Raw genomic sequence first — 66,903 nt, forward strand, 5'->3', positions numbered from 1 at the left:
GAATAGTGTTGGGGAAGTTTGGTTGTTCTAAAAGTTGGAGTGCCAAAACATTGCCTAGGCCTCTGATAAGAGCAGTACAAAAGGGGGCTGAGAATTATCGAAGAGAAAGAAAGGGCTAAATCTCAAAAGGGGAGAAGTGATGTCGAAGTGTCCAGGCTCGGTTAGGAGCACAGTAAGAACAACCATTCTGCTGGAAGCAATCTGCTAATGTATAGGCAGGTGAAAAGCAGAAACCTGGGCAGGACTAACGGGAAGTGGAGTGAAAGCGTCAGTTTCTGTGCCGGCTGCCTCAGATACGTTCTGACAGAGGCGTTGGCAGCGTCGCTGATTGGCTGAGCTTTGGCCAGCAGCGGGTCTGTCTTGGAGCCGTCTGGAACTGGCTCCATCTGACATGAGGACAGCTTGTGGCACCTCCTCACAGAAGGCAGCCCTGCCGACCCCTCTGCTAACTAACCCTTGGCAGGATTTCCTTTTCTGCACCCGGGAGAGCACGTGCCCAGCCAGGCGCTGAGGGACTGCTGGAGGTAACTTTCTCGTCAGCCCGTGCCCGAGTGCGCTGGCCATGGACCCTAGAGCGGGTAATGGAGGGGAGGGGAAGGGGGAGATAAGGCCGTGGGCTGTCGCCTGGCGTTGTTGTTTCCCATCCCCACACCTGGCAGCCTTTGGAGCCAGGCGCTCACCGAAGGACCGGGGCTGCGGAGTAGCCAGGGAGGCCTTTGTCACCTGCAAGGGAAAGGGCAGAAAACAAGAAGCACTGCAATGCTTGCCACCCTCCCCTTCCTTGACCTTTTCGCTGAGCAGATAGAAGGGAGGCCCCGGAAGGAAGGAGGACGCGGAGGCGCAGGCTTGGATGCAGCACAACTTTAATGAGCCAAAGAAGAAAAAGGGGGTGTCTCACAGGGAGCACCAGGGGCAGCCCCCAAGACGCGGTGGAGCCGCCGCGGGCTGGCACTGGGGAAAGGGAAAAGTCAGCAGCAGAGGAAAGAGGGAGGAGAGAGCGGAGCCCTGAAGCTCCTCAGAGTCTCCTGTCCAGCACCATCTTCTGAGGTCTTGAAGCTTCTTGCCCAAGGAAGGCGTCCAGCAGCCTTAGCAGGGGCGGCACCTGCTGCCACAGTAGCCTCTGGTAAGGCAGGAGAGGTCAAAGCCCCCGGAGGAGATGGGCACTCCCTGGCTGCTGAGGATGCTGCCGGCGGCAGCGGAGGTGGAGGAGCCCACAACGGTGTTCTGCGGGAAGGAGCTGAGGATGGGGCCGGGCAGGGTCACCACCACAGGAGAGGGTTCGATGACGACGGTGGAGCTCTGGCACTGTAAGCAACAGGGCTCAGTGCAGCTGTTGGCCAGCGGGGTGGGGCCGCAGGGCTGGCACGGGCTACAGCAGGACATGTCTGTGGGCAAGAGGTGCACCTGGGAGAGAGGGCAGGGGAAGCAGAAAACGGGGACACGTGAGAAGCAGCACTGCAGCCAGTCAGAGTGGAGCCAAGACACCTCCCGGCTGGCTCAAAGACCCCCCCAGAGACACCTCAACTAAGTCCCAGCCCCACCCTGTAGAAGACAGACCTTCTGTGCCCTCTCCCTTGAGAAGCAGCTGCCAGCCCTGGGCTCGCACAGCCCCTCTCAGCTGAGACATGCATGGAGGAAAGACCCGATGGAGAAGGAAGAGGACAGGAGGCTTTGCACTCACCTGGCTGCCAAGGAGAAGGAGGCGAGAGAAGTGGATGGGAGAGCAGAGAGTTGGGCTGCCTTTTATAGTAGTCCCGCACTGCCTCAGGCCCAGAGGCACCCTCTCTGGAAGCAGTAATTTTCTGACCAGCTCAAGACAAACGCAAGCCATCCCAGCTAATGCCCTGGGCTGTGTCCTGCTTTCCTGCCCTGATGCCTTTGCATTTCCTGGCTTATGCCACGTACTTCCCAGCAGGAGGCTTCTCTAAGGGCCGGGATGAGAGGCCCGAGGTTTCCCGGGCCAGAAAGACGTCAGTGTGGCAGAAGACTCAGCTCAAGCGCTGAAGGCACGCCGTGCAGGCAGCACCTAGGTCATTCCTGTGGGCTTGCGTGTGCCAAAGGGCTCAGGCAATGGGCACCCCCTCACGCTTCTCCTGCACATGCCCAGGGACTGCCTTGTGGGAGGATGTGGCACATCCTTTGCCCTTATGCCCTCCACCTCTCCCTCTCTGATGGGCGCTCCTTGTCTCATGCCACCGGGCTTTCACGGGGAAGCTCTGACCGTGTTGCAACAGTCAGAGGCCGACGGAGCGTTTCGCTGGGCACGTTTGTGTCAGTCTGTCCTTGTGTGACCCTCATCGTGCGGGCACGTGCAGGTGTGTCCATGAGCACTGCAGGAGCCCTTCTGCTTCTGAATGGCGCTTCCTTTCAGCTGGCAGAGATGTCCTCCGAGACCTGAAATGCAGCCTCTGTGCCCTGCAGCCTCCATTACTTGCTTTACGGTCAGCAGCGCTGTTCCCCCAGGGCTCAGCACAGCAGCCAGTTTTCTTCCGTATCGTTATCATTGGATAAGATATGGACGGAGGGCTGGACTGCACCGTCGTTAACTTCCCAGACAAAACCACACTGGGGGGGAGTGTAGACCTGCTTGAAGGCAGGAAGGCTCTTCAGAGGGTTCTGGCCAGGCTGCTTCCGTAGGCTGAGGCCTATTGTATGAGGCTGAAGCCACGCTCAGCGCCGCCTCCTGCGCTTGGATGGTGTTGGTCAACATCTGCCTGAATATCAGCCAGCACTGTGCCCGACTGGCAGAGAAGGCCAATGACATCCTGCCTTGAATCGGAAACGGTGTGGTCAGTAGGCCAGTAGGAGCAGGGCGGTGATTGTCCCCCCAAACTCGGCACTGGGTCATTGCTGTTTGCACTGATGGGCTCTTCACTGCAAGAGGGATGTTCGGGTGCTGGAGCCTGTCCAAGGAAGGGCAATGAAGCTGGGGAAGGGCTTAGAGAACAATCTTGTGCACTGCTGTCTCACGTCCAATGTTTCAGCAGTATCTCCAAGCCCTTCTCCGTGGGGCAGTTCTGAATCCGCTTATCAGCCTGTGTTGATCCCGGCCACTGCCCCAGCCCAGTGGCAGGACCTTTCACTTGGCCCTGTTGAACTTCACGAGGCTCACGCAGTCCCACTCCTCAAGCCTGTCAAGGTGGCTCTGATGACATCCCTTCCCTCAAGGGAACTAACTGCACCACTCAGCTTGGGGCCGTCTGCAAACTTGCCGAGAGTGCGTTCGATTCCGACGTCTATGTCACTGAGGAAGAAGGGAGATACTATTGGTCCCGGTACAGAGCCTTGAGGCACACCACTCATTCCTGGTTTCCACTTGCACGTGGAGCCATTGAGCGGAACTCTTTGGATGTGGCCAGAAAGCCAATTCCTTACCCGTGTTAGCAGTCCCTGCATCAAACCCGTATTTCTGCAGTTCAGAGGTACGAATGGCGTGGGATGGAAGACCTCCCCTACGAAAGAAAAGCCAAGAGAGTTGAGGTTGTTTAGGGTAGAGAAGAGAAAGCTTTGGAGAGACTTTAGAGTGGCCTTCCATGACTGGAAGCAGGCCGACGTGAGAGATGGGGCTCGACTCTATCAGGGAGTGTAGTGGTAGGAAAAGGGGTAGCAGTTTTAAAGGGGAAAAGCGTAGGTTTAGAGCAGGTGTCAAGAAGAAAACCTGCCCTGTGAGGGTGGTGAGGTACAGGAGCAGTTTGCCCCAAGAAGCCGGATGCCCCATGCCTGCACGTGTTGAAGGCATGGTTGGATGGGGCTTTGAGCAGGCTGGTCTAGTGGCAGATGTGCCTGCCCACGGCAGGGGGGGATGGAACTAGATTATATATTTAAGGGTCCCTCCCAACCAGACCATTCTATCATCTCTGCTCTACCACATAGGTATGTTGAGGTTCCTCCGGTACTCTCAAACCTCACCTTCTCCTGCAAGGGGAGAGACTTCACCGCCCCTGTCCCTGAAGCATTGAGCTTCAGGGGCTTGACAGATGTTGGAAGAGAGATTACCGTTGAAAACTGAGGAAAAAAATTGTTGAGTACCTCAGCCTTCTCCCTGTCCGTTGTCATCAGCTCTGCTGTCCTAAGGATTGGGGCAGGGTGTGCGCATTTCCTTTAGTCTTCCTTCTGGGGCCAGCACACCGGTAGGAGCCCATCTTCTTCTTCTTCTTCTTCTTCTTCTTCTTCACACCCCTCACCAAATTTAGCTCCCACTGGGCCTTAGCTTCCCTAAGCCCACCCCTACACGTCCAGGCAACATCCTTATATTCTTCCCAGGTTACATGTCCGTGGATCCACTGCCTGTTTGTTTCCTTCCCTGTCTGTCTCCCACCTTCCTTGCCTGATTTCGCACACGCAGGAATCAATCCACGGCTGCCCGCCTCTAAGAACGTCGTTCTGCGACAAGGAGCACCCATCAGAGAGAGAGGTTGGGGGCATGAGAGCAAAGGATGTGCCACGTCCCCCCCCAAGAGGCAGTCCCTGGGCATGCGCAGGAGAAGCGTGAGAGGGGTGCCCATTGCCTGAGCCCTTTGGCACACGCAAGCCCACAGGAATGACCTAGGTGCTGCCTGCACGGCGTGCCTTCAGCGCTTGAGCTGAGTCTTCTGCCACACTGACGTCTTTCTGGCCCAGGAAACCTCGGGCCTCTCATCCCGGCCCTTAGAGAAGCCTCCTGCTGGGAAGTACGTGGCATAAGCCAGGAAATGCAAAGGCATCAGGGCAGGAAAGCAGGACACAGCCCAGGGCATTAGCTGGGATGCTTTGCATTTGTCTTGAGCTTGTCAGAAAATTACTACTTCCAGAGAGGGTGCCTCTGGGCCTGAGGCAGTGCGGGACTACTATAAAAGGCAGCCCAACTCTCTGCTCTCCCATCCACTTCTCTCGCCTCCTTCTCCTTGGCAGCCAGGTGAGTGCAAAGCCTCCTGTCCTCTTCCTTCTCCATCGGGTCTTTCCTCCATGCATGTCTCAGCTGAGAGGGGCTGTGCGAGCCCAGGGCTGGCAGCTGCTTCTCAAGGGAGAGGGCACAGAAGGTCTGTCTTCTACAGGGTGGGGCTGGGACTTAGTTGAGGTGTCTCTGGGGAGGTCTTTAAGCCAGGCCGGGAGGTGCCTTGGCTCCACTCTGACTGGCTGCAGTGCTGCTTCTCACGTGTCCCCGTTTTCTGCTTCCCCTGCCCTCTCTCCCAGGTGCACCTCTTGCCCACAGACATGTCCTGCTGTAGCCCGTGCCAGCCCTGCGGCCCCACCCCGCTGGCCAACAGCTGCACTGAGCCCTGTTGCTTACAGTGCCAGAGCTCCACCGTCGTCATCGAACCCTCTCCTGTGGTGGTGACCCTGCCCGGCCCCATCCTCAGCTCCTTCCCGCAGAACACCGTTGTGGGCTCCTCCACCTCCGCTGCCGCCGGCAGCATCCTCAGCAGCCAGGGAGTGCCCATCTCCTCCGGGGGCTTTGACCTCTCCTGCCTTACCAGAGGCTACTGTGGCAGCAGGTGCCGCCCCTGCTAAGGCTGCTGGACGCCTTCCTTGGGCAAGAAGCTTCAAGACCTCAGAAGATGGTGCTGGACAGGAGACTCTGAGGAGCTTCAGGGCTCCGCTCTCTCCTCCCTCTTTCCTCTGCTGCTGACTTTTCCCCTTCCCCAGTGCCAGCCCGCGGCGGCTCCACCGCGTCTTGGGGGCTGCCCCTGGTGCTCCCTGTGAGACACCCCCTTTTTCTTCTTTGGCTCATTAAAGCTGTGCTGCATCCAAGCCTGCGCCTCCGCGTCCTCCTTCCTTCTGGGACCCCGCTCCCAGTCTTTTTATCGTACTGACAAAGACTTTGAGTGCACTAGCCTTAAGTTTCCAAAGCAAAGCCCCTTGGGTGGGAGTGCTGATGTGCTTGAGGGCAGCCAGGAAGGCTCTTCAGAGGGCGTCGTGCCAGGCTGCATCCGTAGGCCCAGGCCAGTTCGATGGCTCCCGCTCTCGGGTCACAACAAGCCCCGGCAACGCCACAGGCTTGGATGGTGTTGGTCGACTTCCGCTGAATATGGCCAGCACTGTGCCCAGGTGGCCAAGAAGGCCAAAGGCATCCCGTCTTGAATCAGAAATGGTGTGGTCAGTTGGAGCAGGGCAGGGATTGTCGCCCTGAACTCGGCACTGGTCAGGCCGCACCTTCGTTGCCGTGCGCAGTGTTGGGCCCCTCACTACAAGAGGGACATTGGGAATTGGAGAGAGGACTTGGAAAAGAAACAGAGAAACCCAAAAGGGCAACTAAAAGATCAGAAAGAGAAGGCTGCTGTTTTAGCAGCAACATTCCCTAACACGCAAATATCCTTTTGGGGAAAAAGTTTCCCAAGAGGCCGAGGACACGGAACAGGAGGAAACACGGGGAAGAGAAGCCCTTTGGCGCCGGGCCAACGTGCAATTGATAAGGAAAACTGATCTTCCCTTATCAATAAATACGGCAGCCCTAGTTGCAGAAAGGACTCTAGAAATCCGTGTCCCCCAAGTCTACAGGGAAAGAAGATGAGGTGGCCGAGCTCCTGACGTCCGTGGTGGTGGAAAACTCCGAGCGGGCAGTGTGGAGTACCTCCGGAAATAGTAAGGGAACTTATGAAGTGGAGACCTTGCAACATGCACAGGGGAGCTGAAGCCTTAGTGGAAATGGTAAAAGTGTACGCTGTAGGAATTAGCATGCTGAAAGTTGCGAAAAGCGTTGCCCAGCGGTGTGAAACGTGTTTAGAAAAGCCAAGGCCAAAATGCAAAAGAAACCCCCGTCAGGAGAGGTAAAAAGAGGCCGTATGCCTGGAAAACATTGGCAAGTTGATTTTGCTGGAATACCAACATAGGATGAATAGCAAAAATGTCCTGGTAATGGCTGACCCTTTGTCAGGATGGCCCGAATCTTTCCCGTGCCGCAGCAGCCGAGCAAAAGAAGGGGTAAAGGCAATGTTAAAAGCAAGGCTTCCAGAAGGGCTGTAACCGGACAGCGGACCTCGTTTTGCAATCGAAGCAGTAGAAGGAGTGTCAAAGCTCTTAAAGATCGAATGGGAGCTCCGTACTCCTTGGAGGCCCCCAGTCAAAAGGAGAAGCGGAACCCTGAAAAGGCAAAGTGAAAAGTGATGCCAGAAGGCTGATATTGAATGGGTGGGAGCCTGGCCTTTGGCTTTCTCGAGGGTCAGGATCACCGTGAGGATTAAGGAAAAAGTAAGTCCTTTCAAGACAACGTCTGGAAACCCCTATCCCGATAACCTGCCTCACAAATGTTATCCTCTTTGCACAGGTCTTTCTTTAAACCAGAGGCCACCACCGCCATTGGCTACCCCTGCCCCCTCCTTTCACCCGGGAGGTCTGGCCTACGTTTGAACCTGGAAGGACGAGAAACTGCAAGAAAAGTGAAAAGGCCTAGTCCAAAATTGAAGAGCAACCTTGACTGGAAGATGAATAGTGTTGGGGAAGTTTGGTTGTTCTAAAAGTTGGAGTGCCAAAACATTGCCTAGGCCTCAGATAAGAGCAGTACAAAAGGGGGCTGAGAATTATCGAAGAGAAAGAAAGGGCTAAATCTCAAAAGGGGAGAAGTGATGTCGAAGTGTCCAGGCTCGGTTAGGAGCACAGTAAGAACAACCATTCTGCTGGAAGCAATCTGCTAATGTATAGGCAGGTGAAAAGCAGAAACCTGGGCAGGACTAACGGGAAGTGGAGTGAAAGCGGCAGTTTCTGTGCCGGCTGCCTCAGATACGTTCTGACAGAGGCGTTGGCAGCGTCGCTGATTGGCTGAGCTTTGGCCAGCAGCGGGTCTGTCTTGGAGCCGTCTGGAACTGGCTCCATCTGACATGAGGACAGCTTGTGGCACCTCCTCACAGAAGGCAGCCCTGCCAATCCCTCTGCTAACTAACCCTTGGCAGGATTTCCTTTTCTGCACCCGGGAGAGCACGTGCCCAGCCAGGCGCTGAGGGACTGCTGGAGGTAACTTTCTCGTCAGCCCGTGCCCGTGTGCGCTGGCCACGGACCCTAGAGCGGGTAATGGAGGGGAGGGGAGGGGGGAGATAAGGCCGTGGGCTGTCGCCTGGCGTTGTTGTTTCCCATCCCCACACCTGGCAGCCTTTGGAGCCAGGCGCTCACCGAAGGACCAGGACTGCGGAGTAGCCAGGGAGGCCTTTGTCACCTGCAAGGGAAAGGGCAGAAAACAAGAAGCACTGCAATGCTTGCCACCCTCCCCTTCCTTGACCTTTTCGCTGAGCAGATAGAAGGGAGGCCCCGGAAGGAAGGAGGACGCGGAGGCGCAGGCTTGGATGCAGCACAACTTTAATGAGCCCAAAGAAGAAAAAGGGGGTGTCTCACAGGGAGCACCAGGGGCAGCCCCCAAGACGCGGTGGAGCCGCCGCGGGCTGGCACTGGGGAAAGGGAAAAGTCAGCAGCAGAGGAAAGAGGGAGGAGAGAGCGGAGCCCTGAAGCTCCTCAGAGTCTCCTGTCCAGCACCATCTTCTGAGGTCTTGAAGCTTCTTGCCCAAGGAAGGCGTCCAGCAGCCTTAGCAGGGGCGGCACCTGCTGCCACAGTAGCCTCTGGTAAGGCAGGAGAGGTCAAAGCCCCCGGAGGAGATGGGCACTCCCTGGCTGCTGAGGATGCTGCCGGCGGCAGCGGAGGTGGAGGAGCCCACAACGGTGTTCTGCGGGAAGGAGCTGAGGATGGGGCCGGGCAGGGTCACCACCACAGGAGAGGGTTCGATGACAACGGTGGAGCTCTGGCACTGCCTGCAACAGGGCTCAGTGCAGCTGTTGGCCAGCGGGGTGGGGCCACAGGGCTGGCACGGGCTACAGCAGGACATGTCTGTGGGCAAGAGGTGCACCTGGGAGAGAGGGCAGGGGAAGCAGAAAACGGGGACACGTGAGAAGCAGCACTGCAGCCGGTCAGAGTGGAGCCAAGGCACCTCCGGGCTGGCTCAAAGACCCCCCCAGAGACACCTCAACTAAGTCCCAGCCCCACCCTGTAGAAGACAGACCTTCTGTGCCCTCTCCCTTGAGAAGCAGCTGCCAGCCCTGGGCTCGCACAGCCCCTCTCAGCTGAGACATGCATGGAGGAAAGACCCGATGGAGAAGGAAGAGGACAGGAGGCTTTGCACTCACCTGGCTGCCAAGGAGAAGGAGGCGAGAGAAGTGGATGGGAGAGCAGAGAGTTGGGCTGCCTTTTATAGTAGTCCCGCACTGCCTCAGGCCCAGAGGCACCCTCTCTGGAAGTAGTAATTTTCTGACCAGCTCAAGACAAACGCAAGCCATCCCAGCTAATGCCCTGGGCTGTGTCCTGCTTTCCTGCCCTGATGCCTTTGCATTTCCTGGCTTATGCCACGTACTTCCCAGCAGGAGGCTTCTCTAAGGGCCGTGATGAGAGGCCCGAGGTTTCCCGGGCCAGAAAGACGTCAGTGTGGCAGAAGACTCAGCTCAAGCGCTGAAGGCACGCCGTGCAGGCAGCACCTAGGTCATTCCTGTGGGCTTGCGTGTGCCAAAGGGCTCAGGCAATGGGCACCCCCTCACGCTTCTCCTGCACATGCCCAGGGACTGCCTTGTGGGAGGATGTGGCACATCCTTTGCCCTTATGCCCTCCACCTCTCCCTCTCTGATGGGCGCTCCTTGTCTCATGCCACCGGGCTTTCACGGGGAAGCTCTGACCGTGTTGCAACAGTCAGAGGCCGACGGAGCGTTTCGCTGGGCACGTTTGTGTCAGTCTGTCCTTGTGTGACCCTCATCGTGCGGGCACGTGCAGGTGTGTCCATGAGCACTGCAGGAGCCCTTCTGCTTCTGAATGGCGCTTCCTTTCAGCTGGCAGAGATGTCCTCCGAGACCTGAAATGCAGCCTCTGTGCCCTGCAGCCTCCATTACTTGCTTTACGGTCAGCAGCGCTGTTCCCCCAGGGCTCAGCACAGCAGCCAGTTTTCTTCCGTATCGTTATCATTGGATAAGATATGGACGGAGGGCTGGACTGCACCGTCGTTAACTTCCCAGACAAAACCACACTGGGGGGGAGTGTAGACCTGCTTGAAGGCAGGAAGGCTCTTCAGAGGGTTCTGGCCAGGCTGCTTCCGTAGGCTGAGGCCTATTGTATGAGGCTGAAGCCACGCTCAGCGCCGCCTCCTGCGCTTGGATGGTGTTGGTCAACTCTGCCTGAATATCAGCCAGCACTGTGCCCGACTGGCAGAGAAGGCCAATGACATCCTGCCTTGAATCGGAAACGGTGTGGTCAGTAGGCCAGTAGGAGCAGGGCGGTGATTGTCCCCCCAAACTCGGCACTGGGTCATTGCTGTTTGCACTGATGGGCTCTTCACTGCAAGAGGGATGTTCGGGTGCTGGAGCCTGTCCAAGGAAGGGCAATGAAGCTGGGGAAGGGCTTAGAGAACAATCTTGTGCACTGCTGTCTCACGTCCAATGTTTCAGCAGTATCTCCAAGCCCTTCTCCGTGGGGCAGTTCTGAATCCGCTTATCAGCCTGTGTTGATCCCGGCCACTGCCCCAGCCCAGTGGCAGGACCTTTCACTTGGCCCTGTTGAACTTCACGAGGCTCACGCAGTCCCACTCCTCAAGCCTGTCAAGGTGGCTCTGATGACATCCCTTCCCTCAAGGGAACTAACTGCACCACTCAGCTTGGGGCCGTCTGCAAACTTGCCGAGAGTGCGTTCGATTCCGACGTCTATGTCACTGAGGAAGAAGGGAGATACTATTGGTCCCGGTACAGAGCCTTGAGGCACACCACTCATTCCTGGTTTCCACTTGCACGTGGAGCCATTGAGCGGAACTCTTTGGATGTGGCCAGAAAGCCAATTCCTTACCCGTGTTAGCAGTCCCTGCATCAAACCCGTATTTCTGCAGTTCAGAGGTACGAATGGCGTGGGATGGAAGACCTCCCCTACGAAAGAAAAGCCAAGAGAGTTGAGGTTGTTTAGGGTAGAGAAGAGAAAGCTTTGGAGAGACTTTAGAGTGGCCTTCCATGACTGGAAGCAGGCCGACGTGAGAGATGGGGCTCGACTCTATCAGGGAGTGTAGTGGTAGGAAAAGGGGTAGCAGTTTTAAAGGGGAAAAGCGTAGGTTTAGAGCAGGTGTCAAGAAGAAAACCTGCCCTGTGAGGGTGGTGAGGTACAGGAGCAGTTTGCCCCAAGAAGCCGGATGCCCCATGCCTGCACGTGTTGAAGGCATGGTTGGATGGGGCTTTGAGCAGGCTGGTCTAGTGGCAGATGTGCCTGCCCACGGCAGGGGGGGGATGGAACTAGATTATATATTTAAGGGTCCCTCCCAACCAGACCATTCTATCATCTCTGCTCTACCACATAGGTATGTTGAGGTTCCTCCGGTACTCTCAAACCTCACCTTCTCCTGCAAGGGGAGAGACTTCACCGCCCCTGTCCCTGAAGCATTGAGCTTCAGGGGCTTGACAGATGTTGGAAGAGAGATTACCGTTGAAAACTGAGGAAAAAAATTGTTGAGTACCTCAGCCTTCTCCCTGTCCGTTGTCATCAGCTCTGCTGTCCTAAGGATTGGGACAGGGTGTGCGCATTTCCTTTAGTCTTCCTTCTGGGGCCAGCACACCGGTAGGAGCCCATCTTCTTCTTCTTCTTCTTCACACCCCTCACCAAATTTAGCTCCCACTGGGCCTTAGCTTCCCTAAGCCCACCCCTACACGTCCAGGCAACATCCTTATATTCTTCCCAGGTTACATGTCCGTGGATCCACTGCCTGTTTGTTTCCTTCCCTGTCTGTCTCCCACCTTCCTTGCCTGATTTCGCACACGCAGGAATCAATCCACAGCTGCCCGCCTCTAAGAACGTCGTTCTGCGACAAGGAGCACCCATCAGAGAGAGAGGTTGGGGGCATGAGAGCAAAGGATGTGCCACGTCCCCCCCCAAGAGGCAGTCCCTGGGCATGCGCAGGAGAAGCGTGAGAGGGGTGCCCATTGCCTGAGCCCTTTGGCACACGCAAGCCCACAGGAATGACCTAGGTGCTGCCTGCACGGCGTGCCTTCAGCGCTTGAGCTGAGTCTTCTGCCACACTGACGTCTTTCTGGCCCGGGAAACCTCGGGCCTCTCATCCCGGCCCTTAGAGAAGCCTCCTGCTGGGAAGTACGTGGCATAAGCCAGGAAATGCAAAGGCATCAGGGCAGGAAAGCAGGACACAGCCCAGGGCATTAGCTGGGATGCTTTGCATTTGTCTTGAGCTTGTCAGAAAATTACTACTTCCAGAGAGGGTGCCTCTGGGCCTGAGGCAGTGCGGGACTACTATAAAAGGCAGCCCAACTCTCTGCTCTCCCATCCACTTCTCTCGCCTCCTTCTCCTTGGCAGCCAGGTGAGTGCAAAGCCTCCTGTCCTCTTCCTTCTCCATCGGGTCTTTCCTCCATGCATGTCTCAGCTGAGAGGGGCTGTGCGAGCCCAGGGCTGGCAGCTGCTTCTCAAGGGAGAGGGCACAGAAGGTCTGTCTTCTACAGGGTGGGGCTGGGACTTAGTTGAGGTGTCTCTGGGGGGGTCTTTAAGCCAGGCCGGGAGGTGCCTTGGCTCCACTCTGACTGGCTGCAGTGCTGCTTCTCACGTGTCCCCGTTTTCTGCTTCCCCTGCCCTCTCTCCCAGGTGCACCTCTTGCCCACAGACATGTCCTGCTGTAGCCCGTGCCAGCCCTGCGGCCCCACCCCGCTGGCCAACAGCTGCACTGAGCCCTGTTGCTTACAGTGCCAGAGCTCCACCGTCGTCATCGAACCCTCTCCTGTGGTGGTGACCCTGCCCGGCCCCATCCTCAGCTCCTTCCCGCAGAACACCGTTGTGGGCTCCTCCACCTCCGCTGCCGCCGGCAGCATCCTCAGCAGCCAGGGAGTGCCCATCTCCTCCGGGGGCTTTGACCTCTCCTGCCTTACCAGAGGCTACTGTGGCAGCAGGTGCCGCCCCTGCTAAGGCTGCTGGACGCCTTCCTTGGGCAAGAAGCTTCAAGACCTCAGAAGATGGTGCTGGACAGGAGACTCTGAGGAGCTTCAGGGCTCCGCTCTCTCCTCCCTCTTTCCTCTGCTGCTGACTTTTCCCCTTCCCCAGTGCCAGCCCGCGGCGGCTCCACCGCGTCTTGGGGGCTGCCCCTGGTGCTCCCTGTGAGACACCCCCTTTTTCTTCTTTGGCTCATTAAAGCTGTGCTGCATCCAAGCCTGCGCCTCCGCGTCCTCCTTCCTTCTGGGACCCCGCTCCCAGTCTTTTTATCGTACTGACAAAGACTTTGAGTGCACTAGCCTTAAGTTTCCAAAGCAAAGCCCCTTGGGTGGGAGTGCTGATGTGCTTGAGGGCAGGCAGGAAGGCTCTTCAGAGGGCGTCGTGCCAGGCTGCATCCGTAGGCCCAGGCCAGTTCGATGGCTCCCGCTCTCGGGTCACAACAAGCCCCGGCAACGCCACAGGCTTGGATGGTGTTGGTCGACTTCCGCTGAATATGGCCAGCACTGTGCCCAGGTGGCCAAGAAGGCCAAAGGCATCCCGTCTTGAATCAGAAATGGTGTGGTCAGTTGGAGCAGGGCAGGGATTGTCGCCCTGAACTCGGCACTGGTCAGGCCGCACCTTCGTTGCCGTGCGCAGTGTTGGGCCCCTCACTACAAGAGGGACATTGGGAATTGGAGAGAGGACTTGGAAAAGAAACAGAGAAACCCAAAAGGGCAACTAAAAGATCAGAAAGAGAAGGCTGCTGTTTTAGCAGCAACATTCCCTAACACGCAAATATCCTTTTGGGGAAAAAGTTTCCCAAGAGGCCGAGTACACGGAACAGGAGGAAACACGGGGAAGAGAAGCCCTTTGGCGCCGGGCCAACGTGCAATTGATAAGGAAAACTGATCTTCCTTATCAATAAATACGGCAGCCCTAGTTGCAGAAAGGACTCTAGAAATCCGTGTCCCCCAAGTCTACAGGGAAAGAAGATGAGGTGGCCGAGCTCCTGACGTCCGTGGTGGTGGAAAACTCCGAGCGGGCAGTGTGGAGTACCTCCGGAAATAGTAAGGGAACTTATGAAGTGGAGACCTTGCAACATGCACAGGGGAGCTGAAGCCTTAGTGGAAATGGTAAAAGTGTACGCTGTAGGAATTAGCATGCTGAAAGTTGCGAAAGCGTTGCCCAGCGGTGTGAAACGTGTTTAGAAAAGCCAAGGCCAAAATGCAAAAGAAACCCCGTCAGGAGAGGTAAAAAGAGGCCGTATGCCTGGAAAACATTGGCAAGTTGATTTTGCTGGAATACCAACATAGGATGAATAGCAAAAATGTCCTGGTAATGGCTGACCCTTTGTCAGGATGGCCCGAATCTTTCCCGTGCCGCAGCAGCCGAGCAAAAGAAGGGGTAAAGGCAATGTTAAAAGCAAGGCTTCCAGAAGGGCTGTAACCGGACAGCGGACCTCGTTTTGCAATCGAAGCAGTAGAAGGAGTGTCAAAGCTCTTAAAGATCGAATGGGAGCTCCGTACTCCTTGGAGGCCCCCAGTCAAAAGGAGAAGCGGAACCCTGAAAAGGCAAAGTGAAAAGTGATGCCAGAAGGCTGATATTGAATGGGTGGGAGCCTGGCCTTTGGCTTTCTCGAGGGTCAGGATCACCGTGAGGATTAAGGAAAAAGTAAGTCCTTTCAAGACAACGTCTGGAAACCCCTATCCCGATAACCTGCCTCACAAATGTTATCCTCTTTGCACAGGTCTTTCTTTAAACCAGAGGCCACCACCGCCATTGGCTACCCCTGCCCCCTCCTTTCACCCGGGAGGTCTGGCCTACGTTTGAACCTGGAAGGACGAGAAACTGCAAGAAAAGTGAAAAGGCCTAGTCCAAAATTGAAGAGCAACCTTGACTGGAAGATGAATAGTGTTGGGGAAGTTTGGTTGTTCTAAAAGTTGGAGTGCCAAAACATTGCCTAGGCCTCAGATAAGAGCAGTACAAAAGGGGGCTGAGAATTATCGAAGAGAAGAAAGGGCTAAATCTCAAAAGGGGAGAAGTGATGTCGAAGTGTCCAGGCTCGGTTAGGAGCACAGTAAGAACAACCATTCTGCTGGAAGCAATCTGCTAATGTATAGGCAGGTGAAAAGCAGAAACCTGGGCAGGACTAACGGGAAGTGGAGTGAAAGCATCAGTTTCTGTGCCGGCTGCCTCAGATACGTTCTGACAGAGGCGTTGGCAGCGTCGCTGATTGGCTGAGCTTTGGCCAGCAGCGGGTCTGTCTTGGAGCCGTCTGGAACTGGCTCCATCTGACATGAGGACAGCTTGTGGCACCTCCTCACAGAGGCAGCCCTGCCAATCCCTCTGCTAACTAACCCTTGGCAGGATTTCCTTTTCTGCACCCGGGGAGAGCACGTGCCCAGCCAGGCGCTGAGGGACTGCTGGAGGTAACTTTCTCATCAGCCCGTGCCCGTGTGCGCTGGCCACGGACCCTAGAGCGGGTAATGGAGGGGAGGGGAGGGGGGAGATAAGGCCGTGGGCTGTCGCCTGGCGTTGTTGTTTCCCATCCCCACACCTGGCAGCCTTTGGAGCCACGCGCTCACCGAAGGACCAGGGCTGCAGAGTAGCCAGGGAGGCCTTTGTCACCTGCAAGGGAAAGGGCAGAAAACAAGAAGCACTGCAATGCTTGCCACCCTCCCCTTCCTTGACCTTTTCGCTGAGCAGATAGAAGGGAGGCCCCGGAAGGAAGGAGGACGCGGAGGGCGCAGGCTTGGATGCAGCACAACTTTAATGAGCCCAAAGAAGAAAAAGGGGGTGTCTCACAGGGAGCACCAGGGGCAGCCCCAAGACGCGGTGGAGCCGCCGCGGGCTGGCACTGGGGAAAGGGAAAAGTCAGCAGCAGAGGAAAGAGGGAAGAGAGAGCGGAGCCCTGAAGCTCCTCAGAGTCTCCTGTCCAGCACCATCTTCTGAGGTCTTGAAGCTTCTTGCCCAAGGAAGGCGTCCAGCAGCCTTAGCAGGGGCGGCACCTGCTGCCACAGTAGCCTCTGGTAAGGCAGGAGAGGTCAAAGCCCCCGGAGGAGATGGGCACTCCCTGGCTGCTGAGGATGCTGCCGGCGGCAGCGGAGGTGGAGGAGCCCACAACGGTGTTCTGCGGGAAGGAGCTGAGGATGGGCCGGGCAGGGTCACCACCACAGGAGAGGGTTCGATGACGACGGTGGAGCTCTGGCACTGCCTGCAACAGGGCTCAGTGCAGCTGTTGGCCAGCGGGGTGGGGCCGCAGGGCTGGCACGGGCTACAGCAGGACATGTCTGTGGGCAAGAGGTGCACCTGGGAGAGAGGGCAGGGGAAGCAGAAAACGGGGACACGTGAGAAGCAGCACTGCAGCCAGTCAGAGTGGAGCCAAGGCACCTCCGGGCTGGCTCAAAGACCCCCCAGAGACACCTCAACTAAGTCCCAGCCCCACCCTGTAGAAGACAGACCTTCTGTGCCCTCTCCCTTGAGAAGCAGCTGCCAGCCCTGGGCTCGCACAGCCCCTCTCAGCTGAGACATGCATGGAGGAAAGACCCGATGGAGAAGGAAGAGGACAGGAGACCTTGCACTCACCTGGCTGCCAAGGAGAAGGAGGCGAGAGAAGTGGATGGGAGAGCAGAGAGTTGGGCTGCCTTTTATAGTAGTCCCGCACTGCCTCAGGCCCAGAGGCACCCTCTCTGGAAGTAGTAATTTTCTGACCAGCTCAAGACAAACGCAAGCCATCCCAGCTAATGCCCTGGGCTGTGTCCTGCTTTCCTGCCCTGATGCCTTTGCATTTCCTGGCTTATGCCACGTACTTCCCAGCAGGAGGCTTCTCTAAGGGCCGGGATGAGAGGCCCGAGGTTTCCCGGGCCAGAAAGACGTCAGTGTGGCAGAAGACTCAGCTCAAGCGCTGAAGGCACGCCGTGCAGGCAGCACCTAGGTCATTCCTGTGGGCTTGCGTGTGCCAAAGGGCTCAGGCAATGGGCACCCCCTCACGCTTCTCCTGCACATGCCCAGGGACTGCCTTGTGGGAGGATGTGGCACATCCTTTGCCCTTATGCCCTCCACCTCTCCCTCTCTGATGGGCGCTCCTTGTCTCATGCCACCGGGCTTTCACGGGGAAGCTCTGACCGTGTTGCAACAGTCAGAGGCCGACGGAGCGTTTTGCTGGGCACGTTTGTGTCAATCTGTCCTTGTGTGACCCTCATCGTGCGGGCACGTGCAGGTGTGTCCATGAGCACTGCAGGAGCCCTTCTGCTTCTGAATGGCGCTTCCTTTCAGCTGGCAGAGATGTCCTCCGAGACCTGAAATGCAGCCTCTGTGCCCTGCAGCCTCCATTACTTGCTTTACGGTCAGCAGCGCTGTTCCCCCAGGGCTCAGCACAGCAGCCAGTTTTCTTCCGTATCGTTATCATTGGATAAGATATGGACGGAGGGCTGGACTGCACCGTCGTTAACTTCCCAGACAAAACCACACTGGGGGGGAGTGTAGACCTGCTTGAAGGCAGGAAGGCTCTTCAGAGGGTTCTGGCCAGGCTGCTTCCGTAGGCTGAGGCCTATTGTATGAGGCTGAAGCCACGCTCAGCGCCGCCTCCTGCGCTTGGATGGTGTTGGTCAACATCTGCCTGAATATCAGCCAGCACTGTGCCCGACTGGCAGAGAAGGCCAATGACATCCTGCCTTGAATCGGAAACGGTGTGGTCAGTAGGCCAGTAGGAGCAGGGCGGTGATTGTCCCCCCAAACTCGGCACTGGGTCATTGCTGTTTGCACTGATGGGCTCTTCACTGCAAGAGGGATGTTCGGGTGCTGGAGCCTGTCTAAGGAAGGGCAATGAAGCTGGAGAAGGGCTTAGAGAACAATCTTGTGCACTGCTGTCTCACGTCCAATGTTTCAGCAGTATCTCCAAGCCCTTCTCCGTGGGGCAGTTCTGAATCCGCTTATCAGCCTGTGTTGATCCCGGCCACTGCCCCAGCCCAGTGGCAGGACCTTTCACTTGGCCCTGTTGAACTTCACGAGGCTCACGCAGTCCCACTCCTCAAGCCTGTCAAGGTGGCTCTGATGACATCCCTTCCCTCAAGGGAACTAACTGCACCACTCAGCTTGGGGCCGTCTGCAAACTTGCCGAGAGTGCGTTCGATTCCAGCGTCTATGTCACTGAGGAAGAAGGGAGATACTATTGGTCCCGGTACAGAGCCTTGAGGCACACCACTCATTCCTGGTTTCCACTTGCACGTGGAGCCATTGAGCGGAACTCTTTGGATGTGGCCAGAAAGCCAATTCCTTACCCGTGTTAGCAGTCCCTGCATCAAACCCGTATTTCTGCAGTTCAGAGGTACGAATGGCGTGGGATGGAAGACCTCCCCTACGAAAGAAAAGCCAAAAGAGTTGAGGTTGTTTAGGGTAGAGAAGAGAAAGCTTTGGAGAGACTTTAGAGTGGCCTTCCGTGACTGGAAGCAGGCCGACGTGAGAGATGGGGCTCGACTCTATCAGGGAGTGTAGTGGTAGGAAAAGGGGTAGCAGTTTTAAAGGGGAAAAGCGTAGGTTTAGAGCAGGTGTCAAGAAGAAAACCTGCCCTGTGAGGGTGGTGAGGTACAGGAGCAGTTTGCCCCAAGAAGCCGGATGCCCCATGCCTGCACGTGTTGAAGGCATGGTTGGATGGGGCTTTGAGCAGGCTGGTCTAGTGGCAGATGTGCCTGCCCACGGCAGGGGGGGATGGAACTAGATTATATATTTAAGGGTCCCTCCCAACCAGACCATTCTATCATCTCTGCTCTACCACATAGGTATGTTGAGGTTCCTCCGGTACTCTCAAACCTCACCTTCTCCTGCAAGGGGAGAGACTTCACCGCCCCTGTCCCTGAAGCATTGAGCTTCAGGGGCTTGACAGATGTTGGAAGAGAGATTACCATTGAAAACTGAGGAAAAAAATTGTTGAGTACCTCAGCCTTCTCCCTGTCCGTTGTCATCAGCTCTGCTGTCCTAAGGATTGGGGCAGGGTGTGCGCATTTCCTTTAGTCTTCCTTCTGGGGCCAGCACACCGGTAGGAGCCCATCTTCTTCTTCTTCTTCTTCACACCCCTCACCAAATTTAGCTCCCACTGGGCCTTAGCTTCCCTAAGCCCACCCCTACACGTCCAGGCAACATCCTTATATTCTTCCCAGGTTACATGTCCGTGGATCCACTGCCTGTTTGTTTCCTTCCCTGTCTGTCTCCCACCTTCCTTGCCTGATTTCGCACACGCAGGAATCAATCCACAGCTGCCCGCCTCTAAGAACGTCGTTCTGCGACAAGGAGCACCCATCAGAGAGAGAGGTTGGGGGCATGAGAGCAAAGGATGTGCCACGTCCCCCCCCAAGAGGCAGTCCCTGGGCATGCGCAGGAGAAGCGTGAGAGGGGTGCCCATTGCCTGAGCCCTTTGGCACACGCAAGCCCACAGGAATGACCTAGGTGCTGCCTGCACAGCGTGCCTTCAGCGCTTGAGCTGAGTCTTCTGCCACACTGACGTCTTTCTGGCCCGGGAAACCTCGGGCCTCTCATCCCGGCCCTTAGAGAAGCCTCCTGCTGGGAAGTACGTGGCATAAGCCAGGAAATGCAAAGGCATCAGGGCAGGAAAGCAGGACACAGCCCAGGGCATTAGCTGGGATGCTTTGCATTTGTCTTGAGCTTGTCAGAAAATTACTACTTCCAGAGAGGGTGCCTCTGGGCCTGAGGCAGTGCGGGACTACTATAAAAGGCAGCCCAACTCTCTGCTCTCCCATCCACTTCTCTCGCCTCCTTCTCCTTGGCAGCCAGGTGAGTGCAAAGCCTCCTGTCCTCTTCCTTCTCCATCGGGTCTTTCCTCCATGCATGTCTCAGCTGAGAGGGGCTGTGCGAGCCCAGGGCTGGCAGCTGCTTCTCAAGGGAGAGGGCACAGAAGGTCTGTCTTCTACAGGGTGGGGCTGGGACTTAGTTGAGGTGTCTCTGGGGGGGTCTTTAAGCCAGGCCGGGAGGTGCCTTGGCTCCACTCTGACTGGCTGCAGTGCTGCTTCTCACGTGTCCCCGTTTTCTGCTTCCCCTGCCCTCTCTCCCAGGTGCACCTCTTGCCCACAGACATGTCCTGCTGTAGCCCATGCCAGCCCTGTGGCCCCACCCCGCTGGCCAACAGCTGCACTGAGCCCTGTTGCAGGCAGTGCCAGAGCTCCACCGTCGTCATCGAACCCTCTCCTGTGGTGGTGACCCTGCCCGGCCCCATCCTCAGCTCCTTCCCGCAGAACACCGTTGTGGGCTCCTCCACCTCCGCTGCCGCCGGCAGCATCCTCAGCAGCCAGGGAGTGCCCATCTCCTCCGGGGGCTTTGACCTCTCCTGCCTTACCAGAGGCTACTGTGGCAGCAGGTGCCGCCCCTGCTAAGGCTGCTGGACGCCTTCCTTGGGCAAGAAGCTTCAAGACCTCAGAAGATGGTGCTGGACAGGAGACTCTGAGGAGCTTCAGGGCTCCGCTCTCTCCTCCCTCTTTCCTCTGCTGCTGACTTTTCCCCTTCCCCAGTGCCAGCCCGCGGAGGCTCCACCGCGTCTTGGGGGCTGCCCCTGGTGCTCCCTGTGAGACACCCCCTTTTTCTTCTTTGGCTCATTAAAGCTGTGCTGCATCCAAGCCTGCGCCTCCGCGTCCTCCTTCCTTCTGGGACCCCGCTCCCAGTCTTTTTATCGTACTGACAAAGACTTTGAGTGCACTAGCCTTAAGTTTCCAAAGCAAAGCCCCTTGGGTGGGAGTGCTGATGTGCTTGAGGGCAGGCAGGAAGGCTCTTCAGAGGGCGTCGTGCCAGGCTGCATCCGTAGGCCCAGGCCAGTTCGATGGCTCCCGCTCTCGGGTCACAACAAGCCCCGGCAACGCCACAGGCTTGGATGGTGTTGGTCGACTTCCGCTGAATATGGCCAGCACTGTGCCCAGGTGGCCAAGAAGGCCAAAGGCATCCTGTCTTGAATCAGAAATGGTGTGGTCAGTTGGAGCAGGGCAGGGATTGTCGCCCTGAACTCGGCACTGGTCAGGCCGCACCTTCGTTGCCGTGCGCAGTGTTGGGCCCCTCACTACAAGAGGGACATTGGGAATTGGAGAGAGGACTTGGAAAAGAAACAGAGAAACCCAAAAGGGCAACTAAAAGATCAGAAAGAGAAGGCTGCTGTTTTAGCAGCAACATTCCCTAACACGCAAATATCCTTTTGGGGAAAAAGTTTCCCAAGAGGCCGAGGACACGGAACAGGAGGAAACACGGGGAAGAGAAGCCCTTTGGCGCCGGGCCAACGTGCAATTGATAAGGAAAACTGATCTTCCCTTATCAATAAATACGGCAGCCCTAGTTGCAGAAAGGACTCTAGAAATCCGTGTCCCCCAAGTCTACAGGGAAAGAAGATGAGGTGGCCGAGCTCCTGACGTCCGTGGTGGTGGAAAACTCCGGGCGGGCAGTGTGGAGTACCTCCGGAAATAGTAAGGGAACTTATGAAGCGGACACCTTGCAACATGCACAGGGGAGCTGAAGCCTTAGTGGAAATGGTAAAAGTGTACGCTGTAGGAATTAGCATGCTGAAAGTTGCGAAAAGCGTTGCCCAGCGGTGTGAAACGTGTTTAGAAAAGCCAAGGCCAAAATGCAAAAGAAACCCCCGTCAGGAGAGGTAAAAAGAGGCCGTATGCCTGGAAAACATTGGCAAGTTGATTTTGCTGGAATACCAACATAGGATGAATAGCAAAAATGTCCTGGTAATGGCTGACCCTTTGTCAGGATGGCCCGAATCTTTCCCGTGCCGCAGCAGCCGAGCAAAAGAAGGGGTAAAGGCAATGTTAAAAGCAAGGCTTCCAGAAGGGCTGTAACCGGACAGCGGACCTCGTTTTGCAATCGAAGCAGTAGAAGGAGTGTCAAAGCTCTTAAAGATCGAATGGGAGCTCCGTACTCCTTGGAGGCCCCCAGTCAAAAGGAGAAGCGGAACCCTGAAAAGGCAAAGTGAAAAGTGATGCCAGAAGGCTGATATTGAATGGGTGGGAGCCTGGCCTTTGGCTTTCTCGAGGGTCAGGATCACCGTGAGGATTAAGGAAAAAGTAAGTCCTTTCAAGACAACGTCTGGAAACCCCTATCCCGATAATCTGCCTCACAAATGTTATCCTCTTTCTTTAAACCAGAGGCCACCACCGCCATTGGCTACCCCTGCGCCCTCCTTTCACCCGGGAGGTCTCGCCTACGTTTGAACCTGGAAGGACGAGAAACTGCAAGAAAAGTGAAAAGGCCTAGTCCAAAATTGAAGAGCAACCTTGACTGGAAGATGAATAGTGTTGGGGAAGTTTGGTTGTTCTAAAAGTTGGAGTGCCAAAACATTGCCTAGGCCTCAGATAAGAGCAGTACAAAAGGGGGCTGAGAATTATCGAAGAGAAAGAAAGGGCTAAATCTCAAAAGGGGAGAAGTGATGTCGAAGTGTCCAGGCTCGGTTAGGAGCACAGTAAGAACAACCATTCTGCTGGAAGCAATCTGCTAATGTATAGGCAGGTGAAAAGCAGAAACCTGGGCAGGACTAACGGGAAGTGGAGTGAAAGCGTCAGTTTCTGTGCCGGCTGCCTCAGATACGTTCTGACAGAGGCGTTGGCAGCGTCGCTGATTGGCTGAGCTTTGGCCAGCAGCGGGTCTGTCTTGGAGCCGTCTGGAACTGGCTCCATCTGACATGAGGACAGCTTGTGGCACCTCCTCACAGAAGGCAGCCCTGCCAATCCCTCTGCTAACTAACCCTTGGCAGGATTTCCTTTTCTGCACCCGGGAGAGCACGTGCCCAGCCAGGCGCTGAGGGACTGCTGGAGGTAACTTTCTCATCAGCCCGTGCCCGTGTGCGCTGGCCACGGACCCTAGAGCGGGTAATGGAGGGGAGGGGAGGGGGGAGATAAGGCCGTGGGCTGTCGCCTGGCGTTGTTGTTTCCCATCCCCACACCTGGCAGCCTTTGGAGCCAGGCGCTCACCGAAGGACCAGGGCTGCGGAGTAGCCAGGGAGGCCTTTGTCACCTGCAAGGGAAAGGGCAGAAAACAAGAAGCACTGCAATGCTTGCCACCCTCCCCTTCCTTGACCTTTTCGCTGAGCAGATAGAAGGGAGGCCCCGGAAGGAAGGAGGACGCGGAGGCGCAGGCTTGGATGCAGCACAACTTTAATGAGCCCAAAGAAGAAAAAGGGGGTGTCTCACAGGGAGCACCAGGGGCAGCCCCCAAGACGCGGTGGAGCCGCCGCGGGCTGGCACTGGGGAAAGGGAAAAGTCAGCAGCAGAGGAAAGAGGGAGGAGAGAGCGGAGCCCTGAAGCTCCTCAGAGTCTCCTGTCCAGCACCATCTTCTGAGGTCTTGAAGCTTCTTGCCCAAGGAAGGCGTCCAGCAGCCTTAGCAGGGGCGGCACCTGCTGCCACAGTAGCCTCTGGTAAGGCAGGAGAGGTCAAAGCCCCCGGAGGAGATGGGCACTCCCTGGCTGCTGAGGATGCTGCCGGCGGCAGCGGAGGTGGAGGAGCCCACAACGGTGTTCTGCGGGAAGGAGCTGAGGATGGGGCCGGGCAGGGTCACCACCACAGGAGAGGGTTCGATGACGACGGTGGAGCTCTGGCACTGCCTGCAACAGGGCTCAGTGCAGCTGTTGGCCAGCGGGGTGGGGCCGCAGGGCTGGCACGGGCTACAGCAGGACATGTCTGTGGGCAAGAGGTGCACCTGGGAGAGAGGGCAGGGGAAGCAGAAAACGGGGACACGTGAGAAGCAGCACTGCAGCCGGTCAGAGTGGAGCCAAGGCACCTCCGGGCTGGCTCAAAGACCCCCCCAGAGACACCTCAACTAAGTCCCAGCCCCACCCTGTAGAAGACAGACCTTCTGTGCCCTCTCCCTTGAGAAGCAGCTGCCAGCCCTGGGCTCGCACAGCCCCTCTCAGCTGAGACATGCATGGAGGAAAGACCCGATGGAGAAGGAAGAGGACAGGAGACCTTGCACTCACCTGGCTGCCAAGGAGAAGGAGGCGAGAGAAGTGGATGGGAGAGCAGAGAGTTGGGCTGCCTTTTATAGTAGTCCCGCACTGCCTCAGGCCCAGAGGCACCCTCTCTGGAAGTAGTAATTTTCTGACCAGCTCAAGACAAACGCAAGCCATCCCAGCTAATGCCCTGGGCTGTGTCCTGCTTTCCTGCCCTGATGCCTTTGCATTTCCTGGCTTATGCCACGTACTTCCCAGCAGGAGGCTTCTCTAAGGGCCGGGATGAGAGGCCCGAGGTTTCCCGGGCCAGAAAGACGTCAGTGTGGCAGAAGACTCAGCTCAAGCGCTGAAGGCACGCCGTGCAGGCAGCACCTAGGTCATTCCTGTGGGCTTGCGTGTGCCAAAGGGCTCAGGCAATGGGCACCCCCTCACGCTTCTCCTGCACATGCCCAGGGACTGCCTTGTGGGAGGATGTGGCACATCCTTTGCCCTTATGCCCTCCACCTCTCCCTCTCTGATGGGCGCTCCTTGTCTCATGCCACCGGGCTTTCACGGGGAAGCTCTGACCGTGTTGCAACAGTCAGAGGCCGACGGAGCGTTTTGCTGGGCACGTTTGTGTCAATCTGTCCTTGTGTGACCCTCATCGTGCGGGCACGTGCAGGTGTGTCCATGAGCACTGCAGGAGCCCTTCTGCTTCTGAATGGCGCTTCCTTTCAGCTGGCAGAGATGTCCTCCGAGACCTGAAATGCAGCCTCTGTGCCCTGCAGCCTCCATTACTTGCTTTACGGTCAGCAGCGCTGTTCCCCCAGGGCTCAGCACAGCAGCCAGTTTTCTTCCGTATCGTTATCATTGGATAAGATATGGACGGAGGGCTGGACTGCACCGTCGTTAACTTCCCAGACAAAACCACACTGGGGGGGAGTGTAGACCTGCTTGAAGGCAGGAAGGCTCTTCAGAGGGTTCTGGCCAGGCTGCTTCCGTAGGCTGAGGCCTATTGTATGAGGCTGAAGCCACGCTCAGCGCCGCCTCCTGCGCTTGGATGGTGTTGGTCAACATCTGCCTGAATATCAGCCAGCACTGTGCCCGACTGGCAGAGAAGGCCAATGACATCCTGCCTTGAATCGGAAACGGTGTGGTCAGTAGGCCAGTAGGAGCAGGGCGGTGATTGTCCCCCCAAACTCGGCACTGGGTCATTGCTGTTTGCACTGATGGGCTCTTCACTGCAAGAGGGATGTTCGGGTGCTGGAGCCTGTCTAAGGAAGGGCAATGAAGCTGGAGAAGGGCTTAGAGAACAATCTTGTGCACTGCTGTCTCACGTCCAATGTTTCAGCAGTATCTCCAAGCCCTTCTCCGTGGGGCAGTTCTGAATCCGCTTATCAGCCTGTGTTGATCCCGGCCACTGCCCCAGCCCAGTGGCAGGACCTTTCACTTGGCCCTGTTGAACTTCACGAGGCTCACGCAGTCCCACTCCTCAAGCCTGTCAAGGTGGCTCTGATGACATCCCTTCCCTCAAGGGAACTAACTGCACCACTCAGCTTGGGGCCGTCTGCAAACTTGCCGAGAGTGCGTTCGATTCCAGCGTCTATGTCACTGAGGAAGAAGGGAGATACTATTGGTCCCGGTACAGAGCCTTGAGGCACACCACTCATTCCTGGTTTCCACTTGCACGTGGAGCCATTGAGCGGAACTCTTTGGATGTGGCCAGAAAGCCAATTCCTTACCCGTGTTAGCAGTCCCTGCATCAAACCCGTATTTCTGCAGTTCAGAGGTACGAATGGCGTGGGATGGAAGACCTCCCCTACGAAAGAAAAGCCAAAAGAGTTGAGGTTGTTTAGGGTAGAGAAGAGAAAGCTTTGGAGAGACTTTAGAGTGGCCTTCCGTGACTGGAAGCAGGCCGACGTGAGAGATGGGGCTCGACTCTATCAGGGAGTGTAGTGGTAGGAAAAGGGGTAGCAGTTTTAAAGGGGAAAAGCGTAGGTTTAGAGCAGGTGTCAAGAAGAAAACCTGCCCTGTGAGGGTGGTGAGGTACAGGAGCAGTTTGCCCCAAGAAGCCGGATGCCCCATGCCTGCACGTGTTGAAGGCATGGTTGGATGGGGCTTTGAGCAGGCTGGTCTAGTGGCAGATGTGCCTGCCCACGGCAGGGGGGGATGGAACTAGATTATATATTTAAGGGTCCCTCCCAACCAGACCATTCTATCATCTCTGCTCTACCACATAGGTATGTTGAGGTTCCTCCGGTACTCTCAAACCTCACCTTCTCCTGCAAGGGGAGAGACTTCACCGCCCCTGTCCCTGAAGCATTGAGCTTCAGGGGCTTGACAGATGTTGGAAGAGAGATTACCGTTGAAAACTGAGGAAAAAAATTGTTGAGTACCTCAGCCTTCTCCCTGTCCGTTGTCATCAGCTCTGCTGTCCTAAGGATTGGGACAGGGTGTGCGCATTTCCTTTAGTCTTCCTTCTGGGGCCAGCACACCGGTAGGAGCCCATCTTCTTCTTCTTCTTCTTCTTCTTCTTCACACCCCTCACCAAATTTAGCTCCCACTGGGCCTTAGCTTCCCTAAGCCCACCCCTACACGTCCAGGCAACATCCTTATATTCTTCCCAGGTTACATGTCCGTGGATCCACTGCCTGTTTGTTTCCTTCCCTGTCTGTCTCCCACCTTCCTTGCCTGATTTCGCACACGCAGGAATCAATCCACGGCTGCCCGCCTCTAAGAACGTCGTTCTGCGACAAGGAGCACCCATCAGAGAGAGAGGTTGGGGGCATGAGAGCAAAGGATGTGCCACGTCCCCCCCCAAGAGGCAGTCCCTGGGCATGCGCAGGAGAAGCGTGAGAGGGGTGCCCATTGCCTGAGCCCTTTGGCACACGCAAGCCCACAGGAATGACCTAGGTGCTGCCTGCACGGCGTGCCTTCAGCGCTTGAGCTGAGTCTTCTGCCACACTGACGTCTTTCTGGCCCGGGAAACCTCGGGCCTCTCATCCCGGCCCTTAGAGAAGCCTCCTGCTGGGAAGTACGTGGCATAAGCCAGGAAATGCAAAGGTATCAGGGCAGGAAAGCAGGACACAGCCCAGGGCATTAGCTGGGATGCTTTGCATTTGTCTTGAGCTTGTCAGAAAATTACTACTTCCAGAGAGGGTGCCTCTGGGCCTGAGGCAGTGCGGGACTACTATAAAAGGCAGCCCAACTCTCTGCTCTCCCATCCACTTCTCTCGCCTCCTTCTCCTTGGCAGCCAGGTGAGTGCAAAGCCTCCTGTCCTCTTCCTTCTCCATCGGGTCTTTCCTCCATGCATGTCTCAGCTGAGAGGGGCTGTGCGAGCCCAGGGCTGGCAGCTGCTTCTCAAGGGAGAGGGCACAGAAGGTCTGTCTTCTACAGGGTGGGGCTGGGACTTAGTTGAGGTGTCTCTGGGGAGGTCTTTAAGCCAGGCCGGGAGGTGCCTTGGCTCCACTCTGACTGGCTGCAGTGCTGCTTCTCACGTGTCCCCGTTTTCTGCTTCCCCTGCCCTCTCTCCCAGGTGCACCTCTTGCCCACAGACATGTCCTGCTGTAGCCCGTGCCAGCCCTGCGGCCCCACCCCGCTGGCCAACAGCTGCACTGAGCCCTGTTGCTTACAGTGCCAGAGCTCCACCGTCGTCATCGAACCCTCTCCTGTGGTGGTGACCCTGCCCGGCCCCATCCTCAGCTCCTTCCCGCAGAACACCGTTGTGGGCTCCTCCACCTCCGCTGCCGCCGGCAGCATCCTCAGCAGCCAGGGAGTGCCCATCTCCTCCGGGGGCTTTGACCTCTCCTGCCTTACCAGAGGCTACTGTGGCAGCAGGTGCCGCCCCTGCTAAGGCTGCTGGACGCCTTCCTTGGGCAAGAAGCTTCAAGACCTCAGAAGATGGTGCTGGACAGGAGACTCTGAGGAGCTTCAGGGCTCCGCTCTCTCCTCCCTCTTTCCTCTGCTGCTGACTTTTCCCCTTCCCCAGTGCCAGCCCGCGGCGGCTCCACCGCGTCTTGGGGGCTGCCCCTGGTGCTCCCTGTGAGACACCCCCTTTTTCTTCTTTGGCTCATTAAAGCTGTGCTGCATCCAAGCCTGCGCCTCCGCGTCCTCCTTCCTTCTGGGACCCCGCTCCCAGTCTTTTTATCGTACTGACAAAGACTTTGAGTGCACTAGCCTTAAGTTTCCAAAGCAAAGCCCCTTGGGTGGGAGTGCTGATGTGCTTGAGGGCAGCCAGGAAGGCTCTTCAGAGGGCGTCGTGCCAGGCTGCATCCGTAGGCCCAGGCCAGTTCGATGGCTCCCGCTCTCGGGTCACAACAAGCCCCGGCAACGCCACAGGCTTGGATGGTGTTGGTCGACTTCCGCTGAATATGGCCAGCACTGTGCCCAGGTGGCCAAGAAGGCCAAAGGCATCCCGTCTTGAATCAGAAATGGTGTGGTCAGTTGGAGCAGGGCAGGGATTGTCGCCCTGAACTCGGCACTGGTCAGGCCGCACCTTCGTTGCCGTGCGCAGTGTTGGGCCCCTCACTACAAGAGGGACATTGGGAATTGGAGAGAGGACTTGGAAAAGAAACAGAGAAACCCAAAAGGGCAACTAAAAGATCAGAAAGAGAAGGCTGCTGTTTTAGCAGCAACATTCCCTAACACGCAAATATCCTTTTGGGGAAAAAGTTTCCCAAGAGGCCGAGGACACGGAACAGGAGGAAACACGGGGAAGAGAAGCCCTTTGGCGCCGGGCCAACGTGCAATTGATAAGGAAAACTGATCTTCCCTTATCAATAAATACGGCAGCCCTAGTTGCAGAAAGGACTCTAGAAATCCGTGTCCCCCAAGTCTACAGGGAAAGAAGATGAGGTGGCCGAGCTCCTGACGTCCGTGGTGGTGGAAAACTCCGAGCGGGCAGTGTGGAGTACCTCCGGAAATAGTAAGGGAACTTATGAAGCGGACACCTTGCAACATGCACAGGGGAGCCGAAGCCTTAGTGGAAATGGTAAAAGTGTACGCTGTAGGAATTAGCATGCTGAAAGTTGCGAAAAGCGTTGCCCAGCGGTGTGAAACGTGTTTAGAAAAGCCAAGGCCAAAATGCAAAAGAAACCCCCGTCAGGAGAGGTAAAAAGAGGCCGTATGCCTGGAAAACATTGGCACGTTGATTTTGCTGGAATACCAACATAGGATGAATAGCAAAAATGTCCTGGTAATGGCTGACCCTTTGTCAGGATGGCCCGAATCTTTCCCGTGCCGCAGCAGCCGAGCAAAAGAAGGGGTAAAGGCAATGTTAAAAGCAAGGCTTCCAGAAGGGCTGTAACCGGACAGCGGACCTCGTTTTGCAATCGAAGCAGTAGAAGGAGTGTCAAAGCTCTTAAAGATCGAATGGGAGCTCCGTACTCCTTGGAGGCCCCCAGTCAAAAGGAGAAGCGGAACCCTGAAAAGGCAAAGTGAAAAGTGATGCCAGAAGGCTGATATTGAATGGGTGGGAGCCTGGCCTTTGGCTTTCTCGAGGGTCAGGATCACCGTGAGGATTAAGGAAAAAGTAAGTCCTTTCAAGACAACATCTGGAAACCCCTATCCCGATAACCTGCCTCACAAATGTTATCCTCTTTCTTTAAACCAGAGGCCACCACCGCCATTGGCTACCCCTGCCCCCTCCTTTCACCCGGGAGGTCTGGCCTACGTTTGAACCTGGAAGGACGAGAAACTGCAAGAAAAGTGAAAAGGCCTAGTCCAAAATTGAAGAGCAACCTTGACTGGAAGATGAATAGTGTTGGGGAAGTTTGGTTGTTCTAAAAGTTGGAGTGCCAAAACATTGCCTAGGCCTCAGATAAGAGCAGTACAAAAGGGGGCTGAGAATTATCGAAGAGAAAGAAAGGGCTAAATCTCAAAAGGGGAGAAGAGATGTCGAAGTGTCCAGGCTCGGTTAGGAGCACAGTAAGAACAACCATTCTGCTGGAAGCAATCTGCTAATGTATAGGCAGGTGAAAAGCAGAAACCTGGGCAGGACTAACGGGAAGTGGAGTGAAAGCGGCAGTTTCTGTGCCGGCTGCCTCAGATACGTTCTGACAGAGGCGTTGGCAGCGTCGCTGATTGGCTGAGCTTTGGCCAGCAGCGGGTCTGTCTTGGAGCCGTCTGGAACTGGCTCCATCTGACATGAGGACAGCTTGTGGCACCTCCTCACAGAAGGCAGCCCTGCCAATCCCTCTGCTAACTAACCCTTGGCAGGATTTCCTTTTCTGCACCCGGGAGAGCACGTGCCCAGCCAGGCGCTGAGGGACTGCTGGAGGTAACTTTCTCGTCAGCCCGTGCCCGTGTGCGCTGGCCATGGACCCTAGAGCGGGTAATAGAGGGGAGGGGAAGGGGGAGATAAGGCCGTGGGCTGTCGCCTGGCGTTGTTGTTTCCCATCCCCACACCTGGCAGCCTTTGGAGCCAGGCGCTCACCGAAGGACCGGGGCTGCGGAGTAGCCAGGGAGGCCTTTGTCACCTGCAAGGGAAAGGGCAGAAAACAAGAAGCACTGCAATGCTTGCCACCCTCCCCTTCCTTGACCTTTTCGCTGAGCAGATAGAAGGGAGGCCCCGGAAGGAAGGAGGACGCGGAGGCGCAGGCTTGGATGCAGCACAGCTTTAATGAGCCAAAGAAGAAAAAGGGGGTGTCTCACAGGGAGCACCAGGGGCAGCCCCCAAGACGCGGTGGAGCCGCCGAGGGCTGGCACTGGGGAAAGGGAAAAGTCAGCAGCAGAGGAAAGAGGGAGGAGAGAGCGGAGCCCTGAAGCTCCTCAGAGTCTCCTGTCCAGCACCATCTTCTGAGGTCTTGAAGCTTCTTGCCCAAGGAAGGCGTCCAGCAGCCTTAGCAGGGGCGGCACCTGCTGCCACAGTAGCCTCTGGTAAGGCAGGAGAGGTCAAAGCCCCCGGAGGAGATGGGCACTCCCTGGCTGCTGAGGATGCTGCCGGCGGCAGCGGAGGTGGAGGAGCCCACAACGGTGTTCTGCGGGAAGGAGCTGAGGATGGGGCCGGGCAGGGTCACCACCACAGGAGAGGGTTCGATGACGACGGTGGAGCTCTGGCACTGCCTGCAACAGGGCTCAGTGCAGCTGTTGGCCAGCGGGGTGGGGCCGCAGGGCTGGCACGGGCTACAGCAGGACATGTCTGTGGGCAAGAGGTGCACCTGGGAGAGAGGGCAGGGGAAGCAGAAAACGGGGACACGTGAGAAGCAGCACTGCAACCGGTCAGAGTGGAGCCAAGGCACCTCCGGGCTGGCTCAAAGACCCCCCCCAGAGACACCTCAACTAAGTCCCAGCCCCACCCTGTAGAAGACAGACCTTCTGTGCCCTCTCCCTTGAGAAGCAGCTGCCAGCCCTGGGCTCGCACAGCCCCTCTCAGCTGAGACATGCATGGAGGAAAGACCCGATGGAGAAGGAAGAGGACAGGAGGCTTTGCACTCACCTGGCTGCCAAGGAGAAGGAGGCGAGAGAAGTGGATGGGAGAGCAGAGAGTTGGGCTGCCTTTTATAGTAGTCCCGCACTGCCTCAGGCCCAGAGGCACCCTCTCTGGAAGTAGTAATTTTCTGACAAGCTCAAGACAAATGCAAAGCATCCCAGCTAACGCCCTGGGCTGTGTCCTGCTTTCCTGCCCTGATGCCTTTGCACTTCCTGGCTTATGCCACGTACTTCCCAGCAGGAGGCTTCTCTAAGGGCCGGGATGAGAGGCCCGAGGTTTCCCGGGCCAGAAAGACGTCAGTGTGGCAGAAGACTCAGCTCAAGCGCTGAAGGCACGCCGTGCAGGCAGCACCTAGGTCATTCCTGTGGGCTTGCGTGTGCCAAAGGGCTCAGGCAATGGGCACCCCCTCACGCTTCTCCTGCGCATGCCCAGGGACTGCCTTGTGGGAGGATGTGGCACATCCTTTGCCCTTATGCCCTCCACCTCTCCCTCTCTGATGGGCGCTCCTTGTCTCATGCCACCGGGCTTTCACGGGGAAGCTCTGACCGTGTTGCAACAGTCAGAGGCCGACGGAGCGTTTTGCTGGGCACGTTTGTGTCAATCTGTCCTTGTGTGACCCTCATTGTGAGGGCACGTGCAGGTGTGTCCATGAGCACTGCAGGAGCCCTTCTGCTTCTGAATGGCGCTTCCTTTCAGCTGGCAGAGATGTCCTCCGAGACCTGAAATGCAGCCTCTGTGCCCTGCAGCCTCCATTACTTGCTTTACAGTCAGCAGCGCTGTTCCCCCAGGGCTTAGCACAGCAGCCAGTTTTCTTCCGTATCGTTATCATTGGATAAGATATGGACGGAGGGCTGGACTGCACCGTCGTTAACTTCCCAGACAAAACCACACTGGGGGGGAGTGTAGACCTGCTTGAAGGCAGGAAGGCTCTTCAGAGGGTTCTGGCCAGGCTGCTTCCGTAGGCTGAGGCCTATTGTATGAGGCTGAAGCCACGCTCAGCGCCGCCTCCTGCGCTTGGATGGTGTTGGTCAACATCTGCCTGAATATCAGCCAGCACTGTGCCCGACTGGCAGAGAAGGCCAATGACATCCTGCCTTGAATCGGAAACGGTGTGGTCAGTAGGCCAGTAGGAGCAGGGCGGTGATTGTCCCCCCAAACTCGGCACTGGGTCATTGCTGTTTGCACTGATGGGCTCTTCACTGCAAGAGGGATGTTCGGGTGCTGGAGCCTGTCTAAGGAAGGGCAATGAAGCTGGAGAAGGGCTTAGAGAACAATCTTGTGCACTGCTGTCTCACGTCCAATGTTTCAGCAGTATCTCCAAGCCCTTCTCCGTGGGGCAGTTCTGAATCCGCTTATCAGCCTGTGTTGATCCCGGCCACTGCCCCAGCCCAGTGGCAGGACCTTTCACTTGGCCCTGTTGAACTTCACGAGGCTCACGCAGTCCCACTCCTCAAGCCTGTCAAGGTGGCTCTGATGACATCCCTTCCCTCAAGGGAACTAACTGCACCACTCAGCTTGGGGCCGTCTGCAAACTTGCCGAGAGTGCGTTCGATTCCAGCGTCTCTGTCACTGAGGAAGAAGGGAGATACTATTGGTCCCGGTACAGAGCCTTGAGGCACACCACTCATTCCTGGTTTCCACTTGCACGTGGAGCCATTGAGCGGAACTCTTTGGATGTGGCCAGAAAGCCAATTCCTTACCCGTGTTAACAGTCCCTGCATCAAACCCATATCTCTGCAGTTCAGAGGTACGAATGGCGTGGGATGGAAGACCTCCCCTACGAAAGAAAAGCCAAGAGAGTTGAGGTTGTTTAGGGTAGAGAAGAGAAAGCTTTGGAGAGACTTTAGAGTGGCCTTCCGTGACTGGAAGCAGGCCGACGTGAGAGATGGGGCTCGACTCTATCAGGGAGTGTAGTGGTAGGAAAAGGGGTAGCAGTTTTAAAGGGGAAAAGCGTAGGTTTAGAGCAGGTGTCAAGAAGAAAACCTGCCCTGTGAGGGTGGTGAGGTACAGGAGCAGTTTGCCCCAAGAAGCCGGATGCCCCATGCCTGCACGTGTTGAAGGCATGGTTGGATGGGGCTTTGAGCAGGCTGGTCTAGTGGCAGATGTGCCTGCCCACGGCAGGGGGGGATGGAACTAGATTATATATTTAAGGGTCCCTCCCAACCAGACCATTCTATCATCTCTGCTCTACCACATAGGTATGTTGAGGTTCCTCCGGTACTCTCAAACCTCACCTTCTCCTGCAAGGGGAGAGACTTCACCGCCCCTGTCCCTGAAGCATTGAGCTTCAGGGGCTTGACAGATGTTGGAAGAGAGATTACCGTTGAAAACTGAGGAAAAAAATTGTTGAGTACCTCAGCCTTCTCCCTGTCCGTTGTCATCAGCTCTGCTGTCCTAAGGATTGGGGCAGGGTGTGCGCATTTCCTTTAGTCTTCCTTCTGGGGCCAGCACACCGGTAGGAGCCCATCTTCTTCTTCTTCTTCTTCTTCACACCCCTCACCAAATTTAGCTCCCACTGGGCCTTAGCTTCCCTAAGCCCACCCCTACACGTCCAGGCAACATCCTTATATTCTTCCCAGGTTACATGTCCGTGGATCCACTGCCTGTTTGTTTCCTTCCCTGTCTGTCTCCCACCTTCCTTGCCTGATTTCGCACACGCAGGAATCAATCCACGGCTGCCCGCCTCTAAGAACGTCGTTCTGCGACAAGGAGCACCCATCAGAGAGAGAGGTTGGGGGCATGAGAGCAAAGGATGTGCCACGTCCCCCCTCAAGAGGCAGTCCCTGGGCATGTGCAGGAGAAGCGTGAGAGGGGTGCCCATTGCCTGAGCCCTTTGGCACACGCAAGCCCACAGGAATGACCTAGGTGCTGCCTGCACGGCGTGCCTTCAGCGCTTGAGCTGAGTCTTCTGCCACACTGACGTCTTTCTGGCCCGGGAAACCTCGGGCCTCTCATCCCGGCCCTTAGAGAAGCCTCCTGCTGGGAAGTACGTGGCATAAGCCAGGAAATGCAAAGGCATCAGGGCAGGAAAGCAGGACACAGCCCAGGGCATTAGCTGGGATGCTTTGCATTTGTCTTGAGCTTGTCAGAAAATTACTACTTCCAGAGAGGGTGCCTCTGGGCCTGAGGCAGTGCGGGACTACTATAAAAGGCAGCCCAACTCTCTGCTCTCCCATCCACTTCTCTCGCCTCCTTCTCCTTGGCAGCCAGGTGAGTGCAAAGCCTCCTGTCCTCTTCCTTCTCCATCGGGTCTTTCCTCCATGCATGTCTCAGCTGAGAGGGGCTGTGCGAGCCCAGGGCTGGCAGCTGCTTCTCAAGGGAGAGGGCACAGAAGGTCTGTCTTCTACAGGGTGGGGCTGGGACTTAGTTGAGGTGTCTCTGGGGGGGTCTTTAAGCCAGGCCGGGAGGTGCCTTGGCTCCACTCTGACTGGCTGCAGTGCTGCTTCTCACGTGTCCCCGTTTTCTGCTTCCCCTGCCCTCTCTCCCAGGTGCACCTCTTGCCCACAGACATGTCCTGCTGTAGCCCGTGCCAGCCCTGCGGCCCCACCCCGCTGGCCAACAGCTGCACTGAGCCCTGTTGCTTACAGTGCCAGAGCTCCACCGTCGTCATCGAACCCTCTCCTGTGGTGGTGACCCTGCCCGGCCCCATCCTCAGCTCCTTCCCGCAGAACACCGTTGTGGGCTCCTCCACCTCCGCTGCCGCCGGCAGCATCCTCAGCAGCCAGGGAGTGCCCATCTCCTCCGGGGGCTTTGACCTCTCCTGCCTTACCAGAGGCTACTGTGGCAGCAGGTGCCGCCCCTGCTAAGGCTGCTGGACGCCTTCCTTGGGCAAGAAGCTTCAAGACCTCAGAAGATGGTGCTGGACAGGAGACTCTGAGGAGCTTCAGGGCTCCGCTCTCTCCTCCCTCTTTCCTCTGCTGCTGACTTTTCCCCTTCCCCAGTGCCAGCCCGCGGCGGCTCCACCGCGTCTTGGGGGCTGCCCCTGGTGCTCCCTGTGAGACACCCCCTTTTTCTTCTTTGGCTCATTAAAGCTGTGCTGCATCCAAGCCTGCGCCTCCGCGTCCTCCTTCCTTCTGGGACCCCGCTCCCAGTCTTTTTATCGTACTGACAAAGACTTTGAGTGCACTAGCCTTAAGTTTCCAAAGCAAAGCCCCTTGGGTGGGAGTGCTGATGTGCTTGAGGGCAGCCAGGAAGGCTCTTCAGAGGGCGTCGTGCCAGGCTGCATCCGTAGGCCCAGGCCAGTTCGATGGCTCCCGCTCTTGGGTCACAACAAACCCCGACAACGCCACAGGCTTGGATGGTGTTGGTCGACTTCCGCTGAATATGGCCAGCACTGTGCCCAGGTGGCCAAGAAGGCCAAAGGCATCCCGTCTTGAATCAGAAATGGTGTGGTCAGTTGGAGCAGGGCAGGGATTGTCGCCCTGAACTCGGCACTGGTCAGGCCGCACCTTCGTTGCCGTGCGCAGTGTTGGGCCCCTCACTACAAGAGGGACATTGGGAATTGGAGAGAGGACTTGGAAAAGAAACAGAGAAACCCAAAAGGGCAACTAAAAGATCAGAAAGAGAAGGCTGCTGTTTTAGCAGCAACATTCCCTAACACGCAAATATCCTTTTGGGGAAAAAGTTTCCCAAGAGGCCGAGGACACGGAACAGGAGGAAACACGGGGAAGAGAAGCCCTTTGGCGCCGGGCCAACGTGCAATTGATAAGGAAAACTGATCTTCCCTTATCAATAAATACGGCAGCCCTAGTTGCAGAAAGGACTCTAGAAATCCGTGTCCCCCAAGTCTACAGGGAAAGAAGATGAGGTGGCCGAGCTCCTGACGTCCGTGGTGGTGGAAAACTCCGAGCGGGCAGTGTGGAGTACCTCCGGAAATAGTAAGGGAACTTATGAAGCGGACACCTTGCAACATGCACAGGGGAGCCGAAGCCTTAGTGGAAATGGTAAAAGTGTACGCTGTAGGAATTAGCATGCTGAAAGTTGCGAAAAGCGTTGCCCAGCGGTGTGAAACGTGTTTAGAAAAGCCAAGGCCAAAATGCAAAAGAAACCCCCGTCAGGAGAGGTAAAAAGAGGCCGTATGCCTGGAAAACATTGGCACGTTGATTTTGCTGGAATACCAACATAGGATGAATAGCAAAAATGTCCTGGTAATGGCTGACCCTTTGTCAGGATGGCCCGAATCTTTCCCGTGCCGCAGCAGCTGAGTAAAAGAAGGGGTAAAGGCAATGTTAAAAGCAAGGCTTCCAGAAGGGCTGTAACCGGACAGCGGACCTCGTTTTGCAATCGAAGCAGTAGAAGGAGTGTCAAAGCTCTTAAAGATCGAATGGGAGCTCCGTACTCCTTGGAGGCCCCCAGTCAAAAGGAGAAGCGGAACCCTGAAAAGGCAAAGTGAAAAGTGATGCCAGAAGGCTGATATTGAATGGGTGGGAGCCTGGCCTTTGGCTTTCTCGAGGGTCAGGATCACCGTGAGGATTAAGGAAAAAGTAAGTCCTTTCAAGACAACGTCTGGAAACCCCTATCCCGATAACCTGCCTCACAAATGTTATCCTCTTTGCACAGGTCTTTCTTTAAACCAGGGGCCACCACCGCCATTGGCTACCCCTGCCCCCTCCTTTCACCTGGGAGGTCTCGCCTACGTTTGAACCTGGAAGGACGAGAAACTGCAAGAAAAGTGAAAAGGCCTAGTCCAAAATTGAAGAGCAACCTTGACTGGAAGATGAATAGTGTTGGGGAAGTTTGGTTGTACTAAAAGTTGGAGTGCCAAAACATTGCCTAGGCCTCAGATAAGAGCAGTACAAAAGGGGGCTGAGAATTATCGAAGAGAAAGAAAGGGCTAAATCTCAAAAGGGGAGAAGTGATGTCGAAGTGTCCAGGCTCGGTTAGGAGCACAGTAAGAACAACCATTCTGCTGGAAGCAATCTGCTAATGTATAGGCAGGTGAAAAGCAGAAACCTGGGCAGGACTAACGGGAAGTGGAGTGAAAGCGTCAGTTTCTGTGCCGGCTGCCTCAGATACGTTCTGACAGAGGCGTTGGCAGCGTCGCTGATTGGCTGAGCTTTGGCCAGCAGCGGGTCTGTCTTGGAGCCGTCTGGAACTGGCTCCATCTGACATGAGAACAGCTTGTGGCACCTCCTCACAGAAGGCAGCCCTGCCGACCCCTCTGCTAACTAACCCTTGGCAGGATTTCCTTTTCTGCACCCGGGAGAGCACGTGCCCAGCCAGGCGCTGAGGGACTGCTGGAGGTAACTTTCTCGTCAGCCCATGCCCGTGTGCGCTGGCCATGGACCCTAGAGCGGGTAATAGAGGGGAGGGGAAGGGGGAGATAAGGCCGTGGGCTGTCGCCTGGCGTTGTTGTTTCCCATCCCCACACCTGGCAGCCTTTGGAGCCAGGCGCTCACCGAAGGACCGGGGCTGCGGAGTAGCCAGGGAGGCCTTTGTCACCTGCAAGGGAAAGGGCAGAAAACAAGAAGCACTGCAATGCTTGCCACCCTCCCCTTCCTTGACCTTTTCGCTGAGCAGATAGAAGGGAGGCCCCGGAAGGAAGGAGGACGCGGAGGCGCAGGCTTGGATGCAGCACAACTTTAATGAGCCAAAGAAGAAAAAGGGGGTGTCTCACAGGGAGCACCAGGGGCAGCCCCCAAGACGCGGTGGAGCCGCCGCGGGCTGGCACTGGGGAAAGGGAAAAGACAGCAGCAGAGGAAAGAGGGAGGAGAGAGCGGAGCCCTGAAGCTCCTCAGAGTCTCCTGTCCAGCACCATCTTCTGAGGTCTTGAAGCTTCTTGCCCAAGGAAGGCGTCCAGCAGCCTTAGCAGGGGCGGCACCTGCTGCCACAGTAGCCTCTGGTAAGGCAGGAGAGGTCAAAGCCCCCGGAGGAGATGGGCACTCCCTGGCTGCTGAGGATGCTGCCGGCAGCAGCGGAGGTGGAGGAGCCCACAACGGTGTTCTGCGGGAAGGAGCTGAGGATGGGGCCGGGCAGGGTCACCACCACAGGAGAGGGTTCGATGACGACGGTGGAGCTCTGGCACTGCCTGCAACAGGGCTCAGTGCAGCTGTTGGCCAGCGGGGTGGGGCCACAGGGCTGGCACGGGCTACAGCAGGACATGTCTGTGGGCAAGAGGTGCACCTGGGAGAGAGGGCAGGGGAAGCAGAAAACGGGGACACGTGAGAAGCAGCACTGCAACCGGTCAGAGTGGAGCCAAGGCACCTCCGGGCTGGCTCAAAGACCCCCCCAGAGACACCTCAACTAAGTCCCAGCCCCACCCTGTAGAAGACAGACCTTCTGTGCCCTCTCCCTTGAGAAGCAGCTGCCAGCCCTGGGCTCGCACAGCCCCTCTCAGCTGAGACATGCATGGAGGAAAGACCCGATGGAGAAGGAAGAGGACAGGAGGCTTTGCACTCACCTGGCTGCCAAGGAGAAGGAGGCGAGAGAAGTGGATGGGAGAGCAGAGAGTTGGGCTGCCTTTTATAGTAGTCCCGCACTGCCTCAGGCCCAGAGGCACCCTCTCTGGAAGTAGTAATTTTCTGACCAGCTCAAGACAAACGCAAGCCATCCCAGCTAACGCCCTGGGCTGTGTCCTGCTTTCCTGCCCTGATGCCTTTGCACTTCCTGGCTTATGCCACGTACTTCCCAGCAGGAGGCTTCTCTAAGGGCCGGGATGAGAGGCCCGAGGTTTCCCGGGCCAGAAAGACGTCAGTGTGGCAGAAGACTCAGCTCAAGCGCTGAAGGCACGCCGTGCAGGCAGCACCTAGGTCATTCCTGTGGGCTTGCGTGTGCCAAAGGGCTCAGGCAATGGGCACCCCTCTCACGCTTCTCCTGCACATGCCCAGGGACTGCCTTGTGGGAGGATGTGGCACATCCTTTGCCCTTATGCCCTCCACCTCTCCCTCTCTGATGGGCGCTCCTTGTCTCATGCCACCGGGCTTTCACGGGGAAGCTCTGACCGTGTTGCAACAGTCAGAGGCCGACGGAGCGTTTTGCTGGGCACGTTTGTGTCAGTCTGTCCTTGTGTGACCCTCATCGTGCGGGCACGTGCAGGTGTGTCCATGAGCACTGCAGGAGCCCTTCTGCTTCTGAATGGCGCTTCCTTTCAGCTGGCAGAGATGTCCTCCGAGACCTGAAATGCAGCCTCTGTGCCCTGCAGCCTCCATTACTTGCTTTACAGTCAGCAGCGCTGTTCCCCCAGGGCTCAGCACAGCAGCCAGTTTTCTTCCGTATCGTTATCATTGGATAAGATATGGACGGAGGGCTGGACTGCACCGTCGTTAACTTCCCAGACAAAACCACACTGGGGGGGAGTGTAGACCTGCTTGAAGGCAGGAAGGCTCTTCAGAGGGTTCTGGCCAGGCTGCTTCCGTAGGCTGAGGCCTATTGTATGAGGCTGAAGCCACGCTCAGCGCCGCCTCCTGCGCTTGGATGGTGTTGGTCAACATCTGCCTGAATATCAGCCAGCACTGTGCCCGACTGGCAGAGAAGGCCAATGACATCCTGCCTTGAATCGGAAACGGTGTGGTCAGTAGGCCAGTAGGAGCAGGGCGGTGATTGTCCCCCCAAACTCGGCACTGGGTCATTGCTGTTTGCACTGATGGGCTCTTCACTGCAAGAGGGATGTTCGGGTGCTGGAGCCTGTCCAAGGAAGGGCAATGAAGCTGGGGAAGGGCTTAGAGAACAATCTTGTGCACTGCTGTCTCACGTCCAATGTTTCAGCAGTATCTCCAAGCCCTTCTCCGTGGGGCAGTTCTGAATCCGCTTATCAGCCTGTGTTGATCCCGGCCACTGCCCCAGCCCAGTGGCAGGACCTTTCACTTGGCCCTGTTGAACTTCACGAGGCTCACGCAGTCCCACTCCTCAAGCCTGTCAAGGTGGCTCTGATGACATCCCTTCCCTCAAGGGAACTAACTGCACCACTCAGCTTGGGGCCGTCTGCAAACTTGCCGAGAGTGCGTTCGATTCCAGCGTCTATGTCACTGAGGAAGAAGGGAGATACTATTGGTCCCGGTACAGAGCCTTGAGGCACACCACTCATTCCTGGTTTCCACTTGCACGTGGAGCCATTGAGCGGAACTCTTTGGATGTGGCCAGAAAGCCAATTCCTTACCCGTGTTAACAGTCCCTGCATCAAACCCGTATTTCTGCAGTTCAGAGGTACGAATGGCGTGGGATGGAAGACCTCCCCTACGAAAGAAAAGCCAAGAGAGTTGAGGTTGTTTAGGGTAGAGAAGAGAAAGCTTTGGAGAGACTTTAGAGTGGCCTTCCGTGACTGGAAGCAGGCCGACGTGAGAGATGGGGCTCGACTCTATCAGGGAGTGTAGTGGTAGGAAAAGGGGTAGCAGTTTTAAAGGGGAAAAGCGTAGGTTTAGAGCAGGTGTCAAGAAGAAAACCTGCCCTGTGAGGGTGGTGAGGTACAGGAGCAGTTTGCCCCAAGAAGCCGGATGCCCCATGCCTGCACGTGTTGAAGGCATGGTTGGATGGGGCTTTGAGCAGGCTGGTCTAGTGGCAGATGTGCCTGCCCACGGCAGGGGGGGATGGAACTAGATTATATATTTAAGGGTCCCTCCCAACCAGACCATTCTATCATCTCTGCTCTACCACATAGGTATGTTGAGGTTCCTCCGGTACTCTCAAACCTCACCTTCTCCTGCAAGGGGAGAGACTTCACCGCCCCTGTCCCTGAAGCATTGAGCTTCAGGGGCTTGACAGATGTTGGAAGAGAGATTACCGTTGAAAACTGAGGAAAAAAATTGTTGAGTACCTCAGCCTTCTCCCTGTCCGTTGTCATCAGCTCTGCTGTCCTAAGGATTGGGGCAGGGTGTGCGCATTTCCTTTAGTCTTCCTTCTGGGGCCAGCACACCGGTAGGAGCCCATCTTCTTCTTCTTCTTCTTCTTCTTCTTCTTCTTCTTCTTCTTCTTCACACCCCTCACCAAATTTAGCTCCCACTGGGCCTTAGCTTCCCTAAGCCCACCCCTACACGTCCAGGCAACATCCTTATATTCTTCCCAGGTTACATGTCCGTGGATCCACTGCCTGTTTGTTTCCTTCCCTGTCTGTCTCCCACCTTCCTTGCCTGATTTCGCACACGCAGGAATCAATCCACGGCTGCCCGCCTCTAAGAACGTCGTTCTGCGACAAGGAGCACCCATCAGAGAGAGAGGTTGGGGGCATGAGAGCAAAGGATGTGCCACGTCCCCCCTCAAGAGGCAGTCCCTGGGCATGCGCAGGAGAAGCGTGAGAGGGGTGCCCATTGCCTGAGCCCTTTGGCACACGCAAGCCCACAGGAATGACCTAGGTGCTGCCTGCACGGCGTGCCTTCAGCGCTTGAGCTGAGTCTTCTGCCACACTGACGTCTTTCTGGCCCGGGAAACCTCGGGCCTCTCATCCCGGCCCTTAGAGAAGCCTCCTGCTGGGAAGTACGTGGCATAAGCCAGGAAGTGCAAAGGCATCAGGGCAGGAAAGCAGGACACAGCCCAGGGCATTAGCTGGGATGCTTTGCATTTGTCTTGAGCTTGTCAGAAAATTACTACTTCCAGAGAGGGTGCCTCTGGGCCTGAGGCAGTGCGGGACTACTATAAAAGGCAGCCCAACTCTCTGCTCTCCCATCCACTTCTCTCGCCTCCTTCTCCTTGGCAGCCAGGTGAGTGCAAAGCCTCCTGTCCTCTTCCTTCTCCATCGGGTCTTTCCTCCATGCATGTCTCAGCTGAGAGGGGCTGTGCGAGCCCAGGGCTGGCAGCTGCTTCTCAAGGGAGAGGGCACAGAAGGTCTGTCTTCTACAGGGTGGGGCTGGGACTTAGTTGAGGTGTCTCTGGGGGAGTCTTTAAGCCAGGCCGGGAGGTGCCTTGGCTCCACTCTGACTGGCTGCAGTGCTGCTTCTCACGTGTCCCTGTTTTCTGCTTCCCCTGCCCTCTCTCCCAGGTGCACCTCTTGCCCACAGACATGTCCTGCTGTAGCCCGTGCCAGCCCTGCGGCCCCACCCCGCTGGCCAACAGCTGCACTGAGCCCTGTTGCTTACAGTGCCAGAGCTCCACCGTCGTCATCGAACCCTCTCCTGTGGTGGTGACCCTGCCCGGCCCCATCCTCAGCTCCTTCCCGCAGAACACCGTTGTGGGCTCCTCCACCTCCGCTGCCGCCGGCAGCATCCTCAGCAGCCAGGGAGTGCCCATCTCCTCCGGGGGCTTTGACCTCTCCTGCCTTACCAGAGGCTACTGTGGCAGCAGGTGCCGCCCCTGCTAAGGCTGCTGGACGCCTTCCTTGGGCAAGAAGCTTCAAGACCTCAGAAGATGGTGCTGGACAGGAGACTCTGAGGAGCTTCAGGGCTCCGCTCTCTCCTCCCTCTTTCCTCTGCTGCTGACTTTTCCCCTTCCCCAGTGCCAGCCCGCGGCGGCTCCACCGCGTCTTGGGGGTTGCCCCTGGTGCTCCCTGTGAGACACCCCCTTTTTCTTCTTTGGCTCATTAAAGCTGTGCTGCATCCAAGCCTGCGCCTCCGCGTCCTCCTTCCTTCTGGGACCCCGCTCCCAGTCTTTTTATCGTACTGACAAAGACTTTGAGTGCACTAGCCTTAAGTTTCCAAAGCAAAGCCCCTTGGGTGGGAGTGCTGATGTGCTTGAGGGCAGGCAGGAAGGCTCTTCAGAGGGCATCGTGCCAGGCTGCATCCGTAGGCCCAGGCCAGTTCGATGAGGCTTCAGTAGGCTCGGTACCAGCTCCCGCTCTCGGGTCACAACAAGCCCCGGCAACGCCACAGGCTTGGATGGTGTTGGTCGACTTCCGCTGAATATGGCCAGCACTGTGCCCAGGTGGCCAAGAAGGCCAAAGGCAACCCGTCTTGAATCAGAAATGGTGTGGTCAGTTGGAGCAGGGCAGGGATTGTTGCCCTGAACTCGGCACTGGTCAGGCCGCACCTTCGTTGCCGTGCGCAGTGTTGGGCCCCTCACTACAAGAGGGACATTGGGAATTGGAGAGAGGACTTGGAAAAGAAACAGAGAAACCCAAAAGGGCAACTAAAAGATCAGAAAGAGAAGGCTGCTGTTTTAGCAGCAACATTCCCTAACACGCAAATATCCTTTTGGGGAAAAAGTTTCCCAAGAGGCCGAGGATACGGAACAGGAGGAAACACGGGGAAGAGAAGCCCTTTGGCGCCAGGCCAACGTGCAAATTGATAAGGAAAACTGATCTTCCCTTATCAATAAATACGGCAGCCCCCTAGTTGCAGAAAGGACTCTAGAAATCCGTGTCCCCCAAGTCTACAGGGAAAGAAGATGAGGTGGCCGAGCTCCTGACGTCCGTGGTGGTGGAAAACTCCGAGCGGGCAGTGTGGAGTACCTCCGGAAATAGTAAGGGAACTTATGAAGCGGACACCTTGCAACATGCACAGGGGAGCTGAAGCCTTAGTGGAAATGGTAAAAGTGTACGCTGTAGGAATTAGCATGCTGAAAGTTGCGAAAAGCGTTGCCCAGCGGTGTGAAACGTGTTTAGAAAAGCCAAGGCCAAAATGCAAAAGAAACCCCCATCAGGAGAGGTAAAAAGAGGCCGTATGCCTGGAAAACATTGGCACGTTGATTTTGCTGGAATACCAACATAGGATGAACAGCAAAAATGTCCTGGTAATGGCTGACCCTTTGTCAGGATGGCCCGAATCTTTCCCGTGCCGCAGCAGCTGAGCAAAAGAAGGGGTAAAGGCAATGTTAAAAGCAAGGCTTCCAGAAGGGCTGTAACCGGACAGCGGACCTCGTTTTGCAATCGAAGCAGTAGAAGGAGTGTCAAAGCTCTTAAAGATTGAATGGGAGCTCCGTACTCCTTGGAGGCCCCCAGTCAAAAGGGAGAAGCGGAACCCTGAAAAGGCAAAGTGAAAAGTGATGCCAGAAGGCTGATATTGAATGGTGTTGGGAGCCTGGCCTTTGGCTTTCTCGAGGGTCAGGATCACCGTGAGGATTAAGGAAAAAGTAAGTCCTTTCAAGACAACGTCTGGAAACCCCTATCCCGATAACCTGCCTCACAAATGTTATCCTCTTTGCACAGGTCTTTCTTTTAAACCAGAGGCCACCACCGCCATTGGCTACCCCTGCCCCCTCCTTTCACCCGGGAGGTCTGGCCTACGTTTGAACCTGGAAGGACGAGAAACTGCAAGAAAAGTGAAAAGGCCTAGTCCAAAATTGAAGAGCAACCTTGACTGGAAGATGACTAGTGTTGGGGTTGTTCTAAAAGTTGGAGTGCCAAAACATTGCCTAGGCCTCAGATAAGAGCAGTACAAAAGGGGGCTGAGAATTATCGAAGAGAAAGAAAGGGCTAAATCTCAAAAGGGGAGAAGTGATGTCGAAGTGTCCAGGCTCGGTTAGGAGCACAGTAAGAATAACCATTCTGCTGGAAGCAATCTGCTAATGTATAGGCAGGTGAAAAGCAGAAACCTGGGCAGGACTAATGGGAAGTGGAGTGAAAGCGTCAGTTTCTGTGCCGGCTGCCTCAGATACGTTCTGACAGAGGCGTTGGCAGCGTCGCTGATTGGCTGAGCTTTGGCCAGCAGCGGGTCTGTCTTGGAGCCGTCTGGAACTGGCTCCATCTGACATGAGGACAGCTTGTGGCACCTCCTCACAGAAGGCAGCCCTGTCGACCCCTCTGCTAACTAACCCTTGGCAGGATTTCCTTTTCTGCACCCAGGAGAGCACGTGCCCAGCCAGGCGCTGAGGGACTGCTGGAGGTAACTTTCTCGTCAGCCCGTGCCCGTGTGCGCTGGCCATGGACCCTAGAGCGGGTAATAGAGGGGAGGGGAAGGGGGAGATAAGGCCGTGGGCTGTCGCCTGGCGTTGTTGTTTCCCATCCCCACACCTGGCAGCCTTTGGAGCCAGGCGCTCACCGAAGGACCGGGGCTGCGGAGTAGCCAGGGAGGCCTTTGTCACCTGCAAGGGAAAGGGCAGAAAACAAGAAGCACTGCAATGCTTGCCACCCTCCCCTTCCTTGACCTTTTCGCTGAGCAGATAGAAGGGAGGCCCCGGAAGGAAGGAGGACGCGGAGGCGCAGGCTTGGATGCAGCACAACTTTAATGAGCCAAAGAAGAAAAAGGGGGTGTCTCACAGGGAGCACCAGGGGCAGCCCCCAAGACGCGGTGGAGCCGCCGCGGGCTGGCACTGGGGAAAGGGAAAAGACAGCAGCAGAGGAAAGAGGGAGGAGAGAGCGGAGCCCTGAAGCTCCTCAGAGTCTCCTGTCCAGCACCATCTTCTGAGGTCTTGAAGCTTCTTGCCCAAGGAAGGCGTCCAGCAGCCTTAGCAGGGGCGGCACCTGCTGCCACAGTAGCCTCTGGTAAGGCAGGAGAGGTCAAAGCCCCCGGAGGAGATGGGCACTCCCTGGCTGCTGAGGATGCTGCCGGCAGCAGCGGAGGTGGAGGAGCCCACAACGGTGTTCTGCGGGAAGGAGCTGAGGATGGGGCCGGGCAGGGTCACCACCACAGGAGAGGGTTCGATGACGACGGTGGAGCTCTGGCACTGCCTGCAACAGGGCTCAGTGCAGCTGTTGGCCAGCGGGGTGGGGCCACAGGGCTGGCACGGGCTACAGCAGGACATGTCTGTGGGCAAGAGGTGCACCTGGGAGAGAGGGCAGGGGAAGCAGAAAACGGGGACACGTGAGAAGCAGCACTGCAACCGGTCAGAGTGGAGCCAAGGCACCTCCGGGCTGGCTCAAAGACCCCCCCAGAGACACCTCAACTAAGTCCCAGCCCCACCCTGTAGAAGACAGACCTTCTGTGCCCTCTCCCTTGAGAAGCAGCTGCCAGCCCTGGGCTCGCACAGCCCCTCTCAGCTGAGACATGCATGGAGGAAAGACCCGATGGAGAAGGAAGAGGACAGGAGGCTTTGCACTCACCTGGCTGCCAAGGAGAAGGAGGCGAGAGAAGTGGATGGGAGAGCAGAGAGTTGGGCTGCCTTTTATAGTAGTCCCGCACTGCCTCAGGCCCAGAGGCACCCTCTCTGGAAGTAGTAATTTTCTGACCAGCTCAAGACAAACGCAAGCCATCCCAGCTAACGCCCTGGGCTGTGTCCTGCTTTCCTGCCCTGATGCCTTTGCACTTCCTGGCTTATGCCACGTACCTCCCAGCAGGAGGCTTCTCTAAGGGCCGGGATGAGAGGCCCGAGGTTTTACCGGGCCAGAAAGACGTCAGTGTGGCAGAAGACTCAGCTCAAGCGCTGAAGGCACGCCGTGCAGGCAGCACCTAGGTCATTCCTGTGGGCTTGCGTGTGCCAAAGGGCTCAGGCAATGGGCACCCCTCTCACGCTTCTCCTGCACATGCCCAGGGACTGCCTTGTGGGAGGATGTGGCACATCCTTTGCCCTTATGCCCTCCACCTCTCCCTCTCTGATGGGCGCTCCTTTTCTCATGCCACCGGGCTTTCACGGGGAAGCTCTGACCGTGTTGCAACAGTCAGAGGCCGACGGAGCGTTTTGCTGGGCACGTTTGTGTCAGTCTGTCCTTGTGTGACCCTCATCGTGCGGGCACGTGCAGGTGTGTCCATGAGCACTGCAGGAGCCCTTCTGCTTCTGAATGGCGCTTCCTTTGGGCTGGCAGAGATGTCCTCCGAGACCTGAAATGCAGCCTCTGTGCCCTGCAGCCTCCATTACTTGCTTTACAGTCAGCAGCGCTGTTCCCCCAGGGCTCAGCACAGCAGCCAGTTTTCTTCCGTATCGTTATCATTGGATAAGATATGGACGGAGGGCTGGACTGCACCGTCGTTAACTTCCCAGACAAAACCACACTGGGGGGGAGTGTAGACCTGCTTGAAGGCAGGAAGGCTCTTCAGAGGGTTCTGGCCAGGCTGCTTCCGTAGGCTGAGGCCTATTGTATGAGGCTGAAGCCACGCTCAGCGCCGCCTCCTGCGCTTGGATGGTGTTGGTCAACATCTGCCTGAATATCAGCCAGCACTGTGCCCGACTGGCAGAGAAGGCCAATGACATCCTGCCTTGAATCGGAAACGGTGTGGTCAGTAGGCCAGTAGGAGCAGGGCGGTGATTGTCCCCCCAAACTCGGCACTGGGTCATTGCTGTTTGCACTGATGGGCTCTTCACTGCAAGAGGGATGTTCGGGTGCTGGAGCCTGTCTAAGGAAGGGCAATGAAGCTGGAGAAGGGCTTAGAGAACAATCTTGTGCACTGCTGTCTCACGTCCAATGTTTCAGCAGTATCTCCAAGCCCTTCTCCGTGGGGCAGTTCTGAATCCGCTTATCAGCCTGTGTTGATCCCGGCCACTGCCCCAGCCCAGTGGCAGGACCTTTCACTTGGCCCTGTTGAACTTCACGAGGCTCACGCAGTCCCACTCCTCAAGCCTGTCAAGGTGGCTCTGATGACATCCCTTCCCTCAAGGGAACTAACTGCACCACTCAGCTTGGGGCCGTCTGCAAACTTGCCGAGAGTGCGTTCGATTCCAGCGTCTATGTCACTGAGGAAGAAGGGAGATACTATTGGTCCCGGTACAGAGCCTTGAGGCACACCACTCATTCCTGGTTTCCACTTGCACGTGGAGCCATTGAGCGGAACTCTTTGGATGTGGCCAGAAAGCCAATTCCTTACCCGTGTTAACAGTCCCTGCATCAAACCCGTATTTCTGCAGTTCAGAGGTACGAATGGCGTGGGATGGAAGACCTCCCCTACGAAAGAAAAGCCAAGAGAGTTGAGGTTGTTTAGGGTAGAGAAGAGAAAGCTTTGGAGAGACTTTAGAGTGGCCTTCCGTGACTGGAAGCAGGCCGACGTGAGAGATGGGGCTCGACTCTATCAGGGAGTGTAGTGGTAGGAAAAGGGGTAGCAGTTTTAAAGGGGAAAAGCGTAGGTTTAGAGCAGGTGTCAAGAAGAAAACCTGCCCTGTGAGGGTGGTGAGGTACAGGAGCAGTTTGCCCCAAGAAGCCGGATGCCCCATGCCTGCACGTGTTGAAGGCATGGTTGGATGGGGCTTTGAGCAGGCTGGTCTAGTGGCAGATGTGCCTGCCCACGGCAGGGGGGGATGGAACTAGATTATATATTTAAGGGTCCCTCCCAACCAGACCATTCTATCATCTCTGCTCTACCACATAGGTATGTTGAGGTTCCTCCGGTACTCTCAAACCTCACCTTCTCCTGCAAGGGGAGAGACTTCACCGCCCCTGTCCCTGAAGCATTGAGCTTCAGGGGCTTGACAGACGTTGGAAGAGAGATTACCGTTGAAAACTGAGGAAAAAAATTGTTGAGTACCTCAGCCTTCTCCCTGTCCGTTGTCATCAGCTCTGCTGTCCTAAGGATTGGGGCAGGGTGTGCGCATTTCCTTTAGTCTTCCTTCTGGGGCCAGCACACCGGTAGGAGCCCATCTTCTTCTTCTTCTTCTTCTTCTTCTTCTTCTTCTTCTTCACACCCCTCACCAAATTTAGCTCCCACTGGGCCTTAGCTTCCCTAAGCCCACCCCTACACGTCCAGGCAACATCCTTATATTCTTCCCAGGTTACATGTCCGTGGATCCACTGCCTGTTTGTTTCCTTCCCTGTCTGTCTCCCACCTTCCTTGCCTGATTTCGCACACGCAGGAATCAATCCACGGCTGCCCGCCTCTAAGAACGTCGTTCTGCGACAAGGAGCACCCATCAGAGAGAGAGGTTGGGGGCATGAGAGCAAAGGATGTGCCACGTCCCCCCTCAAGAGGCAGTCCCTGGGCATGCGCAGGAGAAGCGTGAGAGGGGTGCCCATTGCCTGAGCCCTTTGCCACACGCAAGCCCACAGGAATGACCTAGGTGCTGCCTGCACGGCGTGCCTTCAGCGCTTGAGCTGAGTCTTCTGCCACACTGACGTCTTTCTGGCCCGGGAAACCTCGGGCCTCTCATCCCGGCCCTTAGAGAAGCCTCCTGCTGGGAAGTACGTGGCATAAGCCAGGAAGTGCAAAGGCATCAGGGCAGGAAAGCAGGACACAGCCCAGGGCGTTAGCTGGGATGCTTTGCATTTGTCTTGAGCTTGTCAGAAAATTACTACTTCCAGAGAGGGTGCCTCTGGGCCTGAGGCAGTGCGGGACTACTATAAAAGGCAGCCCAACTCTCTGCTCTCCCATCCACTTCTCTCGCCTCCTTCTCCTTGGCAGCCAGGTGAGTGCAAAGCCTCCTGTCCTCTTCCTTCTCCATCGGGTCTTTCCTCCATGCATGTCTCAGCTGAGAGGGGCTGTGCGAGCCCAGGGCTGGCAGCTGCTTCTCAAGGGAGAGGGCACAGAAGGTCTGTCTTCTACAGGGTGGGGCTGGGACTTAGTTGAGGTGTCTCTGGGGGGGTCTTTAAGCCAGGCCGGGAGGTGCCTTGGCTCCACTCTGACTGGCTGCAGTGCTGCTTCTCACGTGTCCCCGTTTTCTGCTTCCCCTGCCCTCTCTCCCAGGTGCACCTCTTGCCCACAGACATGTCCTGCTGTAGCCCGTGCCAGCCCTGCGGCCCCACCCCGCTGGCCAACAGCTGCACTGAGCCCTGTTGCTTACAGTGCCAGAGCTCCACCGTCGTCATCGAACCCTCTCCTGTGGTGGTGACCCTGCCCGGCCCCATCCTCAGCTCCTTCCCGCAGAACACCGTTGTGGGCTCCTCCACCTCCGCTGCCGCCGGCAGCATCCTCAGCAGCCAGGGAGTGCCCATCTCCTCCGGGGGCTTTGACCTCTCCTGCCTTACCAGAGGCTACTGTGGCAGCAGGTGCCGCCCCTGCTAAGGCTGCTGGACGCCTTCCTTGGGCAAGAAGCTTCAAGACCTCAGAAGATGGTGCTGGACAGGAGACTCTGAGGAGCTTCAGGGCTCCGCTCTCTCCTCCCTCTTTCCTCTGCTGCTGACTTTTCCCCTTCCCCAGTGCCAGCCCGCGGCGGCTCCACCGCGTCTTGGGGGCTGCCCCTGGTGCTCCCTGTGAGACACCCCCTTTTTCTTCTTTGGCTCATTAAAGCTGTGCTGCATCCAAGCCTGCGCCTCCGCGTCCTCCTTCCTTCTGGGACCCCGCTCCCAGTCTTTTTATCGTACTGACAAAGACTTTGAGTGCACTAGCCTTAAGTTTCCAAAGCAAAGCCCCTTGGGTGGGAGTGCTGATGTGCTTGAGGGCAGGCAGGAAGGCTCTTCAGAGGGCGTCGTGCCAGGCTGCATCCGTAGGCCCAGGCCAGTTCGATGAGGCTTCAGTAGGCTCGGTACCAGCTCCCGCTCTCGGGTCACAACAAGCCCCGGCAACGCCACAGGCTTGGATGGTGTTGGTCGACTTCCGCTGAATATGGCCAGCACTGTGCCCAGGTGGCCAAGAAGGCCAAAGGCAACCCGTCTTGAATCAGAAATGGTGTGGTCAGTTGGAGCAGGGCAGGGATTGTTGCCCTGAACTCGGCACTGGTCAGGCCGCACCTTCGTTGCCGTGCGCAGTGTTGGGCCCCTCACTACAAGAGGGACATTGGGAATTGGAGAGAGGACTTGGAAAAGAAACAGAGAAACCCAAAAGGGCAACTAAAAGATCAGAAAGAGAAGGCTGCTGTTTTAGCAGCAACATTCCCTAACACGCAAATATCCTTTTGGGGAAAAAGTTTCCCAAGAGGCCGAGGACACGGAACAGGAGGAAACACGGGGAAGAGAAGCCCTTTGGCGCCAGGCCAACGTGCAATTGATAAGGAAAACTGATCTTCCCTTATCAATAAATACGGCAGCCCTAGTTGCAGAAAGGACTCTAGAAATCCGTGTCCCCCAAGTCTACAGGGAAAGAAGATGAGGTGGCCGAGCTCCTGACGTCCGTGGTGGTGGAAAACTCCGAGCGGGCAGTGTGGAGTACCTCCGGAAATAGTAAGGGAACTTATGAAGCGGACACCTTGCAACATGCACAGGGGAGCCGAAGCCTTAGTGGAAATGGTAAAAGTGTACGCTGTAGGAATTAGCATGCTGAAAGTTGCGAAAAGCGTTGCCCAGCGGTGTGAAACGTGTTTAGAAAAGCCAAGGCCAAAATGCAAAAGAAACCCCCATCAGGAGAGGTAAAAAGAGGCCGTATGCCTGGAAAACATTGGCACGTTGATTTTGCTGGAATACCAACATAGGATGAATAGCAAAAATGTCCTGGTAATGGCTGACCCTTTGTCAGGATGGCCCGAATCTTTCCCGTGCCGCAGCAGCTGAGTAAAAGAAGGGGTAAAGGCAATGTTAAAAGCAAGGCTTCCAGAAGGGCTGTAACCGGACAGCGGACCTCGTTTTGCAATCGAAGCAGTAGAAGGAGTGTCAAAGCTCTTAAAGATCGAATGGGAGCTCCGTACTCCTTGGAGGCCCCCAGTCAAAAGGAGAAGCGGAACCCTGAAAAGGCAAAGTGAAAAGTGATGCCAGAAGGCTGATATTGAATGGGTGGGAGCCTGGCCTTTGGCTTTCTCGAGGGTCAGGATCACCGTGAGGATTAAGGAAAAAGTAAGTCCTTTCAAGACAACGTCTGGAAACCCCTATCCCGATAACCTGCCTCACAAATGTTATCCTCTTTGCACAGGTCTTTCTTTAAACCAGAGGCCACCACCGCCATTGGCTACCCCTGCCCCCTCCTTTCACCCGGGAGGTCTGGCCTACGTTTGAACCTGGAAGGACGAGAAACTGCAAGAAAAGTGAAAAGGCCTAGTCCAAAATTGAAGAGCAACCTTGACTGGAAGATGAATAGTGTTGGGGAAGTTTGGTTGTTCTAAAAGTTGGAGTGCCAAAACATTGCCTAGGCCTCAGATAAGAGCAGTACAAAAGGGGGCTGAGAATTATCGAAGAGAAAGAAAGGGCTAAATCTCAAAAGGGGAGAAGTGATGTCGAAGTGTCCAGGCTCGGTTAGGAGCACAGTAAGAACAACCATTCTGCTGGAAGCAATCTGCTAATGTATAGGCAGGTGAAAAGCAGAAACCTGGGCAGGACTAACGGGAAGTGGAGTGAAAGCGTCAGTTTCTGTGCCGGCTGCCTCAGATACGTTCTGACAGAGGCGTTGGCAGCGTCGCTGATTGGCTGAGCTTTGGCCAGCAGCGGGTCTGTCTTGGAGCCGTCTGGAACTGGCTCCATCTGACATGAGGACAGCTTGTGGCACCTCCTCACAGAAGGCAGCCCTGCCGACCCCTCTGCTAACTAACCCTTGGCAGGATTTCCTTTTCTGCACCCGGGAGAGCACGTGCCCAGCCAGGCGCTGAGGGACTGCTGGAGGTAACTTTCTCGTCAGCCCATGCCCGTGTGCGCTGGCCATGGACCCTAGAGCGGGTAATAGAGGGGAGGGGAAGGGGGAGATAAGGCCGTGGGCTGTCGCCTGGCGTTGTTGTTTCCCATCCCCACACCTGGCAGCCTTTGGAGCCAGGCGCTCACCGAAGGACCGGGGCTGCGGAGTAGCCAGGGAGGCCTTTGTCACCTGCAAGGGAAAGGGCAGAAAACAAGAAGCACTGCAATGCTTGCCACCCTCCCCTTCCTTGACCTTTTCGCTGAGCAGATAGAAGGGAGGCCCCGGAAGGAAGGAGGACGCGGAGGCGCAGGCTTGGATGCAGCACAACTTTAATGAGCCAAAGAAGAAAAAGGGGGTGTCTCACAGGGAGCACCAGGGGCAGCCCCCAAGACGCGGTGGAGCCGCCGCGGGCTGGCACTGGGGAAAGGGAAAAGACAGCAGCAGAGGAAAGAGGGAGGAGAGAGCGGAGCCCTGAAGCTCCTCAGAGTCTCCTGTCCAGCACCATCTTCTGAGGTCTTGAAGCTTCTTGCCCAAGGAAGGCGTCCAGCAGCCTTAGCAGGGGCGGCACCTGCTGCCACAGTAGCCTCTGGTAAGGCAGGAGAGGTCAAAGCCCCCGGAGGAGATGGGCACTCCCTGGCTGCTGAGGATGCTGCCGGCGGCAGCGGAGGTGGAGGAGCCCACAACGGTGTTCTGCGGGAAGGAGCTGAGGATGGGGCCGGGCAGGGTCACCACCACAGGAGAGGGTTCGATGACGACGGTGGAGCTCTGGCACTGTAAGCAACAGGGCTCAGTGCAGCTGTTGGCCAGCGGGGTGGGGCCACAGGGCTGGCACGGGCTACAGCAGGACATGTCTGTGGGCAAGAGGTGCACCTGGGAGAGAGGGCAGGGGAAGCAGAAAACGGGGACACGTGAGAAGCAGCACTGCAACCGGTCAGAGTGGAGCCAAGGCACCTCCGGGCTGGCTCAAAGACCCCCCCAGAGACACCTCAACTAAGTCCCAGCCCCACCCTGTAGAAGACAGACCTTCTGTGCCCTCTCCCTTGAGAAGCAGCTGCCAGCCCTGGGCTCGCACAGCCCCTCTCAGCTGAGACATGCATGGAGGAAAGACCCGATGGAGAAGGAAGAGGACAGGAGGCTTTGCACTCACCTGGCTGCCAAGGAGAAGGAGGCGAGAGAAGTGGATGGGAGAGCAGAGAGTTGGGCTGCCTTTTATAGTAGTCCCGCACTGCCTCAGGCCCAGAGGCACCCTCTCTGGAAGTAGTAATTTTCTGACCAGCTCAAGACAAACGCAAGCCATCCCAGCTAACGCCCTGGGCTGTGTCCTGCTTTCCTGCCCTGATGCCTTTGCACTTCCTGGCTTATGCCACGTACTTCCCAGCAGGAGGCTTCTCTAAGGGCCGGGATGAGAGGCCCGAGGTTTCCCGGGCCAGAAAGACGTCAGTGTGGCAGAAGACTCAGCTCAAGCGCTGAAGGCACGCCGTGCAGGCAGCACCTAGGTCATTCCTGTGGGCTTGCGTGTGCCAAAGGGCTCAGGCAATGGGCACCCCTCTCACGCTTCTCCTGCACATGCCCAGGGACTGCCTTGTGGGAGGATGTGGCACATCCTTTGCCCTTATGCCCTCCACCTCTCCCTCTCTGATGGGCGCTCCTTGTCTCATGCCACCGGGCTTTCACGGGGAAGCTCTGACCGTGTTGCAACAGTCAGAGGCCGACGGAGCGTTTTGCTGGGCACGTTTGTGTCAGTCTGTCCTTGTGTGACCCTCATCGTGCGGGCACGTGCAGGTGTGTCCATGAGCACTGCAGGAGCCCTTCTGCTTCTGAATGGCGCTTCCTTTGGGCTGGCAGAGATGTCCTCCGAGACCTGAAATGCAGCCTCTGTGCCCTGCAGCCTCCATTACTTGCTTTACAGTCAGCAGCGCTGTTCCCCCAGGGCTCAGCACAGCAGCCAGTTTTCTTCCGTATCGTTATCATTGGATAAGATATGGACGGAGGGCTGGACTGCACCGTCGTTAACTTCCCAGACAAAACCACACTGGGGGGGAGTGTAGACCTGCTTGAAGGCAGGAAGGCTCTTCAGAGGGTTCTGGCCAGGCTGCTTCCGTAGGCTGAGGCCTATTGTATGAGGCTGAAGCCACGCTCAGCGCCGCCTCCTGCGCTTGGATGGTGTTGGTCAACATCTGCCTGAATATCAGCCAGCACTGTGCCCGACTGGCAGAGAAGGCCAATGACATCCTGCCTTGAATCGGAAACGGTGTGGTCAGTAGGCCAGTAGGAGCAGGGCGGTGATTGTCCCCCCAAACTCGGCACTGGGTCATTGCTGTTTGCACTGATGGGCTCTTCACTGCAAGAGGGATGTTCGGGTGCTGGAGCCTGTCTAAGGAAGGGCAATGAAGCTGGAGAAGGGCTTAGAGAACAATCTTGTGCACTGCTGTCTCACGTCCAATGTTTCAGCAGTATCTCCAAGCCCTTCTCCGTGGGGCAGTTCTGAATCCGCTTATCAGCCTGTGTTGATCCCGGCCACTGCCCCAGCCCAGTGGCAGGACCTTTCACTTGGCCCTGTTGAACTTCACGAGGCTCACGCAGTCCCACTCCTCAAGCCTGTCAAGGTGGCTCTGATGACATCCCTTCCCTCAAGGGAACTAACTGCACCACTCAGCTTGGGGCCGTCTGCAAACTTGCTGAGAGTGCGTTCGATTCCAGCGTCTATGTCACTGAGGAAGAAGGGAGATACTATTGGTCCCGGTACAGAGCCTTGAGGCACACCACTCATTCCTGGTTTCCACTTGCACGTGGAGCCATTGAGCGGAACTCTTTGGATGTGGCCAGAAAGCCAATTCCTTACCCGTGTTAACAGTCCCTGCATCAAACCCGTATTTCTGCAGTTCAGAGGTACGAATGGCGTGGGATGGAAGACCTCCCCTACGAAAGAAAAGCCAAAAGAGTTGAGGTTGTTTAGGGTAGAGAAGAGAAAGCTTTGGAGAGACTTTAGAGTGGCCTTCCGTGACTGGAAGCAGGCCGACGTGAGAGATGGGGCTCGACTCTATCAGGGAGTGTAGTGGTAGGAAAAGGGGTAGCAGTTTTAAAGGGGAAAAGCGTAGGTTTAGAGCAGGTGTCAAGAAGAAAACCTGCCCTGTGAGGGTGGTGAGGTACAGGAGCAGTTTGCCCCAAGAAGCCGGATGCCCCATGCCTGCACGTGTTGAAGGCATGGTTGGATGGGGCTTTGAGCAGGCTGGTCTAGTGGCAGATGTGCCTGCCCACGGCAGGGGGGGATGGAACTAGATTATATATTTAAGGGTCCCTCCCAACCAGACCATTCTATCATCTCTGCTCTACCACATAGGTATGTTGAGGTTCCTCCGGTACTCTCAAACCTCACCTTCTCCTGCAAGGGGAGAGACTTCACCGCCCCTGTCCCTGAAGCATTGAGCTTCAGGGGCTTGACAGATGTTGGAAGAGAGATTACCGTTGAAAACTGAGGAAAAAAATTGTTGAGTACCTCAGCCTTCTCCCTGTCCGTTGTCATCAGCTCTGCTGTCCTAAGGATTGGGGCAGGGTGTGCGCATTTCCTTTAGTCTTCCTTCTGGGGCCAGCACACCGGTAGGAGCCCATCTTCTTCTTCTTCTTCTTCTTCTTCTTCTTCTTCTTCTTCACACCCCTCACCAAATTTAGCTCCCACTGGGCCTTAGCTTCCCTAAGCCCACCCCTACACGTCCAGGCAACATCCTTATATTCTTCCCAGGTTACATGTCCGTGGATCCACTGCCTGTTTGTTTCCTTCCCTGTCTGTCTCCCACCTTCCTTGCCTGATTTCGCACACGCAGGAATCAATCCACGGCTGCCCGCCTCTAAGAACGTCGTTCTGCGACAAGGAGCACCCATCAGAGAGAGAGGTTGGGGGCATGAGAGCAAAGGATGTGCCACGTCCCCCCTCAAGAGGCAGTCCCTGGGCATGCGCAGGAGAAGCGTGAGAGGGGTGCCCATTGCCTGAGCCCTTTGCCACACGCAAGCCCACAGGAATGACCTAGGTGCTGCCTGCACGGCGTGCCTTCAGCGCTTGAGCTGAGTCTTCTGCCACACTGACGTCTTTCTAGCCCTTAGGGAAGCCTCGGGCCTCTCATCCCGGCCCTTAGAGAAGCCTCCTGCTGGGAAGTACGTGGCATAAGCCAGGAAGTGCAAAGGCATCAGGGCAGGAAAGCAGGACACAGCCCAGGGCGTTAGCTGGGATGCTTTGCATTTGTCTTGAGCTGGTCAGAAAATTGCTGCTTCTAGAGAGGTTGCCTCTGGGCCTGAGGCAGTGCGGGACTACTATAAAAGGCAGCCCAACTCTCTGCTCTCCCATCCACTTCTCTCGCCTCCTTCTCCTTGGCAGCCAGGTGAGTGCAAAGCCTTCTGTCCTCTTCCTTCTCCATCGGGTCTTTCCTCCATGCATGTCTCAGCAGAGAGGGGCTGTGCGAGCCCAGGGCTGGCAGCTGCTTCTCAAGGGAGAGGGCACAGAAGGTCTGTCTTCTACAGAGCAGGACTGGGACTTAGTTGAAGTGTCTCCGAGGCTGTCTTTGAGCCAGGCCGGGAGGTGCCTTGGCTCCACTCTGACTGGCTGCAGTGCTGCTTCTCACGTGTCCCCGTTTTCTGCTTCCCCTGCCCTCTCTCCCAGGTGCACCTCTTGCCCACAGACATGTCCTGCTGTAGCCCGTGCCAGCCCTGCGGCCCCACCCCGCTGGCCAACAGCTGCACTGAGCCCTGTTGCAGGCAGTGCCAGAGCTCCACCATCGTCATCCAGCCCTCCGCCGCAGTGGTGACCCTGCCCGGCCCCATCCTCAGCTCCTTCCCGCAGAACACCGTTGTGGGCTCCTCCACCTCCGCTGCCGCCGGCAGCATCCTCAGCAGCCAGGGAGTGCCCATCTCCTCCGGGGGCTTTGACCTCTCCTGCCTTACCAGCGGCTACTGTGGCAGCAGGTGCCGCCCCTGCTAAGGCTGCTGGACGCCTTCCTTGGGCAAGAAGCTTCAAGACCTCAGAAGATGGTGCTGGACAGGAGACTCTGAGGAGCTTCAGGGCTCCGCTCTCTCCTCCCTCTTTCCTCTGCTGCTGACTTTTCCCCTTCCCCAGTGCCAGCCCGCGGCGGCTCCACCGCGTCTTGGGGACTGCCCCTGGTGCTCCCTGTGAGACACCCCCTTTTTCTTCTTTGGGCTCATTAAAGCTGTGCTGCATCCAAGCCTGCGCCTCCGCGTCCTCCTTCCTTCTGGGACCCCGCTCCCAGTCTTTTTATCGTACTGACAAAGACTTTGAGTGCACTAGCCTTAAGTTTCCAAAGCAAAGCCCCTTGGGTGGGAGTGCTGATGTGCTTGAGGGCAGGCAGGAAGGCTCTTCAGAGGGCGTCGTGCCAGGCTGCATCCGTAGGCCCAGGCCAGTTCGATGAGGCTTCAGTAGGCTCGGTACCAGCTCCCGCTCTCGGGTCACAACAAGCCCCGACAACGCCACAGGCTTGGATGGTGTTGGTCGACTTCCGCTGAATATGGCCAGCACTGTGCCCAGGTGGCCAAGAAGGCCAAAGGCAACCCGTCTTGAATCAGAAATGGTGTGGTCAGTTGGAGCAGGGCAGGGATTGTCGCCCTGAACTCGGCACTGGTCAGGCCGCACCTTCGTTGCCGTGCGCAGTGTTGGGCCCCTCACTACAAGAGGGACATTGGGAATTGGAGAGAGGACTTGGAAAAGAAACAGAGAAACCCAAAAGGGCAACTAAAAGATCAGAAAGAGAAGGCTGCTGTTTTAGCAGCAACATTCCCTAACACGCAAATATCCTTTTGGGGAAAAAGTTTCCCAAGAGGCCGAGGACACGGAACAGGAGGAAACACGGGGAAGAGAAGCCCTTTGGCGCCAGGCCAACGTGCAATTGATAAGGAAAACTGATCTTCCCTTATCAATAAATACGGCAGCCCTAGTTGCAGAAAGGACTCTAGAAATCCGTGTCCCCCAAGTCTACAGGGAAAGAAGATGAGGTGGCCGAGCTCCTGACGTCCGTGGTGGTGGAAAACTCCGAGCGGGCAGTGTGGAGTACCTCCGGAAATAGTAAGGGAACTTATGAAGCGGACACCTTGCAACATGCACAGGGGAGCTGAAGCCTTAGTGGAAATGGTAAAAGTGTACGCTGTAGGAATTAGCATGCTGAAAGTTGCGAAAAGCGTTGCCCAGCGGTGTGAAACGTGTTTAGAAAAGCCAAGGCCAAAATGCAAAAGAAACCCCCGTCAGGAGAGGTAAAAAGAGGCCGTATGCCTGGAAAACATTGGCACGTTGATTTTGCTGGAATACCAACATAGGATGAATAGCAAAAATGTCCTGGTAATGGCTGACCCTTTGTCAGGATGGCCCGAATCTTTCCCGTGCCGCAGCAGCCGAGCAAAAGAAGGGGTAAAGGCAATGTTAAAAGCAAGGCTTCCAGAAGGGCTGTAACCGGACAGCGGACCTCGTTTTGCAATCGAAGCAGTAGAAGGAGTGTCAAAGCTCTTAAAGATCGAATGGGAGCTCCGTACTCCTTGGAGGCCCCCAGTCAAAAGGAGAAGCGGAACCCTGAAAAGGCAAAGTGAAAAGTGATGCCAGAAGGCTGATATTGAATGGGTGGGAGCCTGGCCTTTGGCTTTCTCGAGGGTCAGGATCACCGTGAGGATTAAGGAAAAAGTAAGTCCTTTCAAGACAACGTCTGGAAACCCCTATCCCGATAACCTGCCTCACAAATGTTATCCTCTTTGCACAGGTCTTTCTTTAAACCAGAGGCCACCACCGCCATTGGCTACCCCTGCCCCCTCCTTTCACCCGGGAGGTCTGGCCTACGTTTGAACCTGGAAGGACGAGAAACTGCAAGAAAAGTGAAAAGGCCTAGTCCAAAATTGAAGAGCAACCTTGACTGGAAGATGAATAGTGTTGGGGAAGTTTGGTTGTTCTAAAAGTTGGAGTCCCAAAACATTGCCTAGGCCTCAGATAAGAGCAGTACAAAAGGGGGCTGAGAATTATCGAAGAGAAAGAAAGGGCTAAATCTCAAAAGGGGAGAAGTGATGTCGAAGTGTCCAGGCTCGGTTAGGAGCACAGTAAGAACAACCATTCTGCTGGAAGCAATCTGCTAATGTATAGGCAGGTGAAAAGCAGAAACCTGGGCAGGACTAACGGGAAGTGGAGTGAAAGCGTCAGTTTCTGTGCCGGCTGCCTCAGATACGTTCTGACAGAGGCATTGGCAGCGTCGCTGATTGGCTGAGCTTTGGCCAGCAGCGGGTCTGTCTTGGAGCCGTCTGGAACTGGCTCCATCTGACATGAGGACAGCTTGTGGCACCTCCTCACAGAAGGCAGCCCTGCCAATCCCTCTGCTAACTAACCCTTGGCAGGATTTCCTTTTCTGCACCCGGGAGAGCACGTGCCCAGCCAGGCGCTGAGGGACTGCTGGAGGTAACTTTCTCGTCAGCCCGTGCCCGTGTGCGCTGGCCATGGACCCTAGAGCGGGTAATGGAGGGGAGGGGAAGGGGGAGATAAGGCCGTGGGCTGTCGCCTGGCGTTGTTGTTTCCCATCCCCACACCTGGCAGCCTTTGGAGCCAGGCGCTCACCAAAGGACCGGGGCTGCAGAGTAGCCAGGGAGGCCTTTCTCACCTGCAAGGGAAAGGGCAGAAAACAAGAAGCACTGCAATGCTTGCCACCCTCCCCTTCCTTGACCTTTTCGCTGAGCAGATAGAAGGGAGGCCCCGGAAGGAAGGAGGACGCGGAGGCGCAGGCTTGGATGCAGCACAACTTTAATGAGCCAAAGAAGAAAAAGAGGGTGTCTCACAGGGAGCACCAGGGGCAGCCCCCAAGACGCGGTGGAGCCGCCGCGGGCTGGCACTGGGGAAAGGGAAAAGTCAGCAGCAGAGGAAAGAGGGAGGAGAGAGCGGAGCCCTGAAGCTCCTCAGAGTCTCCTGTCCAGCACCATCTTCTGAGGTCTTGAAGCTTCTTGCCCAAGGAAGGCGTCCAGCAGCCTTAGCAGGGGCGGCACCTGCTGCCACAGTAGCCTCTGGTAAGGCAGGAGAGGTCAAAGCCCCCGGAGGAGATGGGCACTCCCTGGCTGCTGAGGATGCTGCCGGCGGCAGCGGAGGTGGAGGAGCCCACAACGGTGTTCTGCGGGAAGGAGCTGAGGATGGGGCCGGGCAGGGTCACCACCACAGGAGAGGGTTCGATGACGACGGTGGAGCTCTGGCACTGCCTGCAACAGGGCTCAGTGCAGCTGTTGGCCAGCGGGGTGGGGCCGCAGGGCTGGCACGGGCTACAGCAGGACATGTCTGTGGGCAAGAGGTGCACCTGGGAGAGAGGGCAGGGGAAGCAGAAAACGGGGACACGTGAGAAGCAGCACTGCAGCCGGTCAGAGTGGAGCCAAGGCACCTCCGGGCTGGCTCAAAGACCCCCCCAGAGACACCTCAACTAAGTCCCAGCCCCACCCTGTAGAAGACAGACCTTCTGTGCCCTCTCCCTTGAGAAGCAGCTGCCAGCCCTGGGCTCGCACAGCCCCTCTCAGCTGAGACATGCATGGAGGAAAGACCCGATGGAGAAGGAAGAGGACAGGAGGCTTTGCACTCACCTGGCTGCCAAGGAGAAGGAGGCGAGAGAAGTGGATGGGAGAGCAGAGAGTTGGGCTGCCTTTTATAGTAGTCCCGCACTGCCTCAGGCCCAGAGGCACCCTCTCTGGAAGTAGTAATTTTCTGACCAGCTCAAGACAAACGCAAGCCATCCCAGCTAACGCCCTGGGCTGTGTCCTGCTTTCCTGCCCTGATGCCTTTGCACTTCCTGGCTTATGCCACGTACTTCCCAGCAGGAGGCTTCTCTAAGGGCCGGGATGAGAGGCCCGAGGTTTCCCGGGCCAGAAAGACGTCAGTGTGGCAGAAGACTCAGCTCAAGCGCTGAAGGCACGCCGTGCAGGCAGCACCTAGGTCATTCCTGTGGGCTTGCGTGTGCCAAAGGGCTCAGGCAATGGGCACCCCTCTCACGCTTCTCCTGCACATGCCCAGGGACTGCCTTGTGGGAGGATGTGGCACATCCTTTGCCCTTATGCCCTCCACCTCTCCCTCTCTGATGGGCGCTCCTTGTCTCATGCCACCGGGCTTTCACGGGGAAGCTCTGACCGTGTTGCAACAGTCAGAGGCCGACGGAGCGTTTTGCTGGGCACGTTTGTGTCAGTCTGTCCTTGTGTGACCCTCATCGTGCGGGCACGTGCAGGTGTGTCCATGAGCACTGCAGGAGCCCTTCTGCTTCTGAATGGCGCTTCCTTTCAGCTGGCAGAGATGTCCTCCGAGACCTGAAATGCAGCCTCTGTGCCCTGCAGCCTCCATTACTTGCTTTACAGTCAGCAGCGCTGTTCCCCCAGGGCTCAGCACAGCAGTCAGTTTTCTTCCGTATCGTTATCATTGGATAAGATATGGACGGAGGGCTGGACTGCACCGTCGTTAACTTCCCAGACAAAACCACACTGGGGGGGAGTGTAGACCTGCTTGAAGGCAGGAAGGCTCTTCAGAGGGTTCTGGCCAGGCTGCTTCCGTAGGCTGAGGCCTATTGTATGAGGCTGAAGCCACGCTCAGCGCCGCCTCCTGCGCTTGGATGGTGTTGGTCAACATCTGCCTGAATATCAGCCAGCACTGTGCCCGACTGGCAGAGAAGGCCAATGACATCCTGCCTTGAATCGGAAACGGTGTGGTCAGTAGGCCAGTAGGAGCAGGGCGGTGATTGTCCCCCCAAACTCGGCACTGGGTCATTGCTGTTTGCACTGATGGGCTCTTCACTGCAAGAGGGATGTTCGGGTGCTGGAGCCTGTCTAAGGAAGGGCAATGAAGCTGGAGAAGGGCTTAGAGAACAATCTTGTGCACTGCTGTCTCACGTCCAATGTTTCAGCAGTATCTCCAAGCCCTTCTCCGTGGGGCAGTTCTGAATCCGCTTATCAGCCTGTGTTGATCCCGGCCACTGCCCCAGCCCAGTGGCAGGACCTTTCACTTGGCCCTGTTGAACTTCACGAGGCTCACGCAGTCCCACTCCTCAAGCCTGTCAAGGTGGCTCTGATGACATCCCTTCCCTCAAGGGAACTAACTGCACCACTCAGCTTGGGGCCGTCTGCAAACTTGCCGAGAGTGCGTTCGATTCCAGCGTCTATGTCACTGAGGAAGAAGGGAGATACTATTGGTCCCGGTACAGAGCCTTGAGGCACACCACTCATTCCTGGTTTCCACTTGCACGTGGAGCCATTGAGCGGAACTCTTTGGATGTGGCCAGAAAGCCAATTCCTTACCCGTGTTAACAGTCCCTGCATCAAACCCGTATTTCTGCAGTTCAGAGGTACGAATGGCGTGGGATGGAAGACCTCCCCTACGAAAGAAAAGCCAAAAGAGTTGAGGTTGTTTAGGGTAGAGAAGAGAAAGCTTTGGAGAGACTTTAGAGTGGCCTTCCGTGACTGGAAGCAGGCCGACGTGAGAGATGGGGCTCGACTCTATCAGGGAGTGTAGTGGTAGGAAAAGGGGTAGCAGTTTTAAAGGGGAAAAGCGTAGGTTTAGAGCAGGTGTCAAGAAGAAAACCTGCCCTGTGAGGGTGGTGAGGTACAGGAGCAGTTTGCCCCAAGAAGCCGGATGCCCCATGCCTGCACGTGTTGAAGGCATGGTTGGATGGGGCTTTGAGCAGGCTGGTCTAGTGGCAGATGTGCCTGCCCACGGCAGGGGGGGATGGAACTAGATTATATATTTAAGGGTCCCTCCCAACCAGACCATTCTATCATCTCTGCTCTACCACATAGGTATGTTGAGGTTCCTCCGGTACTCTCAAACCTCACCTTCTCCTGCAAGGGGAGAGACTTCACCGCCCCTGTCCCTGAAGCATTGAGCTTCAGGGGCTTGACAGACGTTGGAAGAGAGATTACCGTTGAAAACTGAGGAAAAAAATTGTTGAGTACCTCAGCCTTCTCCCTGTCCGTTGTCATCAGCTCTGCTGTCCTAAGGATTGGGGCAGGGTGTGCGCATTTCCTTTAGTCTTCCTTCTGGGGCCAGCACACCGGTAGGAGCCCATCTTCTTCTTCTTCTTCTTCTTCTTCTTCTTCTTCTTCTTCACACCCCTCACCAAATTTAGCTCCCACTGGGCCTTAGCTTCCCTAAGCCCACCCCTACACGTCCAGGCAACATCCTTATATTCTTCCCAGGTTACATGTCCGTGGATCCACTGCCTGTTTGTTTCCTTCCCTGTCTGTCTCCCACCTTCCTTGCCTGATTTCGCACACGCAGGAATCAATCCACGGCTGCCCGCCTCTAAGAACGTCGTTCTGCGACAAGGAGCACCCATCAGAGAGAGAGGTTGGGGGCATGAGAGCAAAGGATGTGCCACGTCCCCCCTCAAGAGGCAGTCCCTGGGCATGCGCAGGAGAAGCGTGAGAGGGGTGCCCATTGCCTGAGCCCTTTGGCACACGCAAGCCCACAGGAATGACCTAGGTGCTGCCTGCACGGCGTGCCTTCAGCGCTTGAGCTGAGTCTTCTGCCACACTGACGTCTTTCTAGCCCTTAGGGAAGCCTCGGGCCTCTCATCCCGGCCCTTAGAGAAGCCTCCTGCTGGGAAGTACGTGGCATAAGCCAGGAAGTGCAAAGGCATCAGGGCAGGAAAGCAGGACACAGCCCAGGGCATTAGCTGGGATGCTTTGCATTTGTCTTGAGCTTGTCAGAAAATTACTACTTCCAGAGAGGGTGCCTCTGGGCCTGAGGCAGTGCGGGACTACTATAAAAGGCAGCCCAACTCTCTGCTCTCCCATCCACTTCTCTCGCCTCCTTCTCCTTGGCAGCCAGGTGAGTGCAAAGCCTCCTGTCCTCTTCCTTCTCCATCGGGTCTTTCCTCCATGCATGTCTCAGCTGAGAGGGGCTGTGCGAGCCCAGGGCTGGCAGCTGCTTCTCAAGGGAGAGGGCACAGAAGGTCTGTCTTCTACAGGGTGGGGCTGGGACTTAGTTGAGGTGTCTCTGGGGGGGTCTTTAAGCCAGGCCGGGAGGTGCCTTGGCTCCACTCTGACTGGCTGCAGTGCTGCTTCTCACGTGTCCCCGTTTTCTGCTTCCCCTGCCCTCTCTCCCAGGTGCACCTCTTGCCCACAGACATGTCCTGCTGTAGCCCGTGCCAGCCCTGTGGCCCCACCCCGCTGGCCAACAGCTGCACTGAGCCCTGTTGCTTACAGTGCCAGAGCTCCACCGTCGTCATCGAACCCTCTCCTGTGGTGGTGACCCTGCCCGGCCCCATCCTCAGCTCCTTCCCGCAGAACACCGTTGTGGGCTCCTCCACCTCCGCTGCCGCCGGCAGCATCCTCAGCAGCCAGGGAGTGCCCATCTCCTCCGGGGGCTTTGACCTCTCCTGCCTTACCAGAGGCTACTGTGGCAGCAGGTGCCGCCCCTGCTAAGGCTGCTGGACGCCTTCCTTGGGCAAGAAGCTTCAAGACCTCAGAAGATGGTGCTGGACAGGAGACTCTGAGGAGCTTCAGGGCTCCGCTCTCTCCTCCCTCTTTCCTCTGCTGCTGACTTTTCCCTTTCCCCAGTGCCAGCCCGCGGCGGCTCCACCGCGTCTTGGGGGCTGCCCCTGGTGCTCCCTGTGAGACACTCCCTTTTTCTTCTTTGGGCTCATTAAAGTTGTGCTGCATCCAAGCCTGCGCCTCCGCGTCCTCCTTCCTTCTGGGCCTCCCTTCTATCTGCTCAGCGAAAAGGTCAAGGAAGGGGAGGGTGGCAAGCATTGCAGTGCTTCTTGTTTTCTGCCCTTTCCCTTGCAGGTGACAAAGGCCTCCCTGGCTACTCCGCAGCCCCGGTCCTTCGGTGAGCGCCTGGCTCCAAAGGCTGCCAGGTGTGGGGATGGGAAACAACAACGCCAGGCGACAGCCCACGGCCTTATCTCCCCCTTCCCCTCCCCTCCATTACCCGCTCTAGGGTCCGTGGCCAGCGCACACGGGCACGGGCTGACGAGAAAGTTACCTCCAGCAGTCCCTCAGCGCCTGGCTGGGCACGTGCTCTCCCGGGTGCAGAAAAGGAAATCCTGCCAAGGGTTAGTTAGCAGAGGGGTCGGCAGGGCTGCCTTCTGTGAGGAGGTGCCACAAGCTGTCCTCATGTCAGATGGAGCCAGTTCCAGACGGCTCCAAGACAGACCCGCTGCTGGCCAAAGCTCAGCCAATCAGCGACGCTGCCAACGCCTCTGTCAGAACATATCTGAGGCAGCCGGCACAGAAACTGACGCTTTCACTCCACTTCCCGTTAGTCCTGCCCAGGTTTCTGCTTTTCACCTGCCTATACATTAGCAGATTGCTTCCAGCAGAATGGTTGTTCTTACTGTGCTCCTAACCGAGCCTGGACACTTCGACATCACTTCTCCCCTTTTGAGATTTAGCCCTTTCTTTCTCTTCGATAATTCTCAGCCCCCTTTTGTACTGCTCTTATCTGAGGCCTAGGCAATGTTTTGGCACTCCAACTTTTAGAACAACCAAACTTCCCCAACACTATTCATCTTCCAGTCAAGGTTGCTCTTCAATTTTGGACTAGGCCTTTTCACTTTTCTTGCAGTTTCTCGTCCTTCCAGGTTCAAACGTAGGCCAGACCTCCCGGGTGAAAGGAGGGGGCAGGGGTAGCCAATGGCGGTGGTGGCCTCTGGTTTAAAGAAAGACCTGTGCAAAGAGGATAACATTTGTGAGGCAGATTATCGGGATAGGGGTTTCCAGACGTTGTCTTGAAAGGACTTACTTTTTCCTTAATCCTCACGGTGATCCTGACCCTCGAGAAAGCCAAAGGCCAGGCTCCCACCCATTCAATATCAGCCTTCTGGCATCACTTTTCACTTTGCCTTTTCAGGGTTCCGCTTCTCCTTTTGACTGGGGGCCTCCAAGGAGTACGGAGCTCCCATTCGATCTTTAAGAGCTTTGACACTCCTTCTACTGCTTCGATTGCAAAACGAGGTCCGCTGTCCGGTTACAGCCCTTCTGGAAGCCTTGCTTTTAACATTGCCTTTACCCCTTCTTTTGCTCGGCTGCTGCGGCACGGGAAAGATTCGGGCCATCCTGACAAAGGGTCAGCCACTACCAGGACATTTTTGCTATTCATCCTATGTTGGTATTCCAGCAAAATCAACGTGCCAATGTTTTCCAGGCATACGGCCTCTTTTTACCTCTCCTGATGGGGGTTTCTTTTGCATTTTGGCCTTGGCTTTTCTAAACACGTTTCACACCACTGGGCAACGCTTTTCGCAACTTTCAGCATGCTAATTCCTACAGCGTACACTTTTACCATTTCCACTAAGGCTTCAGCTCCCCTGTGCATGTTGCAAGGTGTCCGCTTCATAATTTCCCTTACTATTTCCGGAGGTACTCCACACTGCCCGCTCGGAGTTTTCCACCACCACGGACGTCAGGAGCTCGGCCACCTCATCTTCTTTCCCTGTAGACTTGGGGGACACGGATTTCTAGAGTCCTTTCTGCGGCCTGACCAGTGCCGAGTTCAGGGCGACAATCCCTGCCCTGCTCCAACTGACCACACCATTTCTGATTCAAGACGGGATGCCTT

The 66,903-nt window shown here is 56.5% G+C and overlaps 7 protein-coding genes and 10 pseudogenes across 7 annotated transcripts; 9 read left to right on the forward strand and 8 right to left on the reverse strand.

The window, feature by feature from the left end:
- Positions 1 to 1,086: 1,086 nt before the first annotated feature.
- On the reverse strand, positions 1,087 to 2,298 carry LOC133625783 (feather keratin Cos1-2-like; annotated as a pseudogene).
- Positions 2,299 to 3,238: 940 nt separating this feature from the next.
- LOC133625797 (uncharacterized) lies at positions 3,239 to 5,490 on the forward strand. Its single transcript, XM_062000189.1, is given in 6 exon segments — positions 3,239 to 3,275; positions 4,346 to 4,488; positions 4,621 to 4,670; positions 4,766 to 4,796; positions 4,799 to 4,894; positions 5,173 to 5,490. Coding segments are annotated over 6 exon segments (675 nt in total).
- Positions 5,491 to 8,489: 2,999 nt separating this feature from the next.
- On the reverse strand, positions 8,490 to 9,701 carry LOC133625808 (feather keratin Cos1-2-like; annotated as a pseudogene).
- Positions 9,702 to 10,830: 1,129 nt separating this feature from the next.
- LOC133625822 (feather keratin Cos1-2-like) lies at positions 10,831 to 12,881 on the forward strand (annotated as a pseudogene).
- A 2,995-nt stretch (positions 12,882 to 15,876) lies between these two features.
- LOC133625848 (feather keratin Cos1-2-like) lies at positions 15,877 to 17,086 on the reverse strand (annotated as a pseudogene).
- Positions 17,087 to 17,708: 622 nt separating this feature from the next.
- On the forward strand, positions 17,709 to 20,266 carry LOC133625865 (uncharacterized). Its single transcript, XM_062000690.1, is given in 5 exon segments — positions 17,709 to 17,774; positions 17,957 to 18,063; positions 19,542 to 19,572; positions 19,575 to 19,670; positions 19,949 to 20,266. Coding segments are annotated over 5 exon segments (618 nt in total).
- A 2,987-nt stretch (positions 20,267 to 23,253) lies between these two features.
- Positions 23,254 to 24,465, reverse strand: LOC133625919 (feather keratin Cos1-2-like; annotated as a pseudogene).
- Positions 24,466 to 25,087: 622 nt separating this feature from the next.
- On the forward strand, positions 25,088 to 27,654 carry LOC133625930 (uncharacterized). Its single transcript, XM_062000899.1, is given in 5 exon segments — positions 25,088 to 25,153; positions 25,336 to 25,442; positions 26,930 to 26,960; positions 26,963 to 27,058; positions 27,337 to 27,654. Coding segments are annotated over 5 exon segments (618 nt in total).
- A 2,986-nt stretch (positions 27,655 to 30,640) lies between these two features.
- On the reverse strand, positions 30,641 to 31,853 carry LOC133625934 (feather keratin Cos1-2-like; annotated as a pseudogene).
- Positions 31,854 to 32,475: 622 nt separating this feature from the next.
- Positions 32,476 to 35,036, forward strand: LOC133625936 (uncharacterized). The gene is given in 5 exon segments (XM_062001176.1): positions 32,476 to 32,541; positions 32,724 to 32,830; positions 34,312 to 34,342; positions 34,345 to 34,440; positions 34,719 to 35,036. Coding segments are annotated over 5 exon segments (618 nt in total).
- Positions 35,037 to 38,034: 2,998 nt separating this feature from the next.
- LOC133625941 (feather keratin Cos1-2-like) lies at positions 38,035 to 39,247 on the reverse strand (annotated as a pseudogene).
- A 1,130-nt stretch (positions 39,248 to 40,377) lies between these two features.
- LOC133625949 (feather keratin Cos1-2-like) lies at positions 40,378 to 42,454 on the forward strand (annotated as a pseudogene).
- A 3,020-nt stretch (positions 42,455 to 45,474) lies between these two features.
- Positions 45,475 to 46,688, reverse strand: LOC133625960 (feather keratin Cos1-2-like; annotated as a pseudogene).
- A 622-nt stretch (positions 46,689 to 47,310) lies between these two features.
- LOC133625969 (uncharacterized) lies at positions 47,311 to 49,889 on the forward strand. The gene is given in 5 exon segments (XM_062001658.1): positions 47,311 to 47,376; positions 47,559 to 47,665; positions 49,165 to 49,195; positions 49,198 to 49,293; positions 49,572 to 49,889. Coding segments are annotated over 5 exon segments (618 nt in total).
- Positions 49,890 to 56,581: 6,692 nt separating this feature from the next.
- Positions 56,582 to 57,327, forward strand: LOC133625981 (feather keratin Cos1-2-like). Its single transcript, XM_062001765.1, has 2 exons — positions 56,582 to 56,731; positions 57,010 to 57,327. The coding sequence occupies exons 1-2, from the start codon at positions 56,582 to 56,584 to the stop codon at positions 57,325 to 57,327; spliced, it is 468 nt and encodes a 155-aa protein (XP_061857749.1).
- A 3,022-nt stretch (positions 57,328 to 60,349) lies between these two features.
- LOC133625991 (feather keratin Cos1-2-like) lies at positions 60,350 to 61,562 on the reverse strand (annotated as a pseudogene).
- Positions 61,563 to 62,184: 622 nt separating this feature from the next.
- On the forward strand, positions 62,185 to 64,766 carry LOC133626016 (uncharacterized). The gene is given in 5 exon segments (XM_062001994.1): positions 62,185 to 62,250; positions 62,433 to 62,539; positions 64,042 to 64,072; positions 64,075 to 64,170; positions 64,449 to 64,766. Coding segments are annotated over 5 exon segments (618 nt in total).
- Positions 64,767 to 66,903: the final 2,137 nt, after the last annotated feature.

Source organism: Colius striatus, chromosome 1 (assembly GCF_028858725.1).
Source record: "Colius striatus isolate bColStr4 chromosome 1, bColStr4.1.hap1, whole genome shotgun sequence".
Taxonomy (NCBI): domain Eukaryota; kingdom Metazoa; phylum Chordata; class Aves; order Coliiformes; family Coliidae; genus Colius; species Colius striatus.

Coding starts and splice junctions, on each gene's coding strand:
- LOC133625981 (XM_062001765.1), top strand. CDS start 56,582: ATGCTTTGCATTTGTCTTGAGCTGGTCAGAAAATTGCTGCTTCTAGAG. Junction 56,732..57,009: donor TCCTTCTCCTTGGCAGCCAG/GTGAGTGCAAAG, acceptor CCTCTCTCCCAG/GTGCACCTCTTGCCCACAGA.